Consider the following 52,526-nt stretch of genomic DNA (forward strand, 5'->3'; position numbering starts at 1 on the left):
CCATCAGAAAAGTGTCCAGCCAGCTCCACCCACTGAGCCGTTCCTTGGTGATATCCCCAACAGCTGCAGAGGGGAGCTCCTCAGTCCCCTGGGAAGAATTAAAAGATTGCTGCCATCCCTGCACCAGTCCAGAGCTGGATCCCCCAGTGGACACCAGCAAAATCCAAAATAGAGCTGGGGTATTTTCTGGGTGCTGAGGCTTGGCTAGGTTTGGGATGTTTGTGTCCAAACTCGGATATTTTCATCTCTGAACTCCAGGCTGTCTCTGGCCACTTCCCCACCCCACTGGAGCAGCTTGGAACACTCAGCTCACCCAAGGGGTGCAGGAAATGATGCTTCCCCCATGCCTCTGTCGGGGTTTGGGGAAGAACTGAGCAGCTCCAGGCTCAGGGAAGGTGATTCCTGAAGGTTTTTATGCTCATTCTTTAATGGGCAACTGAAGTTACCCAGGTCACCAAAAGAGCCACTTTTGGTGTCCCCACTGTGACCCCAGAACCCAGCAGTGCTCCAGGGTTTGGGCTGAAAGGGATGGGACGCGGCTGCACCCATTTCCTGCCTGTCTGGGCAACTTTGAGCACATGAAGAGTGCAGAGAAGGCTCATTTCCTGCCCCAGCAGGAGATGGCCTGGTGAGGTGTGTCCTCTGCCAGCCCTCTGAAAGAGCCCAAATCAAAACTGGGCATGGAGAAGGTAAGAGCTGTAAATAAATCACTTCCAGAAAGCAAGGAGCAGCTCTCAGGAGGAAGGCCCAGCACTCTTTCAGTTCTTCTTGCCAAATGCTTGACTCAGTGCAGAGACAGGTTTATTTTTTAAAGGCATAACTGTCTGGTTTTCCCCTGAAAAATCAGACGGGAAACAGATGGGGCTGTGCCTTCCTATTCCCCAATATTTGAGCCCTCTGGCTGACAACAAAAGATTTAAAAGATGGGGAGCAGAGCAGCAGTGGTGGCTTTGTGCCATCGAGGAGGGTGCTGGCTGCTTGTCCAAGGGAAAGGAAACCCCAAATTCCAGAGGAAAAGAAACCTCAAAATCCAGGGAAAAAAAAAAAAAAAAACAAAAACAAATGCCAGGAAAAAAAAAATGCTGGGGATAAGTATCCCCAAATGCCAGGGGAAAAGAAACCCCAAATTCCAGGGGATAAGTATCCCCAAATGCCAGGGGAAAAGAAATTCCAAATTCCAGAGGAATAGAAATGTCAAATTCCAAAGGAAAAGAACCCCAAATGCCAGGGGAAAGAAAATCCGAAATGCCGGGGGAAAAGAAAGCCCAAATGCCAGGGAAAAAAAATTCCCAAATTCCAGGGAATAAGTACCCCCAAATTCTAGAGGAAAAAAACCCCAAATGCCAGGGGAAAGAAACCCCAAATGCCAGAGGAAAAGAAACCCCAAATGCCAGGGAATAAGTATCCCCAAGTTCCAGAGGAAAAGAGCCCCAAATGCCAGAGAAAATAACCCCAAATGCCAGGGGAAAGAAAACCCCAAATGCCGGGGGAAAAGAAATCCCAAATGCCAGGGAAAAAATTTCCCAAATGCCAGGGAATAAGTATCCCCAAATGCCAGAGGAAAAAAAAAAAAAAAAAAACAAATGCCAGGGGAAATGACACCCCAAACACCAGGGGGAAAAAAACCCCAAATTCTAGAGGAAAAGAAACCCCAAATGCCAGGGGAAAGAAACCCCAAATGCCAGGGGATAAGTATCCCCAAGCTCCAGAGGAAAAGAGCCCCAAATGCCAGGGGATAAGTATCCCCAAGTTCCAGACGAAAAGAGCCCCAAATGCCAGGGGAAAGAACCCCAAACACCAGGGGAAAGATACCACAAACGCCAGAGGAAAAGACACCCCAAATGCCAGGGGAAAAGAAACCCCAAATGCCAGGAAAAAAGAACCCCAAACGCCAGGGGAAAGAACCCCAAACTCCAGGGAAAAAGATACCCCAAATGCCAGGGGAAAGAACCCCAAACACCAGGGGAAAGAGCCCCAAACGCCAGGGGAAAGGAAACCCCAAACGCCAGGGGAAAGAACTCCCAAATGCCAGTGGAAACAAACCCCAAATGCCAGAGGAAAGAAAACCCCAAATTCCAGGGGAAAGAACCCCAAATGCCAGGGAATAAGTATCCCCAAATGCCAGAGAAAAGAACCCCAAACGCCAGAGAAAAGAACCCCAAACGCCAGGGGAAAGAACCCCCAAATGCCAGAGGAAACAAACCCCAAATTCCAGAGAAAAGAACCCCAAACGCCAGGGGAAAGGAAACCCCAAACGCCAGAGAAAAGAACCCCAAACACCAGAGAAAAGAACCTCAAACTCCAGGGGAAAGAACCCCAAGTGCGAGGGGAAAGAACCCCAAACGCCAGGGGAAAGAACCCCAAACGCCAGAGAAAAGAACCCCAAACGCCAGGGGAAAGAACTCCAAATGCCAGAGAAAAGAACCCCAAACGCCAGAGAAAAGAACCCCAAAAGCCAGGGGAAAGGAAACCCCAAACGCCAGGGGAAAGAACCCCCAAATGCCAGAGGAAACAAACCCCAAATTCCAGAGAAAAGAACGCCAAACGCCAGGGCAAAGAACCCCAAACGCCAGAGAAAAGAACCCCAGATGCCAGAGAAAAGAACCCCAAACACCAGAGAAAAGAACCCCAAATTCCAGAGAAAAGAACCCCAAACGCCAGGGGAAAGGAAACCCCAAATGCCAGAGAAAAGAACCCCAAACGCCAGAGAAAAGAACCCCAAACGCCAGGGGAAAGAACCCCCAAATGCCAGAGGAAACAAACCCCAAATTCCAGAGAAAAGAACCCCAAACGCCAGGGGAAAGGAAACCCCAAACGCCAGAGAAAAGAACCCCAAACACCAGAGAAAAGAACCTCAAACTCCAGGGGAAAGAACCCCAAGTGCGAGGGGAAAGAACCCCAAACGCCAGGGGAAAGAACCCCAAACGCCAGAGAAAAGAACCCCAAACGCCAGGGGAAAGAACTCCAAATGCCAGAGAAAAGAACCCCAAACGCCAGAGAAAAGAACCCCAAAAGCCAGGGGAAAGGAAACCCCAAACGCCAGGGGAAAGAACCCCCAAATGCCAGAGGAAACAAACCCCAAATTCCAGAGAAAAGAACGCCAAACGCCAGGGCAAAGAACCCCAAACGCCAGAGAAAAGAACCCCAGATGCCAGAGAAAAGAACCCCAAACGCCAGAGAAAAGAACCCCAAATTCCAGAGAAAAGAACCCCAAACGCCAGGGGAAAGGAAACCCCAAATGCCAGAGAAAAGAACCCCAAACGCCAGAGAAAAGAACCCCAAACGCCAGGGGAGAGGTCCCCAAACGCCAGAGAAAAGAACCCCAAACGCCAGGGGAAAGAACCCCAAACGCCAGGGGAAAGAACCCCAAACGCCAGAGAAAAGAACCCCAAACGCCAGGGGAAAGAAAACCCCAAACGCCAGGGGAAAGGAAACCCCAAACGCCAGGGGAAAGAAAACCCCAAACGCCAGGGGAAAGAACCCCAAACTCCAGGGAAACAAACCCCAAACGCCAGGGGAAAGAACCCCAAACGCCAGAGAAAAGAACCCCAAACGCCAGAGTAAAGAACCCCAAACGCCAGGGGAAAGAACCCCAAATGCCAGAGAAAAGAAGCCCAAACGCCAGGGGAAAGAACCCCAAAAGCCAGGGGAAAGAAAACCCCAAACGCCAGGGGAAAGAACCCCAAAAGCCAGAGAAAAGAACCCCAAACGCCAGAGAAAAGAACCCCAAACGCCAGGGGAAAGAAAACCCCAAACGCCAGGGGAAAGGAAACCCCAAACGCCAGGGGAAAGAAAACCCCAAACGCCAGGGGAAAGAACCCCCAAATGCCAGAGGAAACAAACCCCAAACGCCAGGGGAAAGAACCCCAAACGCCAGAGAAAAGAACCCCAAACGCCAGGGGAAAGAACCACAAACTCCAGGGGAAAGAACCCCAAATGCCGGGGGAAAGAACCCCAAACGCCAGAGAAAAGAACCCCAAACGCCAGGGGAAAGAACCCCAAAGGCCAGGGGAAAGGAAACCCCAAACGCCAGAGAAAAGAACCCCAAATGCCAGAGAAAAGAACCCCAAACGCCAGGGGAAAGGAAACCCCAAATGCCAGAGAAAAGAACCCCAAAGGCCAGAGAAAAGAACCCCAAAGGCCAGAGAAAAGAACCCCGAAGGCCAGGGGAAAGGAAACCCCAAATGCCAGAGAAAAGAACCCCAAAGGCCAGGCCAGCAGGCCAGGCTGGCAGCGCTGAGCCGTGCCGCGGGGCAGGGTGGCAGAGATGCTCTGGGTGCAGGGATGGGCTGGGAGCAGATGCTGCCTTTGCCAGGTCTGCTCTGCTCCCAGCAGCTCCTGGGCTGCAGAAGGGCGCTGTGAGAGCATTTAAAGGCTTCAAATTCTCCCTGTTTTAATGCTTCAAATCTCGGTGAAGTCCAAAGCAGGGTTTGCTTGCAGTGTCTGGGTGGATGCTGGGGACATTTTGGCCCTGTGACGGGCACTGCTGGGGCCTGGGCTGCAGATCCTGTGGGGACAGGATCCTGTCCCTGTCCCCGTGCTCCATCAGCTGCTTTTGGAGCCAGCAGAAGGAGCAGCAAACCCCCCTGAGCTGCTCATCCCTGGGCTCATCGAGAGCTCTGACCCGCCCGAGGGATTATCAATGAGGACTCAAATACTCCTACATTTTTTAATGGTTGGGTTCATTTTAAAGGTCTTTTCCAACTTAAACTATTCAATAAAATACATTTATTTCCCTTGTTCTGGCTACATTAGTGAGGAGGGAGGGCTCTGCTGCACAGAGAGCAGCTACAGCTGTGAGAGGACAGGTTTGGGAATGGTGTTGGAATTGCTGAAATAACTTTTTCCAAGTGAGGCAGTAGATCCCTGCCTCCACCTGTTAAAAAAAAAAAAAAAAATCGGGAAAAAAGTGGCATGGAGGAGACAGGGGGATGTCAGTTAATTTTTTTAATGGAACACAGGAATTCTGCTAAACTTTTGTTAAGGAAAAATCAATAGTTTCTTGTATTTAAACTAGAAAAAAAAATCTCCTTGAGTAAACCAGATTTTTTTTGTCATGTAATAGCCACATAGTCCTGGTTAGCATTTGGCACAAATATAGGAAAAACACCACCAAAAAAAAAAAAAAAAAAGCTGAAAATATTTTGACCAGATCTAAATATAACCAATTGCTGTGCAATTCCCTGTGCTCCCTAGGTAGGATAATTTTTTATGAATTAATTTTTAGATATGATGAGGTATTAATAAATCTTTGAGTTAAGCATCAGAGAGTTCAACTGGTTTTGAGGCTTAAAACTGTGGCACAGAGCACGATAGCCCTGCCACCGTTTTTGCAGCCTGTGCTGCTGCTGCCACGGCTCTGATACCGAGTGACCCCTCATAAATATCCTATTCCAGTGTAAAGGAGGAAAAACATTTATTAAGGCAAAAATTACCCATCTCCCCTAAATGAAAACAAATCCCTTTCCAACTGTGCTGGCATTTTTAAAGGGAATATTTGTCAGCCGCTCAGCGTTGTATTAATGGGGTGGGGGGTGGCGGTGGGATGTGGTGATTCAGCTGTGAAGAGAGTGTTTATTTTCCATTTATTTTGCGGACATTAATGGCACTAAAACGCCGGGCACTCCCGCCACTGGGCTGGGAGACAAAAGGCTGTGGCAGGTACAGCAAGTCGGGCTGGGAAAGGGATCCAGGGCTGGCACCATCGCGGGCATCGCTCTGCCAATGAGCTGGGCACCTCCCGGAGGTGAAATCCTAAATCCCGCCCCGCAGCCTCCATGCCGGGCTCGTGGATCAGCTCAGGCGAGAGACAGACACGTAAAAATAGATTTGGGCTCCTCTTTTTTTAGGCTGTTTGTGTGGGGGGCTGTCGCGTCCTCCCTCCCTGTCTCTCCTCCCAAACCTGGTCTGGCCGAGCGCTTTGTCGCTTTGTTAATTGGAACAATCTTATTTAAAGGAAGATGAATTAAAAAAAAAAAGACCAAAAAAAAAAAAAAAAAATCAGCAGCCAGCTGCCCCCATCGACCCCCCCAGTAATTGTCATCGCTTCGGCACTGCCTGGCAGCTGCTGCCCTCTTTTCCCTGCGCTGCGTGCCAGGGCGCTGGCACTGGGAAACGCTGCTGGGTTCAGTGGGGAGACAATGGTTCCACTGGGCTTTCAGGGTGGTGTCTGTGTCCCTCCATGGGGCTTTTGGGGTTTTCCAAGGGTCGTTAGTGGAAGCTGCCCGCTGTTTGCAGGGGATTTAGGGCCGTGGCGCTGGGGTGGTGCCATGGTGCTGCTGCCCAAGGGATGGGCTCCCTGCAGGGCTCCTGGGCTCAGGGCTATCTCAGGGGGTGACCCCCTGTCCCTGCCTGCTGGTGGCAGAGCTGAGGGAGGAGGGATGTGGATGGGCCCTGGGATTTGGGGGTCACCACTCAATCCTCCATCCCACTGTGACCCCACACTCAGCCGAGCACTGGGACCCCCACAGGAATTCACACCTGTGCCCCAGCCCATGGGAACCAGCTGTGGGGCAGGTCAGTGGGGTGAACATGGGGAAAGAGGCCCCCCCCAGCCTTCCTGCCCGTGTGTGCCACCTTTCCCGAGGCTCTGGGGTCATAGCTCTTGTACTGTCCCCTCTCCCTGGCCCCGCAGCATCACCCTGCCTGTGTGCAGAAGTTCAATAGGATCAGCGATCTTCGCAGCCCTTGTGTGCTAAATCCCATAAGAGCAGGAGCACTGTGGGGAGGGGGGAAGCCTCTAGAGAATGTTAAACTGACCCCTATGGAATATCCAGTTAAGCAGCGCCCTGCTCAGAACTGCCTTTGGTGAAAATTATCGTTTTGGCTTCATTCATTCCCCAGACAGGTTTTGGTGCAGTCCCGCAGAGAAATCAGAACCTCTCTCTGTTGAGGGCCACCTCCCTAGGATGCCATGCCAGAGCCAGGACAGGCTTATTTATCCCAAAAGCCTCATTGCTTAACGCCTCCGGCTCTAAAAAGTGCTAAAAAGCTGCCTTTGTTCGTGTCACCTGCAAGGAGGGAAGGATCAGGCCTGGGCTGCTCCTACAGCTGAAGGTGATGCCAGAGGGAAGGGTTGAATCCAAGTTGTCAGGGTTAGAAAGAAATGAAAATCTCAAATTGTTTGTATATGATTAAATGACATGTATGTGTGACTTCAACCTCTTCCAAATGAGAATGGATTTTTAATTCCCTTCTAAGGGGGAATTAAGGAAAAAAAAAAATGGGTCCCGTGCACAGAAAAGGAGGAGCAGTCCAAGGAGAACAAAAAGGTGGGAGCGGGTGTTAGTGTGGGTTCAGAGGGAGCAGATTTATCCTGAGATTTTCCTCACTGTCCTGGAGGGGCTGCAGAGCCTGTTCCCAAATCCCTGTCTGACACCAGGTGAAACATTTGCCTTGGGATGCAGCACTTCCAGAGAGGGAAAAGAGGGCTCAGGCTGAGGCAGGGAGTATGTGAGCTTGAGTCTGGGCTTTTCTAAAAATTAATTTTAGGGGAAAATGCGGGGCTGGCTTTGCGGGGGCACTAGAGACGCCTCAGCTGAGCTCTGCTAAGAGCAATGCTTGGTTTCAAAGTCACTTCTGGGGGTTTTTTTCAGCTTAAAAAAAAGTTTAAACTTTCCGAAGGAAACATTAAAATCCACATTTAAATTCCTAGAAATTTTTGAGATATTGCCTTTCCAGTGCTTCCCTAAATGACACTTGCTAAATTTTCAGTTTTCCTTACTTCCAAAGCGAATATTCAGTGTAATTTATATGGGGTGGAAGACTTCTCTGTAGTAAAACAACTCAGAGTGTGCTCTCCCCATCCCAGAGCCGGGAAACCCCTGGCACTGCATGACCCAGAATTTATATATTTATATTTATATTTATATTTATATTTATATTTATATTTATATTTATATAAATATATTTTATATATATTTTTATATATTTATATTTATATTTTATATCTAATTTCTATTTTCCCCCTCCTCTATAACCTGTGCATTGGTGGCAGATTTTAGTAGAAGATGGGTTTGTACAGAAGCAGGGAGAGGGAAGAGAGGGCACAAAAAAAAAAAAAGGCTGACAAGGGCTCCTGGAGAGCCACGGGGCTGGAAAAAGCCTCGGAGCTGGGGGATGCAGAGGGACCGCGGCAGGGCGGGGACCCCTCCCGGCCCTGCAGGGGGAGGGTTCTGCCGTAAAACTTTTATTTCTGCTGCTTGCAAGAGAAGAGTGAAAACAGGACGGTCCTGGCTCTTCCAGCAAAAACCCGCAGCGATTTATACGTTTATGAATGGATTTCCTACCCTGGAACACGCTGATTTTTGGTTAAAGGTGAAAAATCGTTCATTCGAGGCCAATGGAATAAGTCGGGGAGAAATGTGAAATCCTCTGCCGTGAGTGTAGAGGCACAACCCTCACTCTTGCTTCAGTGGTGGGTTATGTGGTGGAGAAACACGTTTTCATCAAATTTAGCAATTATTTATATGATATAAAACGACCTACTTGGTGCCATGTTTACAGTCAGTCTAATCAAATAGTGACTGAATATACCAGCAAGCAAAATGGACAGATTTGAAGTTTTTTTGTGAAAATAAAATTAAAAAAAACCCTAGGTGTAATGTTTTCTAGCAGACCTGTGCTGTTAAAAAAAAAAGGTAGTAGTAGTGGTAATAATAATAATTATAGTAATAATATAATCGTCATATTTAATCCCTATGATTATAAATATAGGACCTGTGTTTAGGTATGTAAAAAAAAAATAAGACCAAAATTCAAATAAATTAAATTTATATCAGAGGATCAAATGGAAAGCTTAAACTCCCCAAATCACCCACTATTTCCCAGGATTTCCAGCTGTAACTTGACAAACTGCTGGTTCACAAGATGAATGCATTTGGTTTTATTCTTTTGGGGGGCTGTGTTGGGCACGGCTTCGGGGGTGATGGATGGAGCGGGGACAGGAGGGACCTGCGGGACCGTGCCGGCTCCGGCGGCAGCTCGGGGTGTCGCAGCTTTTGGGACAATTTCGGAGCTGCTGCTGGTCCCGCACTCTGGTCTGTTTTTGTGTAACCGTGTTTGTGCGGTTTACAGGGAAAAAAAAAAAAAAAAAGGCAAAACCAAAAAAAAAACCCCAAAAAAAACCCAACAAAAAAAACCCCAAAACCCAAAAAAATAATAAAAAAAAAACCCTAAAACCAAAAGAGCAACCCGTTTTCCATCTCCCAGCCCTTCAAACCTTTTTTTTTTTTTTTCTCGTGGTGTTTTTTCTCGCCGTTCCCCCCAGAAGGGATGGGGAGGCAGCCTGGGGGGGACTGTGGGCTGAGGGGACTCCGCACTCAGGGATTTCCCGAAGAGTTGCTGCAAACCAGCCCCGTCCCCGGCTTTGCTCCGTCCAAACCAAACCAAAAAAACCACCCTCCATCCTCGCGGTGGATATTTGCAATTTATTTACGATTAGCTCCAAATTTACCAAAGACGACAGACTGAAGGGGGTGGCCGGGGAGGGGGGAAGCAATTCAATTAATTTGTAATCTTGCTTTTCATTAGAAAATGCAAGAATAATGATAGCGTCCAGCAGGCAGGGGGGAAAAAAATCATAAATGGAGATTCCCCCCTCCCAAATCAGATTATAAAATAAGCTTTTTTAAATTAAATTAGTTGAGACGCAGTTGATCAGAGTAACCCCAGACTATGAGCGAGGCAAACACAACAAATAAAAATAACAAAGGACACAAAAGTTGTCTGCTCTTCCCTCTTTCGGTGCAACCCTCCGGGGCTGTTGGGGGGGTCCCGAAGGGGAGCAGAGCCGGGAATGGGGGGGGGGGGTGAGCTGGGAATGGGGGGGATGAGCCGGGAATGGGGGGGGATGAGCCGGGAATGGGGGGGATGAGCTGGGAATGAGGGGGGGACGAGCAGGGAATGGGGGGGATGAGCTGGGAATGGGGGGGATGAGCTGGGAATGAGGGGGGGACGAGCTGGGAATGGGGGGGGATGAGCCGGGAATAGGGGGGGATGAGCCGGGAATGGGGGGGACGAGCCGGGAATGGGGGGGACGAGCAGGGAATGGGGGGAAGAGCAGGGAATGAGGGGGGGACGAGCCGGGAATGGGGGGACGAGCTGGAAATGGGGGGGATGAGCCGGGAATGGGGGGGACGAGCCGGGAATGGGGGGGGATGAGCCGGGAATGGGGGGATGAGCCGGGAATGGGGGGGGATGAGCGGGGAATGGGGGGACGAGCAGGGAATGAGGGGGGGACGAGCTGGGAATGGGGGGGGGGATGAGCCGGGAATGGTGGGGGATGAGCCGGGAATGGGGGGGATGAGCTGGGAATGGGGGAGGGATGAGCCGGGAAAGGGGGGGATGAGCCGGGATAGGGGGGGATGAGCCGGGAATGGGGGGGGGATGAGCCGGGAATGGGGGGGGGGACGTGTTGGGAATGGGGGGGACGAGCCGGGAATGGGGGGGACGAGCTGGGAATGAGGGGGGGACAAGCTGGGAATTGGGGGGGGTATGAGCCGGGAATGGGGGGGGATGAACCGGGAATGGGGGGGATGAGCTGGGAATGGGGGGGGATGAGCCGGGAATGGGGGGGGACGAGCAGGGAATGAGGGGGGGATGAGCCGGGAATGGGGGGACGAGCCAGAAATGGGGGGGGGGATGAGCCGGGAATGGGGGGGATGAGTCGGGAATGGGGGGGGGGATGAGCCGGGAATGGGGGGGGATGAGTCGGGAATGGGGGGGATGAGCCGGGAATGGGGGGGGGATGAGCCGGGAATGGGGGGGGATGAGTCGGGAATGGGGGGGGGGACGAGCCGGGAATGGGGGTGCGGGGGTGCAGCCGGCTCGCAAATAATTCATTTGCAAACAAGCTTCTGCCGGCAGCGACAAGATCCGCGTTGAACTCGCAGGAGCGGAGTTGTTTTATCCCGGGTTAAACCCAAAATCTGCAGAAAAGAGGCATTTTTTGGGGTGGGGGGGATGCACAGCGCCGAGCCCATCGCCCCGGCCCGACCCGCGGTCCCTTCTTTTAAAATATTCATTGGCATTTCTTTTCTCTCTCTCTCCCTCTTTCTCTCTTTATTTTATTTTTTTATTTTTAGATTGATTTCCCACGGAGGAGCCTCCCCGCACCGTCCCGGGTGGGATTCGCTCCCCCCGGCGCTGGGAAGGATTGGGGAGAATTGGGGGATTTTGGGAACTTTCCCACGCCCCCACCCTTCCCAGTCTAACTTCAGCTTCGTTTTCTGCCTTTTCTCCTCTCAGTTTTCCATCCCGTCAAATAGAGCAAAAAACTCTTTCAATTGATCCAATCCGTATTTGTTTAATTTTTTTTTTTTAACTCTAAAAATGGTTGAAGTGAAATTATCTCCCCTAAAACCCAAGAGGGGAAATTTGGGGGAATATCGTGTGGTTTTGGGTCTGCTCCCAGCTCTGTGCTGAAGGAAGTGTAAAATCTCTCCTGCCACACGCTCAGACAAAGCCGTCTTGTTACCCGGGATTTGTCGGGTCAAGCAGGATCCCGTTTTAAGCCAGTTACTAAATGTAATTCTCCCACTTTGCCTCTTAATTTAGCAAACGAAAAAAAAAACCCCAACTTTTCGCTGGGGGCATCAATGGCAGTGATCATTTGCCTCCAGAAGTTAAAAAAAAATAGGGATTTTAGCCACTTTATTATTTCTGCCACTAATGTTTGTTCATTTACAGAATAAACAGTATTTGAGAAATGTTTGAATGCGCTAAAATTTCTGCATTTAATTAGAAATTATTTTGATAGAATACCATATTTGCAATTACAGTTTTAAATATCCACATTAAAAAGAATTCTTAACAGGGCTTTTACAGGGTCCTGAGCTGGTGGGAACCAATTTAGCTCCTTTGTGTAGCATCATCCCAGGGTATTTCCTATTATTCTTAGGAATTTGGATTGATTCTTTATTGTGAACCAAACATTTTCTTAGTGTTCGCATTTTTTCTCTTGAAAAAAAAAAGTTTAAATTTTTTTTTTAATTGACTCAAAAATTGAGTTTGTGTTTTGGGACTTATTCTGTGTATACACAGAAACAGGAGATCTCAGGTGTGTGGTTGAACAAAAGTTTTTAAACGTGTGTCAGTCCTGCTCAGAACCAGTTTTAATTGCAAAACAATCCTTGAAACCATCTGTTAATCCATTCTGAAGCTGGTTGCAATTTTCATACTGCAATTAAAGCAAAAGAATAAAAAGTGTGGGAAGTTTTTACTCCTTAAAGATATATAGTGTCCTTCACTGTCCTTGCTCAGCAGCTCGTGCAGCAAAGCCATTCCAGCAGTGGAAGTCTCAGATACTTTTGTCTCTCATTAAGAAAAGTGAGGGAAAAAAAATAAAAGAAAAAAAAAACAACTTCAAAAAGTTTTGAGAAATTTTCTTAGAAAAATGCAAGTATTTTCAGGGATTCAGCTGGGTCCTTGCTCCAGGTGCAAGCTGCCAAGAACAGCAACAAAAAAATCAATGTTTTTTCTCATCCACCCAGTGCACTGGAGGCCTTTGGAAGGGACAGATGACTTTGGAGGGGACGGGTGGCCACGGCAGGGCACGGCAGTGGGCTGGAGGCTGCAGCCCCTCCAGACAGGAGCTTGGCTGCTTCAGATCCAGAGGCACTTTAACCACATTCAGGCCACTCTCCTGATGCTTCACAGTTTGCTGGATTTTACCCTGTGGAAGAGCTGGAAAAGCTGCAGCACGCTTTGGGCAGAGGATGCTGCCCTGCAGTTGTCTCTGGGCGTGTGTTTCACCTGGCACAGCGGGCTCCCTCTGTCCCTGGCACCGCTGAGGATGGTGTTACAAACCTCCCCGGCTAAGCGTAAACGTCCCCACTCTGCACACCAGCGAAGCTGAAAGATTCTTCATGTGTTTATTTAATTTTTTTAACGTGGAAGGCGGAGGTGTCCTTAAAAGCCACCCTCTGCCTGCCTGGATCCCCCACCCTTGCGCGTGGTACCGGCGCCCAGTATTGTGCAGGGCTCTCTAGCCCCGCTCGGCCTTTTGTCAGCCCCCTTTTCTGTGTCAATCAGATGCCTTTTGTCAGGTCCCAGACATGTTGTGTCCACAGGCACACAAATATCCCTGCGCAGAGCGTGGGGAACGCGGGGCACGTTCAGCCCGCGCGCCGCACCCTCCCGCAGCCGCTCACGCGCGCGGGGGGCACTGCCACCACAAAGAGCTGCTGCCCTCCCCGAGGGGCTGCCGTGGAGGCTCAGGGTGGCTGGGGTGGGAAAGGCGCAGGTGCCCATTGCCCAGCATGTCCGTGTGTCTTTGGGTGCTGTCTGTCCCGCGGGAGGGAGCCGGGGGCTGCTGGAGTTTCCTTCCTCTGTTGCTTTTACCCATCCTTTGAGCTGGTTTTTTCTTCACTTTTACGCCCATGGCTCTCAGGAATGGGTGATGTTTTATTGGCTCCTCAAGCCGTGCCTAGGAAATGTCTATTTTAATGATTTATCTGCGGGTTTGGTGAGATCTGCCGCAATTAGTGATGCCAGGTGGCACAACTCCGGTTTGGGCTGGGGACACCCTGACCACCCATGTCTCTTCCCCCCAACTCCTGCCCATCCTCAGCTGCCTGAGCGCCGAGCCCGGGGCTTCTTTGCTGCAGCTCAGAGGGCAACTTTGGGCCAAACCCCACTGCTTTGGGCACAGGCAGCGCAGGGCTGGGCATCCACAGAGGGGTGGCAGCTGCTCCAGCGCTGGGACGGGGCCGGTGTCCACCTGTCCCTGCTGACAAGAGCTCTGCCTGTCCCCACAGCGCTGCCATAACCCCAGGCCGCAGCAGGCCCGGCCGGGCCGCTGCGGATCCCCAACCACCGTGCCCTCAGCGGTGCCCACAGCTGCACAGGCCTGGCAGCGAGGGCTGGAGGGAGGCAGGAGCACCCCCAGCGAGGGATGCAGGGAGGCAGTGGCCTCCAAGAGCGCAAAATCCACCGCAGCGGCCGCTCTCCCTGGGCATCAACAAAATGGCGTCAGGGGCTCCCAAATGGCGGCCGGGGCTGGCGGGGAAGGGCCCGGCGCGGTGCCAGGGCCGCTCCGAGGGCACAATGACTGGCACATAACGGCCCTGGCCACGGCCGCCCCTCGCCATGGCCGTGCCAGCTGTACCCCCCTCCCTCCGCCTTGGCACAGGCAGGCAGCCCCGCCATGGCCGCCTCTGAGGAGGATTAAGGCCGCAGTTGTGTCTCCCTCTTTCTTTCCCCCTCAGTGGCTGAGAACAGGAAACGTGAACCTATCTGAGACTAATTGACTTGCAAATTAATCGTTTGTCCCTGTGCCTGATAATTAGTGCTAACGATTTTTACACCCCCCCCCCCCCAAACCCTTTTGCTCTCTCCTCCTCCTCTTTATTTTAAAGGGGGCTGCTTTCCCTTTCTCTTCCTTCCCCCTCTCCTCTTTTTATCCACCCTCGCTCCAGTTCTTCCCTGAGGATCCCCAGCTGCCCCTGGGGTGGGGATGGCACCGGGTTCGGGGTGCAGGGGCCTGGCAGGGCACACAGCTGCTGGTTTGCTTCCCACGCCTCGGTGCCAACCTCCACGCCAAGGACAATGAGCGGGGCTGGGAGAAGGGGTCAGGATTTGGGGGGCTGCAGAGGGGCTGGGAAGAGGGGGAGCGGTGCTCAGGGACGTGGCGTCGCTGCAGCTGAACCCGCAGTTCCAAATTTCCCAAGCAGCCAGGAAATGGGTATTAAAAAAAAAACCAAAAAAATTAAAAATCGCTTCAAAAAAAAGCAAAGGTCTGGGGTTGTTTTCTCCAGACTTCCCTCTTCCTCTGTTTTTCTTCCATGGATATATCTTGTTGTCACAAGTCAAATAAGGCTTTTTTTTTTTTTTTTTTTTGAGGAAGGGATGGAAAACATTTGAGGCTGGGGATTGGAATCACTGGTGGTGTGGCTTTGTCCAAAAGTGTCACCTGAAGAAAGGGTGCTGCAGGGGATGGACAGGACTGCAGCTGGAGCAGGAAGTCCATGTGAGACAAGGAGGGAAAGTGGATTTGTGGTCATTTCTGGGGTCTGAGGCCTCTTGGTGCAGCCCAGTGGAGCTCATTTGTGCCAGAGCCTGGGAGCAGCTCAGGGCTGACAGGAGAGGACGTGTTCATATTGCTGGTGATAGGTCAACAGGAAAATGTAGTTTTGTTGAAATTGATGTATTTTACAGGAATAATTCCCTGTCAGCAGCAGAATAACCCCAGTAATATGATATTCCAATGTGTTTATTGAGGACTGGTAACATAACATACCATAAAGTACCTTAGTACTTTACTTTCAGTAAACTTCTGCTGTCTGTTGCCTCTCCAGTGACACTGTACTGCACAAATAATTGAAAATTCTGCACGTAATTGTCATGTTTCAGTGCAGTTCAAACCCAAATACTTTGTTGCTCCTGCATGGGAACTCTTGAGGAATTCCACTCAGCAATTTTAATTTTTTTTCTTCCCTGTTTGTTAGGAGGAAAAGATGCCATTTGAGGGAGATGTGTTGGGGAGGAAGGGGACCTTTTGTGATGTTGAGCTCCTCTTTTTTTCCCTGGCTGGATGGGATTTGGATCCTCCCAGTGCCGGGCAGGCCCAGAGGTAAAGCTGCCCCTCTGTGCCATGCTCAGGGCCCCGGCTGGCCCCAGATTGTGACAGAGCCTGGGTTTTTCCACCCTTCCCATTCCTGACCCTGAGTCAGGCTGCAGGACAGACACCTGTGTCCAGCCGACCTCCAGTGGCCCTCCAGCCTTCTCCAGAGTGGAGGGGAAGTTCCACTGACCATGTCATCCCCTTCAGCCATGAGGTGCTTCCTCCTCTGATGCCCAACAATTGATAATTAAAGGGATCCTTTTCTTCCAGCTCTTCCCCCCAAATGCTCCTGGTGCCTGACACTATCTGTCAGCCAAAGCCTGCTGTAATCCTAGTTTGGCTCCCCTTCCTATCCTGCTTTGTGTCCAGGGCTCTCTTCACGTCTGGCTGTGCAGCTCAGGGGCTGCAGGTCCCCCTTCCCTCGGAGGCGGGAGTCCATAAACCCTGAGCCGCTCCCAGCCTCCGCGCTCATCAACTCGCTCTGTTTGGTTTGTCCAGAGTTAATTGCACACAAACTCTGGACTGTTGGCACACAGGGGCTCTTTGTTCCTGCAAGAATCACTTGCCCTCCGAGGTCACTGCGGCCAAGACCTGCTGTCCCCGAGGGTCACCCCGCCGACACACACTTTCAGTCGGATCCCTGCGGCGTGGCCAGGGTGGGATGGGGCAGGTGGCTGCAGGGAGAAAGCTGGAACAGGGAGCTGAGGCATTGCCGCTGCCTTTTGGGTCAAGCTCATTGAAGTAATGGGATGATTAGCAAGGATTGCTGAGCTTTATGGCTGGGGAGGAGGAGAGAGGGTGAAAGAGACGTTAGGGGTGGATTAACCCCTGTCAGACCTGTACAAGAGGTTTCCCAGATTAAACACAAGTTCAGTGGTCTGTAAACGCTCCCCTTTCGCCGGCTGCTTCCCCAGAGTAGCTCTGGAATGAAAGCTCTGCAGTTTGTGTTAGGGAGCCGACTTCCACAGCATCCCAACTGCTGCTTGTGCTCCTGAGGCCGCCTCCTCTAACTCCCCTGAATCATCCCCGCTGTGTTCTTAGAGACTTGAGAGACACATTAACCTGGATACTTGGTTGTGACTAGCTTCCCAAAGTGCTCAGGAGCAACCAGTGAACTTTTACCGGGCTTATGGTCCCTTCAAGAGGTTTTGGGTGATGTCCCAGCACTGGCACTGTGGAGAGAGAGGCTGGACCAGACATGGCTGTGATGGGTCTGGCATTCCAGAGCAGCAGAAACCCTGAAATCCTGTGTGGGAGTGGGTGCTGCTCAGAGCCACTGGGACACGGCTTTCTTTGGGCTCCTGCTGGCTCAGCTTTGCAGGGGGACAGGAATGGCTGCTGGCGGGTGCAGGCAAGAGCACCGAGGGCTGAGATGGCATTCAGGGCTCAGTGGCCCCTTGGCAGGACTGTGACCATCCTGAAAACCCTTCCTGACCTCCTTCCAAGCCAGGCATAACCTCTGTGCTGCTGCTGGGGAAGTCAGTGCCTTCCCTCTTCAGCATCCTTCGGGCTCCATGTGGATGAGACCAAGGGACGAGTTACAGCTGGTTTCAGAGGGTAAAGGACTGAGAACTGGCAGCAGCAGTGGGAACGATGCCCTTCAATGCCCTCCAGAGTGGCAGAGGGCCTTGGGAGATCATCAGTTCTGCAGGGGAAGTTCCCACTGACCATATCCTCGGGCAGGTGGGCACTGTCCCAGAGGTGGGCAGCCCTGTGCAGACCCTCAGTGCTGGGCGGGCTGGCGAGACGCTGCCTCGAGGCGGTTTCCCAATCCTGCGCACCTGGTACTCTGTCAATGCAGCCACTTGGCTAAATGTGGGTCATTGTAGGAGGATGCAGCCACTCGAGCAAACAAGCCTCAATTGCCCACTGATTGGGGTGGCTGAGAGCACCATCACTGAAATTTCTGAGGGGGGAGGCATTAATAATCCCCATTCTGTCTCTGCAGCCCTTGCCCCCTTGTTATTTCCCTCTTTGTGTCTTAATTTGGCCCATTATTATTATTTTATAAAAGGGCCTTTTCTCCACCCCCTCCCTCTTGAAGACACTCCTTAGACCGATGGGAAAATGGCAAGGAATAATTATGAAAAACATGAGTGAAGAGAGGGCCATCTGAGAGGGATTAAAGGATTACAATTAAAACTCATTTTAGGGAGGTGATGTGACATTAGCGTTTTCATTCTTCCCCCCCACCCCCCTTCCCCAAACACCCTCCAGGATATCTGGGTCTAAGTTGATTAAATGACAAACTCCAGATCAGAGGGAAACAACAACAAATTAAAAACTGAGTAAAATGAAAAACAACAACCCAAAAATGATTTACAAAATGAAGTGAAAACGAGGTCACTGAGAATTACTGGAAGTCTGGCGGCAGCTGGAAATGGGGTGGACAGAGCACCTGCCACTAATAGCAGGTTTCTGATGGTAGGAGCATCTCCCTGCTCCTGCTCCAGCAGCAGGTGAAGTTGTCTGAGGTCCCTCCTCCAGGATACAACGGGAGTGTTGTGCTGTGGCAATGGTTGTTTAGGCAGGGCTGGTGCTGTGCACTGGTTTTGGCAGCTCTGTGTTCCACTGAGGCCGTGCTGGGCTTTGCTTTGGGAGCCGGGTGCGGGCGTGGTGCTGGCCCTGCTCTCCCTCCAGCAGCGAGCCTGGGAGGTGCCCCAGAGCCAGGGCGGTGCCCTTGTGCCAGCCTCGGCGTGTCCCTTCCTGGCGTGGCTCCATGGCCCATTTTCTCATCTCTTTGCAGCTCTTACTGGTGGCTGGAGCCAAGCAGCCCCTGTCCCACTCACCTTCCAGTAGCCCCGGCACCGTTCCTGGTGCTGGGGGACTCTCTGACCCTCCCTGCGAATCCAAGCAGAGCCTGTGCTGCAAATACCTTCCCTCTTGTCCATCGGGATGCACAAAGGGTCCTGCCCATCCTGCCTCCCTTGTGGAGAATCCTGAGGGGGCTCCTGGGGGTGGGAGCTGCTCACAGTGGCTTGGAAATTCAGTGCTGTCATAAATGAGGGGAGTTGGGAAAGGCAGCGTGCTTGGAGTGGGAGCTGACACTTCCAAATGGGAACACGCACTGAGCTGGGGTTTTATTTGGAAAGTAAGCTCTAGGATGATTGCTGGCCATTTCAGTGAATGAATATGAAGCCTGGGATGAGGGATTTCCCTTTATAAACCAAAAATATCTGTGAATCAAACTGTTCAGACGATGTGGACACCTAAACCCATGCTGCCAGCCCTATTGGAAGGGGGGTTACATGAAGATGCGGAGGCAGATGAGTGACTCAGGCTCTGCAGTTCACTGTGCTTAGGAAGTTTTGGCTGCCAGAATCTGATCTGTAGGGCCCCAATAACCACGGTGGGACTGAGCCAACATCCTGCCCTGAAAGCACAGCTCTTACTCCTTAAACTCAGCCACAAAGCCTGTAAGTGTGTGGCCTGGGAACACTTTCCCTCCAGCCTGTGTGTTTCGGCCGTGCAGCTTTGGGCTGCAGAGCGAGAGCAGAGAGGAGCTGCTCCTACATCCTCCTGTTTCTCCTGGCAAGGAGGCTGGGCTCAAACCCAGCCTCTTCGCTTTCGCCTCCATTCAGCAGCCTGGCATAACTGGGCATCTCATCACGTGGCCACGCACGTGGGCGCGAGCGCTCGTCATGTGAGGTGCCATATAGTGTCTCATATTGGGAGGCAGGGAGAGCTGGAAAAGCTTAACGGAAGGGAAACTCCCCCTCCTCCCCCCCCAGATCCAGCCTATTTTCTTTCCACTTCTTTTGTTTCTGATTTCCGGAATTATGCGGCAAAGCAAAGCGTGGGGAGAAGAAAGAGGCTGAAGAGAGCTGGCATCTGGCAGGGAAAAGAACAAAATAGCAGAGCAGGGCTTTCCTAGGCAGGAGCAGTGACTGCTCGGGAGATGGGCAAGGCCTGGGAAAATTCAGGGTCTAAACGTGGAGCTGGCCCCAGGCAGGTGGGCACAGAGTCTTTGGTAAAGGCAGCAGAGGGGTCAGCCCAGCAGCTTGGATTGTGCTCCACTCACAGGCATCCTCCTTGCTCCCCTCCTTCACAGGATCTGCTCCTTGGTGTCCCTCCTGCTCCATCCCCCTGAGCAGTGAATTCCCCGAGGACATGCGCTGCACCTCCTGCCCAGTGTCATTCTGGTGTGATTTGGCCCCAAACAGAGCGGAGGTGGAGGTGGAGGCCGTTCTCCTGCAGACTCTTTCTCTGAGGCTTAAATGATCAGTGTGGCACAGTTCATCCTGTGATGTCCCTTTTACAGTCGGGGCTGAGAGTTGCCTGAATATATTTTTATTCCTGTTATTTCCTCTGTCCCGGCCAGTACAGAAAGAGGTCTTTGCATACAGACCCAATGTTAATTAGGTAAATTAATTAGGACCAAGATGCAGTGTTTTCCCCCTAAGGAGGAAATACAGTAAACTCCATTTTTGTGAGTTTTTTATTCAGCCAGGGGGGTCGAAGGAGAATAGCCGTGTCAAAGAAGCTGCCGTTTTCAAGGTCCTTGTGTCCCTTCTGCGCCGCCCTAGAAAGGGAACAAAACTCTGTTGACAGCAAAATCTCAGCAGGAGCCCCTGGGCTGAGGGGCACAGGGAAGCGAAGTGGAAAGGGTGCCAGGTTTCCGAGCGCCTGGAGGGAACAGGCTTTGGTCTCCGGCGTTTCAATGGACCGGGGAAAGCAAATCAGCCCTTTCAAGGCCAATCATGCTGTTCTGGAAGGCACACACTGCAGACAATGCCCCGCTGGCAGCAGGGCAGCGGGAAAGGGACTGGGTGGCCATGGCAAGGCCGAGGGCAGGAGAGCTACCGAGGGCCAAGAGCCAGTGGCCAGGCTCCTGCTCCATCCAGCTCACTCCTCAGAGCCCTGGGAAAGCTGCTGGGATGTGCTGGAGCATCAGGAACAGCTCAAGGATGCTGTTAGGATGGGGCAGGTGGAGCACCCATGTGTGTTTCTATTCTGTGTTGTCTCTTCCTTCTCCTCCAGCAGAGTCATGGTTTGTGTGGTAAAGGAGCATGGAAGCACTGAGCAGCTCCCTGACCTTGTCCCCACCCCAGCCTTTTATTCACAGCTTTTAATTCATTCCACCCTGAAAGCCTGTGACCTGGGAGAGCCTGATCCCAGCCCATGAGCCTGCTCCAGTGTCTCTCCTGGACGTGGCATGAGTGGATGGATGGACTCCCCGAGATGTGCCATGGGATGGGCAGGTTTGTGGCTGCAGTTGGGGTGTTTTCATGCCCTGTGTCTCCTGGAGAGGAGCAAAGCTGGGTTTGCCTTGGCAGCCTCTCCCAGCCCAGCGCTCTGCCCACAGCACCATCTCCTGTCGGCATCGCTCCGGCTTGCGGGGCCAGTGCATCCTGGGAATTTCCTTCCCCGGTGCCAGAACACCTTCACCCCAAGTCCGATAGTGCAGATGATCTTCTGCCATCATCTTTAACGCCCCCTCCCCGTCCCTGACCAAAGCCAGGATGAAAGCGGCAGGGTTTTTTTCCTCTTTCTTTCTTTTTTTAATGGCGTTTTATTAGCCTCCAAATCAGACAGGCGAAACAATGGTGTTCTGTCAGCGATGGGCTTTCGTGCTGATTTCATCTCCTCTCTCATCCGTATGCAAACCAGCTTCCAGCAGGCTTTGGTCATGCCATGGAAACCGAGGTGCAGGCCCGGAATGGGGGTTCTCGGAGTGAGAAATCTCCTGTTCGCTTTTTCCCATTTGCATAATGCAACTTTTCTTCCCGCAGACACTGAGGCGCTTTGTTTATAGAGAGCTGAGAGAAAGGGGGATGCTGGGGACAGAGGAGGGACCGCGGGGAGGAGGGAAGCGCCCGGTGGGAGTGGGGAAGAGGAGGGCAGCGCTCGCAAAAGAAGAACACGCAGAGAAAAGTGCGGGGCGACTGGAAGGGAATATATATGAGGATGGGGACTGGGAAACGGGGATGGGCCAGTTCCCCGTGATCCTGGGACCCGTGCGCTCCCTTGGCCTCTCTGAGCCAGCCGAAGGGTGTCGGGGGGACTTGGCGTGGCTGGGGATCCAGCTGGGAGCCTGGATCTGTGCTGAATTAAAGCCGGTTGTCATGATAATGCCCCCCAGAGGAAGCAGGAGCCTTTTCAAGCCTCGCATGAAATACCTCAAAGGGTTTTGTGCAAGAAGCCTCTAAGATCTTCAACTGGTGGAAACCGAAGTTTGTGTGGGGGAATAGTGACCCACGGGGCACAGGGGAAGGTGGCTAAGTGACAGCCAGCGGAGCGTGAGGCTGTCCTGGGAGGTGGGGGCAGAAACATGGGGGGATAAAATCATCCCCGATTTATTCCCAGTGGTGTGTGAGGCTGGGAGAGAAGGAGGTTAACAAAACGAAGTTACAACCGATTTGTCTCCCTTGAAGCGTGACAAACTGCAAGGTGGCGTGGGGAGGTGGGAAGGTGAAGGCATCAAATTGTCCGGTCCCCACCAGTACCCCCAGTTTGTTGGAGGCACTGGGGCCGATTTACACCCTCCCTTGTACCTCTTCTGCAAAGCGGTGACCTACTGCTCTTTGCAAAGCAGTTTGAGATCCACGAGGGCAAGGGGCTGCTCTTATGGGTCTCATCGCCTCTGATGGCTGCATCTCCTAGAAACAAACCTGATCCTTGTGGCTCCATCCTGGGCAACAGACTTTGATTTGTGAATTGGATGGATGCACGGTTAATAGTAATAATAACAATAATGGCAACGAAATGTATTAATCAGTGACGGATGACAGACACGAAACCTGCAATTAGAAGTATTTTAGGATATGTAAAAATCCCTGTAAATGATTTGCAAATGAGGCGCAGACAGTAAAGCAGGCGGCAATGGAGATATTTTTGGGTTTTGCCTCCATGTGGGACTGCTCCGTTTTTAAGGTGCTTCAATGTGGATTGGATGCACAGACACGCTCCTGAGGGAAAGTCTTGTGTTGGTGCTGCAAAATGTGTGGCTGGTGCTCCAAACTGTGGGGTGTTCCTCCAGGACCAGTGAAATCCTGCAGGTCAGGGCCAGCAGAACCACAGGCAGGAACCTCAGTGATTCACAGGCCCCTGCCTGCACATGGAGATTGCACGGATTTAGTGGGAATTGTTCAAGCCCCTTGTGCCATTTGCACTTCACGGGTGTGGTTGCACACGATACCAGACGTTACTCCAACCCCCTTAAAGGGCAGCTGGGATTCATACTGCATGATCTACACAAAGTGAAATATTAAATCTTTACCTGTGGGCAGGAAAATTCTGCAGTCTAATCCCAGAATCTGGTATTCTGGTATTCTGGGACAGGAAGAAAAGTGGAAGAGGAAATAATGGTGCTTTGGAGGATTGTGCTGTAACTCTGTGGAGTCCCTTTAGCCAGCAGGGATACCCACCTGGACATCCCTCTCAGGTGCACTGGTACCTCCACGTAGCACAGCTCTGCATCACCAATGAGCTGCATGGAGCAGCTGGGATGCTGCAAATGGTCTGTAAAAGGGATGGGGATTGAGAGCAGTCTGGTTTGGGGTTTTTTCTCGTTGTTTTTAGTCTGGTTTCTGCAGAAAATGAGATTTCTGCCATCACAGGGAATTCTGTCATTTCTCACCTCTCTCCTAGGAACATCCAAGATAGGATGACTTCAGCTCCATTTGGCTCAATGTCAGTTTTTGATCCCCAGTCAGTGGGAACTGCTTTGGGACTTCAGTTACATTTGTAAGCGAAGTTCATTTCTACTATTGGCTCTAAAAAGCCACTTTTACCTCAAGACGAGACCGGAGAAGGGCTGTGACCCTTCCCTTTGGACAGCGAGAGAGAGGGGTCTCTGTGGCGGGGGTTTTGCCAGGGTGCAAACTGCAAATGCCTCAGCCTAACGAGTTCTGTGATTAACAAAGCAGCAAAGATTTCTGAAGGAGGCTCAGTGCTTGTCTGCTCCTGCCTGTATTGAGACAGAGCTGCTGGTGGACTCGGGCAGCTGCCTGTGCCAAGCTCATTGTGGTGGCCTTTGGGCAGTGACATGGGACCAGACGAGGAGCAGGGTGTGAATAAAACACGCCTTGGGCCTTGCAGGTGTCCCACGGCAGGACAGGAAGAGGCGGCAGGTTGGTCACTGCCAGAGCAGGAAGGGGAATTTGCAGCATCGCTCCCCCGCTCACCCTCCCGGCCTCCAGCCTGCTGGTCATGCCAATTTGTCACCAAGCTGGGATTTCAATTAAACCCCAAAAGAAGGGGTCAGAGGTTATGCAAACAGGTTGGTAAAGGCCACTCGCCTGGAGGGCTCTCCCGGGGCCACAGGAGCCGGCCCCTTGCTTTACACAGCCCCGACTGACCCGGGCTGAGGCCAGCATTGTTCCCCGTGCTCCATTCAAGAGGCAGTTTGTCAATAAAATTGACCTCTTGGCTCCTGGGGGTGCTGCCACCTCATCTTCCTCCCTTTCCTGAGTTTGGCTGGAGCAGAGCTAAGGGTCTCTCTGTGGTCCCTGTGCCCCTGGACATGCCAGGGGTGAGGGCAGGGATGGGAGCAGGAAGGCCCTGCAGCACTCACAGCAGCCTCTTCTCCCCATGGTGGTTTTCATTCTGGTTTCTGCCCTTCGGGCTCTTGCACCTGAGGGCAGTTTCCAGCCGGACCCCTGGGAAACACCATCACAAACAGCAGGTTCTGTTCCTCCTCTCCAGACCTCTTTCTCCTTTCAGGGCCATCATTCTCGCAGCTGCCTCCACAAGATTCCCACGATGGTTTTCTGCCCCTCACCACCCAGGCTGGGTGGGGATGACCTCGAGGTCCCTCCTGCAGAACTAAGCCCCGTTGTCCCCGCCCTGTTACACAACACCAAAGTCCCACGCAAGGCAGCACCTCTCCCTGCCAAGCCACGTGCCCACCGGCACACCCACCCACTGTGGGCATGATCCCACTTTTTGGGGAGGTGTGAGGCTTCCTGGTGGTGGGACTGCACCAGCCCCTGTGCTGGTGCACTAATTGCACTGGGCAGTGTTGCAAACAAGCACTGCTTGAACCCACAAGCCTGAGGAGGCCATTTCAGCTGCGAGATAAATGGATATCATGGAGCAAGTGGCAATTAGCGTGGGTAAAGAGCCCCTTAGTGACTGTCCCTTACATAACACCTTTGTTCCAGGCCCTTCACTTCATACTCAGTTTGTAAATAAACTTGACTCCCAGCTTTACTGGGGCCTTTATTCCCTCTTTATTTTTATTTTATTATTCTTTGCACCCAGGGAAGAACGAGTCGATTGTTCGCCCCCAGGGACATGCAGCAATCTGAGGCCCTGCCCGGCCTGGCGGTGCCCACTCGCCCCGAAATGGGCACTGGCAGCAGCCCACACCAGAGCCACCCACGCAGCAACCACGGCAGCAATTTTAATTGCTTTGCCCCCGCTGATGCTGCCTGGGGGCTCATTACGCCGCTGGCAATGAATGGGGCCTGAAAATGTGGTTCTGTAATTGCGGTGGCACTGGGGACTTCCACTGGGGGGTGGGTTGGCAGAGGGGCTGAGCTCTGCCCCCAAAGTTTCGGGTCAGGGAGGAAGCCTGGGGGGCTCTGGGTCAGTCCAAGCGCAGGGACCCATCTCTGATTCACATCGTGTCCTCCCTGTCACCGTCTAACCTGTGGGAGGATTTTCTACACCTGCAGTGCCGCTCCAAGAGGAGCAGAGGCTCCAAGGCATGGAGGGATGTGCTTTGGAGGATTTGGGATGCCCGGTGCCAGGCTTTGGGCATGCTGAGGTGAGCAGGGCTCCACGGCTCTCCTGCCTTGAACCTTCACTTGTCACTTTTGCCAGGTCCTTTTCCAAAGGGCAGGGCTGCTTGGGGGGTTATCGAGGCGTTCAGTGCCGTGAGTGGTGGCTCTTCCTCCACTGCCACCTCTGCCTGGGCTCTCTCCTTGCTGCTGACCTTTCAAAGCAGTGCTGGGTGATACTGGTCCATACTGGGAGGCCGTGGGGCACTGCTCTTTGTTCAGTGTGGGGACAGCTAGGCCCCTGCTCCTCTCCCGAGCCCTCCCTCTCCCATCTGGTGCCCATTATGAGATGTGTGCACCAGTCTTGTCTGACAAGGAGCTTTACAGGTGTCGCTGGGATAACGATTCACACTCTGACGAAGGTGGGAAAGATGATTAGCTGGCTTTCTATCAAACAGCACACGGCATCAGCTGCTCCGGGTGGGGGGGAGGCAGTGGGGGCTGTGGATGTGTAAGGACATGTACACCAGGAGCTCAGGGAGCCCAGGCTTTGTCCTGCTTCTAATTCCAATGGACTCCTGGGCACCTCTTTGTGTGCCTTAGTTTCCCCAGCTGTAGCAGAGGGATGTTGTTATTGCTTTGACTTGTAAAACACCCTTCGAGCAGCTGACTGAGCTCCTGCATTAGCAAGAGGTGAATTAGGCAGGTCTCTTGGCAGCTGGGCTGCCACGGAGAGGGCAGGGGAGCTGTCAGAGCCAGGGCTCTCAGGGGACGGGGCTGGAGGGGGGGGGACATGAATTAAACAAACCCGCTGGACACAGGCACGTGGTGCAGTCTGCCTGGAGTGTGTCCTGAAGGCTGTGAGAGCCCCGAGGCGTGGGGAAGGGTCTCTGGTGCCAGCGTGGCATGGGCAGGCGGGCAGGGCTTGCTCCATGCAGATGCGTCCGTGCCTTGCCCTGCCTACATCGTGTCTGTGGGGCCTTGGGCTCTTCCCGCTGATGTATTTTAAATAAAGACTCATTTAGCAGGCAGATCTCGGCATCCACGGGCACACCGCACACCCAACCCCTGCGAGCTGGTGGAATTTCTTCAGCTCTTTCCACATCTTGAATACTGTTGGAGAGAGGGGCAAAATAGGAAAATGAGAGAAAAATGAGCTGTAAATTCTCGGTTGTCCTTTGCTCCAGTGCAGGGAAAGCTGTTTTGTCTCACATTACATCTCCCCAGTCAGGCTGCGATCCGGAGGTGAGCCCTGCCTTGCAAAGTGACGGAGCAGAGGGCTCCCTGCAGGGCCGGGGAAACTGAGGCACGAGCAGAGTCTGGCACCTAACCCACCCCCGAGGCAGAAGAGGTGTGAAGGTGGGGTGCTCGCCCAAGCTCCTTGTGCTCGGTCGGGGTGACGATGGCACTGGCGCGACCCTCCCGTCCCGGGACGGCCGCGGGCGCTGCGGGCAGAGCCGGCGCTGCCTCTCCCCGAGCCCGGGGCCGGCGGGATTATCTGCTTAGCTGCACCATCTGTTCCTCAAACTGCCATCATTATGTTCGACTTGGGAAGAAAACGGCCCCTACAGAGAAGCAATTTGTTCGCTGACTAAACCTTTCAGGCTCTCGGCGGCCCCGGCTCCCGCCGCACGGAGAGCTCCGCGCTCGCTTAAACAACTGCGGGGAGAGCGGCGGCCGCGGGCCGGGCACGCCGGGGAACGGCCCTGGGGAGGGCGCAGGGCTCCCCTAATCCGATTACAAAACATAACAGCCTTTCAGAGGGGCCGGGGCCGGGCGAGAGGAGGAGGAGGGAGGTCCATTTCACACCCGACCCCGACGTCTGAGGGTCTCGCAATGATCTCACTGGAGGGGATTTTCTTCCCGTCGCAGTGGGTTGCTTTTGAAATGTGCTGCGAGGAGATCAAAAAGGAGAAGGGGGCTGCCTGGGAAAGGGGAGGAGAGGGCTGGGAAGGAGGTGAGGTGGGGGGGGCGGCTCGGGCTAGGGGTGACTCCTGGAGCCCAGCACCCCCTTGCTGGAGCACCTTCTCCCTCCTGCATCCCGCGTCTCTAGCGTGTCACACGGACATGGGTACAGGGACGTGTCCTCCCCTGCCGCCTGAGCCAGGAGCGGGGCTGCGCTCCCTGCAGAAACCTTCCTCAGGGCCTGCAGTGGCAGCAGAAGCGGAGACGCGTGACCCACTTCCCTGTGTTTCGTCATGGAATTTCAGTGACACCAAAGCATTTAATGTGCTGATCTCACCAGTTTTCTGTAACGGACAACGAAAGTGGGGAAAGTTAAAGTGATAGTTTGACTTACATAAAAGCAAGAAGTTTTGACTTACTGCTGTGTTTTAAAATGACGTTTATGATCACCTGCAAACAAATGCTTTTCATTAACTTTTTGGCATTTTTTTGTCCAGTCAGTTAAAGGAAACCTGTGTGCTTCAACAGCAGCAGATATCAGAATAAAAGGGTCCCACCTGTGGCTGCTCTGGTTGGGTAGCAAAGCATTAGCCCCAAACTTTGCTGTGCTGGCCCTGCAACCCTGTCCCCTCTGCATGGGGTGGGGCTGTGGCCCCCTCCTCAGGGACAGTGCTGGCAGCTGGGGACACCTGTGCCTGCGGGAATCCCACATGGTGAGTGCCAGTCTGGCACAGGAAGTGTGAACGTGTCAGACAGCCACCCCAGGCTCATGGGAGATGGGACCCCAAGGTGTCCCCCCCATCGAGGACCCCCGGCACATCCACCACCGTCCCTCTAGGAGTCCTCTGGGGCTGTGCCCCTGCTCCAATCGCTGCAGGACTCTCTGTGGGTTCCCTCGAGCATTCCCAGGGTGTTCCAATCTGCTCCCGGGTGGGGTGGCAGCCCCTTTGCAGGGGGATGTGGGGCCGGGGTTCTGGGTGCTGGGGCTGCAATGGCCAGAGGAGCATCTCTGTCACAGCAGGGCTGAGTGCTGGGGACATTCATGTGTTGAGAGGAGCCCCTGGAGCGAGGTGAGGAGTGGTCAGGGGAAGGCAGGGGTCACCCCTGTGCTGGGGACCCCGGTGTCACCCTGCTCCTGCTCCTGGGTGCTGTCCCACACTCCAAAGACTGCACCATCCTCAGATGGGTGGCACAACCCATGAAACCAAATGGGCATCAGTGTTTGGGGTGCAGGGGTAACTGGGGGGCTTTGCCTTCCTCCCTGGATGGCACCTGAAGGAAACAGCCAGCAGAGCTGGGCAGGAGCCATGGGAATTCAGGGGCAAATCTTGAAGCTACAAAAAAAAAATCATATATTTTAATTGCTGTGCACCGAAGTGTCTGTACAAAGTCTTTGTTGCTTTCTGTTCAGCCTCCTGTGCCCGTTCCCCAACACAGTCATCCCTCCTCTCCCCATTGCCTTCCTCCAGAGAGCAGCTGATGGGGAAACTGAGGCAAGGAGCAGGGTGGGGAGTGGCTGAGCCAAGCCTGGACACCCTGAGGTGACCCTGGCAGCAAGAGCCGTGTTGCTCCCACAACAAGCACAGGGATACCACAGCACCTCCTCACCCTGCAGAGGCCTGTGGACACCCAGCTGCTCCCAAAACGTTTGGGACCAGCAGCTGGCTCCTGCATGGGAACCAGCGTGGCTGCTGGGAAGTTCAGGCTGCCAGAAGCCAGCTGGCACTGGCCATGCCGGACCATCCGTGGTGCAGGACTTCACTGGAGATTCGGGGTCATTACACCAAGGTGCTGATGCCCAGCTCCTCCTTTCCACTTGCACTGGGGTCAGATCCTTCCTCAGCTGCCTGCACCAGAGACACGAGAGAGGCAGAAATGGGCACACTGGGGCTGGGTGGGGGCTCGACTTGCACCAGGAAGGTTTAGATGGAATACTGGGGGAAATGCTTTCCCTGGAATTGTCCAACGCTGGCACATCTGCCCAGGGGAATGGTAAAGTCACCATCCCTGGAGGGACTTAACAGACTTGTGGATGTGGCCCCTGGGGACATGGTTTAGTGGTGGCCTTGGCAGTAGTGGAACGATTTGACCTGGTGCTTTTAGAGGGCTTTTCCAACCTAAAATGAGTCGGGGATTCTCTGAGTCCATGGCCAGGGACATTTACTGCAGCTCTCCTGCCCTAAATGCTGCTGCAAGAGGAGGGAGGGTACCAACAGCTGGGGGGAAATATCCAACCCCTGCTGCTGCCTGAGACCCATAAACCCCTTTTCACCAACAATTCCCCAGCTTTACCTCCAGGAAGACGGCGTTTTCCTTGTACTGCGCGTCGGGAGAACACCTCAGCACCTTGATTTTCAGGACGGCTCCTGAGGACACCGAAAGCCGGGCGAGGGCGTCTGAGAGCGGGGCGGCCGCTGCCCGGGCTTCCCCTGACATCTAGCGGCAGCACCGGGCGGGCAGCGGGGAGCGGGGACCCGGGGGGAGCCGGGAGCGGGGGAAAACCGGCACCGGGGGGAGCCGGGAGCGGGGGAAAACCGGGACCCGGGTGGAGCCGGGAGCGGGGGGAGCTGGGACCCGGGTGGAGCGGGGATCAGGGGGGAGCCGGGACCCGGGGGGAGCCGGGAGCGGGGGGAGCCGGGACCCGGGTGGAGCCGGGACCCGGGGAAAACCGGGACCCGGGTGGAGCCGGGAGCGGGGGGAGCCGGGATTCGGGGGGAGCCGGGACCAGGGGGAGCTGGGACCCGGGAGGAGCCGGGAGGAACCGGGAGGAACCGGGAGCGGGGGGGAGCCGAGACTCGAGGGGAGCCCCAGACACAGCGGGGAGCGCAGACCGGGGGGAGCCGGGAGCCAGGGGGAGCACGGACCTGGGGAAAGCCTCAACCCCGAGGGGAGCCCCGGACACAGCGAAGAGCACGGAGCCGGGGGGAGCACGGACTCGGGGGGAGCCCCAGCCAGAGGGGAGTAAAGCCCCGTGGATAGCCCCGGCCCCGCGTGGGAAACCCGGCCCCAAGGGGAGCCCCGGCCCCGGGGGTAGCCCCGGCCTCCGCTGGGTTTGCGCAGTGCTGAGCACCCCTGGGCTCTGCCCAGCCTGCCTGATGGGGATGCTTTGCTTTGGGGCTGCTCCTGCCCTTTCCCCCGACATCCATCAATTCCCCTGCCCCTTGCACCCTCCATCCCACTGCGCTGGGGGCAAAACTCACCTGTGAGGCAGCCCCCAAGCACTGCAAACAGCAGGGTGAGGGGCAGGGCGCTGAGCTGGATGAATGCTTGGTCAGTGACTGTCCGGCTGCCCTGCGCCACCAGTGGGAATACAAGCTCCAGCCTGCATGCCAGAGAGGGGACAGGCTTTTGGGAGCTTGTTTGTTTTGGGAGTTTGCTTGTTTTGGGAGTTTGTCACAGGCTCATGGCTCTGGGTAATGCCTTCTAAAGGGCTGCTGTAACAGGGTGAGTGGAGCAGCCCTGATCTCAGGGGTTGTGGTGGCCCCAGCTTGGTGCATCAAGTCACTGGCATCCCCGATTCTGGCTCCTCTCACCTGTAACCATAAGTGTCTGCGGTGGCCAGCAGCGTCAGCAGTGTCCCCAGCAAGGCCCCCAGTATCCCAGGCAGCCCATGGGTGTTGTGAACCCCACAGGTGTCCTGGATTTTCAGCCTGGAATGTAGAACAGGCTGGGGAGAGCACAGGGAAGAGCTGGTGTTGGGCTGGGGCTCAGCTGCCCAGGGAGGCTGTGCTGCAGCCCCGTGTTTGCAGGTTTGGGGGCAGATCCCCTGACCTGGGGACGCCCCAGACCAGCGTCCTTGGCTGTCCCAAGGTGACTCACCGTGAAGAATCTGAAGCCAAGTGGGGAGATCAGGCCAACCAGAAACCCTGCGATGAGGGCCCCAAAGGGGGTGACCAGCATCTCCCCAGCCATACCCATCATGGCCAGGCCAGCCAGGGTGGCATCCTGGATCTGGACCTGATGGAGCAGGGCACGGTCAGGGGAATTGGCTCCATGGAGAGCATCAGAGTGGGACTGGGAGAGGGGGTTGTCTTCCTCAGAGATCAAACTGGTTCTTAATGAACCTAAGAAAGCATAACAGGCCTCCCCTTTTGCCCTGGGTATGCCCTGGTCTTACTATTCCTACAGGGCAGGATGTGGGAAGGGAATGAAGCTTGGGTTTGTCCCAGGAGAGAACCTACCATCCTCGGGGTGCTCTCCTCATAGAGGACAGGAGAGAGGATGAAGGTGGACACGGTGCTTGCCACCAGTGAAAAGTAGGTGTTGAGCACTGCCCAGTTCTCGGCATTGTGGTGGACAGCGGTGGTGGAGGTGAAGCTGGGCCAGAAGATCCACAGGTAGATGGTTCCTGCAGGGAATAGAACAGGTCTTGGTGCTGGACTTGATGCCTTGTGGGACAGAAACTTCTTGCGAGTGCCAAGAGATGCACGAGGCCACAGCTTGCAGCAAGGGAGGTTCAGGTAGAACACAAGGAAAAGCTTTTTCTAGGAGAGAGTGGTGCAGCCCCACTACAGGTCCCTGGGGAGGTGGAGGACATCTGTCCTTGATGGTCTGCAGCAATCTCCTGGTGAAAGCCACAGCCTCACTACCCCCATATTGGTGACAACCCTTCCACCAGTAGCTCTAGGAGTTGTAGGATCCGAGCTCCATACCAACCACAGCAAAGACATCAGTCTGGTGCCCCTTATCCTGCTGCTCTTCTCTCTTCCTCTTGTCCTTGTGAGGCTGGTACAAGACCCGTGAAACCATCAGGCCGAAATAAGCACCAAAGGTGTGGACGGTCAAGGAGCGTCCACTGTCGCTCACCTAGGGAGTGTGGAAAAGCGCTGTGCAGGAAGTGGGGTAAGGGACCTGTCTCTCCAGATGTGGCGGAACTTGACATGAGGAGCCCAAACCCAGGGCCACTCCCTTTCTGTTGACTCACCCCCATGAGACTGAGCAGGATGTATTCGTTGAGAGTGCACAGAGTGACTTCCAGCAGGGCCAGCAGCAGCATCTGGACAGGGCTTACCCTGCCTAGAACAGCTCCGGTGGAGATCAGAACAGCTGCGGTGCAGAAGTCAGCACTGACCATGCTGGGAAGGAGAGGAAACGTGTGGGAATAGAGCTGGCACTGCCAGGGATGAGCACAGGGGCTGGGGAGAGCTGGGAGGGAGCAGGAGCTGAGCCTGCAGCTCACTGCTCCTGCAAGCTGAACAGGCAGAGCCTTGTGATGCTGGTGAAAAAGGGATGGCTGGGCTGGAGGCAGGTGGGGGCCAGAGTGCCCCCCCAGATGCCTTGGCAGTACGTACACAGCCCTTGCCAGGGCAGTACTCAAACAACCCCGTCGTCCCACTTGTCTTCAAAATCCTCCTCCAAAGCAGAGCCGTGAGTTTTACAGAGGAGGGAGCCAGTGTGCCAGGGCTGGGCTGGGATGAGCTGCCTGGGCAGCAGCGGCTCCCTCCTGCCTTACCTCTGAGCTCCCACGTAAATTTTGCCGTTGAGGAAGAAGTGAAACACACCCTGGATCAGAACAGCCCACTGGATGGCAAAGGCTGTGATGAGGATGCTGGTGGCTGCACTGCCCGGCCCATAGCGGCTGAGGAACGCCACCAGGAGCCCAAAGCTGAGGAGCACTTGGACATGGACATCCTGAAAACCTGCTGGAGGAGAGGCACAAGGATGGGTCTGGAGGTGCTGAGGGCGGGCAGCCACCCTCCTGCTGGTCCCTGAGGAGACTCAGACAGGACTAAGACACCCCTACTCTAACAGGCTTTGGGGAGCTGAAGGCTCGCTCCACTTGATGTGTGTCTGGAGCTTCGGTGGAAGATCTTCCTTGGAGATCTGCAGTGGGGAGTGCCAGTAAAAGCCATCCCTGGCTGATGTGACCCTTTGCAGCAGCTCCTGGCCACCTCATCTGCAACTGCCCTGTACAGGTATCTCAGGACATTCACCCCACAGCACAGAAAGCTCTTGGGGTGGCCAAGAGCTGTCTGCACCCACTAGGCCAGCATGAAAGTAGCTCTGAGATGCCAGCACCCCTAGGACCTCGCTGCTGCCCCTGAAAGCATCATGTCCCAGTTCCTGGGATGAGGAGAGATAAAGGATGAGCAGAGAATTGGGATCAGTCTGGAACCATTTGGTGGCAAACCAGAGGATGGGGGGCTTGATTCTTGCTTGGCCTGAATGCTCTTTGCACCCCTTCAGTGACAGCTGTGGCCCGGCCTCCTCCATGAGTCACTGCCTGGGTGGGGTTACGTGGGCAGGTGAAACCGGGAAAACCTGCCGGCTGCCGGCTGCCAGCTCCCTGCCCAGCGGCTCCGCTGCTCCCCCCTCTCGGCCGGGGCACTCTGAAGCTCCTGTCGCATTGACCGCCTTGTCTGTGGCTCAGAAAAGCGAGGGGCAGCCCCTTATCCCGGCAGGAGTTCTGCAGTGATGCCCAGCATGCAGCACGATGCTCCTGGCAGGGCAGACCCCAGACCCCGTTGGACCCTGTGGTAGCACCCAGGGAGCCAAATCCTCCGTGGAAGGGGATTGGTGTAAATCCCCCGGCACTGCAAACCCCACTGCTGGTCCGTGGGGAGCTCTGCAGCCCCGAAAGTGCCAGGAGCAGCTGCTGTGCTCCCCACCAGGCATGGGACGATGATCCCCAGTTTTTCAGTGCACTCAGTGATCCCTTCTGAGCTCCGCTGCTCTAACACATGTCCCAGACCCAAATATCCCTCTTTTGGGGCTGGCTGTGTCCAAGCATTCCAGAAATCCTTGCAGCATGTCTGCTTTGCCTCCTCTGGGAAGCACCAGTACCCCAACCCTGCAGCTCGATGCTTCCTCTCTGTTAACTCCGGAGTCTGTGACAGGTCTGCAGCCTGAACGGTGACACCCGGTGCCATCCCCTGAGCAGAAGGGCTCTTTGCACCCACGGCCATGGGGGTACTCACGGGGCTGCTGGAAACCCGAGTCCTCGTTCCTCCGGCTGCAGTTCAGCTGCGGGGGGCACCGGCCGGGGCTGCCCTCGGGGCTGTACCGCACAAACACGGCGAAGAGGAGGATGTTGAGGATTTGCAGGAGGAAGCACAGCCCGGAGAGCCGGAGCCTCGAGGCGGCTGTGTGCTCAGCCATGTCGGGGGGCAGCCGGGGCAGGTGAACCCCTGCAAACGGGGTGCATGGGGAGAGCCACGCTGGGGCTGCAAACTCCGCCTGCCAGGCTGGCTGCCAGGTGTCTCCCTCACCTCGAAGGGACTGCCGGGAGCGGGACAGCGCTGCCAACACGGAAACTCGGGGCTGGATGCCCTGGCACACCTCCACACCTGGCGTTGCCACATCAGGTGGCTCCAGGCACTGTTCTGGGAAGTGTGTGGGCTGTGTGGGGTCAGTGTCCCTCTCTGCTGGGGTGGGGGGCCGGATTTGGGGTGAGGCAGGAGATGTGGGGAGGATGCAGGAGGTTTCTGCCTCTGCATTGCAGAAACACGGTGGTTTTGGGGACTGGGTCAGGCAGAGGGGGTGGAGGGTGATGCACAAGTGTGGTGGGACTGACCTGCTGTGGAGGTGCTGGCTCAGCGAAGTCCCACAAAGCTTGGCTCAAATTCCCTGGTCAGAAGGAAAAACGAGTGTTCAGGGGGCTTTGGGGGTGAGGTTTCCTGTGGGGTCGAGAGGGGAGAAGGAGAATCTGAGCTTTGAAGAACAAGACCAAGGAGCAGAGTCAGAGGCTCCTGATGGAGCCCACACCAGGAGCTGGGGGAGCTGAGCACAAGGGGTTCCTTGGCTTTTCTTTGGCTGCCTCTGCTTCTGCAGAGGTGTTTGTAGAGTGGGTGCAGATCCCAAAAAAGGAGGAGAAGAGACAAGGAGCAGAGAAGTGACGCAGTGTGTATTTGGGAAGTGACTTGCGTGACTCCTTCCCACAGCACTGGGCCAAACTCTGAACTCAGATAAGCAGTGGTGGGCTGGGGTCATGCCCTGCTGCCAACGGGATGGGGAAGGGGGTGAGTCACTTATGGGAGCCCCTGCCAGTGTTCTCCTTCGGGCTGTGGTTTTGTGAGGGCTGGGGACTGTAGCTGGTGCCTTCACTTGGGAAAAATGTGAGAAACAGCTCGTTTGTGATAGCGCAGAGCTGGGAATCAGCATCCTGCAGCCAAGGAGCCCGGAGCTGCTGCTGGGGGAGAACAGGATGTACTTCTGCAGCCGTGGGCACAGGAAGTGTGAGGGAGGGAGATGACAGACTCTCTGAAGAGCCTCGGACCCACCCGATAACCGTGGGGAGCTGCGAGGGAGGAGCCTGCAGTGCTGCTGCTCCAGTTTAGCCTCCCTCAGCCCGTGGAGAGCAAAGCTATGGGCACCTTTTGCTCATCACAACGAGCCAAAGCTCTGACCATTCTGAGCTGGAAGAAGGCTTCCAGTGCAGCCTGCTGGCATCAAAATTGGTGCCCCTTCTTGAAAAGAGGCTGGAAGCAGTGGGGAGCAGGTGGGGGATGAGGGCACCTGGATGCCTTTCTCCCCTGGGGGGGCTGTTTGCTGTGGTGTTGATAGAGTAAGGGTTAAATTTAGTAGCTTAGAATTGAAATTATAGGAATGATTTCTAAACTGTATCGGGGTGGGGGGGGGTTGGTGGTGGCCAGAGCAGGCAGGTAGAAGGAACAGGCCTGGACCTGCAGGACAGCCAGGCCTTGGGAGTGAATGATACCCCTGTAAACAGTAATTGTCTTAACCAAATCAAGCATGGTCTTCAGCAAATCAAGCATGATCTTCAGTAAGTCAAGCGAAATAGCACCTGTGTGGAAATGGGAACTAGAATAGAACGATACAAGTTAATAATCAGTGTGGGGTGGGGAGGAGGAGAAGGGGTTATAAGCTACCGATTTGGGTGTATCGTTGAAGCCCAGATCTGGGGTCTCACCCCCGGGCTTCCATGCACTTCAATAAAACACCTTCATATACAATCAATTCTGATTGTGTGTGGATCCTGACGCTAACAGTGTGTGTGCCATGGTGAGGCCAAGGTGGTGCTGGGGACAGTCACTGCTTGTCTTGTGCTTCCTTTAAGAGCTTCCTCCACCCTTGGAGATGGACCCTGGGGGAGGAAGAAGTTGTGGCAGCCCAGAACACAGCACCATTGTGTGCCTTCGCTTTGCTCCTGGCCCCAGGGGATGATGGGGAGGCCTCTCCGATGCATTTTTGGAGGGCAGGATAAATCCAGTGGGACTGGAGTGGTGTGGCAGCCCCCTTGCACAATCCTCCAGAGCCTCAAGGGGTGGGAGCATCAACCCTTCATCAGGGATGAGGAGAGGGGAATAAAAATAACCATTGCCCTGCTGTCCTTGGGATCAGAGAGCCCCATCCCAGCCCTGGGGGCCGGCACTAAGGGGGGGTTTGCCAGCCCAAGAGGCTGCTGGAACCCGATGCAGAGCTGTCGTTTTCCCTGAATTCCCAAAGCTGTGGCCTGCAGATAAAGGGATGTTTGTTATCCGGGCACACTGTGTTTTGCCCAGCAGAACAATAAAGAGAAAGACACTCACAATGGGAAATTGTGCTTCCTCCTCCCTGTGCGCTCCTCGGGGAGGTGTTGGAGGGGGAAAAAAAAGAGAGAAGAAAGCAGGAAGAGACGGTGACAGGGCAGGGAGCGAGGGCACGGCCGGCACCATGGGAGCGGGCATCAAGGGCCCGCGGGGTCGCGGGGCTGCCAGGACACTGCCCGCCCCAGCACGGTGACAGGGAGGGGCTGGCTGGGAGCACCTGCTCGCCACCTCCCGTGTCCCCGTGTCCCCGTGTCACCTCTTCCTCGTGGCGCAGGTCTGGCCTTCCCAGGACCCTTGGCCCCCCCATGGGGTGTTTATGACGGAGAAGGGAAGCGGCAGGAGCTGGGGCAGCACGTGGGCAGGGGGCGTTGGATGGGCACGGCGGCTCCCCGAAGGACGTGTCTGGGGACGGTAAGAGACTGGGGGGTGCCAGGAAGGAGGGTTGGCACAGTCTGTGGGGTCGGTGTCCTGCAAGCCCTGTCCCCTCTGCACAATAAATGTCAGAGAGCCCCCGCAGAGCAGGGCCACACCCTCCAGGCCCCTCCAAAGCTGGGCTGTGTCCCACTGCACGGCCCTGACTTCTGCGCTCCCCCCAGGCTCTGTCCTGCCCCTGGCTCTGAGGATGCACAGGCTGCTCCTGCTCGGCTGTCTCTGGCTCCTGGCAGCACCCCCAGTGTCCAGCATCTTCCAGCGGCCAACGGGGACCCCAGGTAGGGAGCAGGGCCTGGGTGGGGGCAGGATGTGGAGCCCCCGGGCCTGCAGGGAGGACTGGGCACTGCTGTTTGGAGTCGGTGCTGGAGAGGGGAGGTGGTGCTGGGCGGGTCCAGCCAGGGCAGGAGCTGAGCTGGGCCTCCTGAAGGTGCAGGAGAGATGAAGAGGAGCCAGGATGGATGATAGAAACCATCAGATGCTGGTGGGGGTTGAGGGCGCTCGGGGGGGTGTCGGAGGGATGGTGCTGAGGCTGCCCGGGGGGGCTGCAGCCCCACTGCAGCTGCAGTACCTGCTGGAGCCCCTGCACCCCACGGTGCACACGCAGCGCGGCGCCACGGCCACCCTGCCCTGCGTGCTGCGCGCCCTGCCTCGCAACTACCGCGTGAAGTGGAGCAAGGTGGAGCCAGCCAACTACGGGGAGAGCATCATCATCATCACCAACGGGCTGTTCCACAAGAACTACGGGCCGCTGAGCCCGCGGGTGCGCCTGCGGCACAGCCACCGCTACGATGCCTCGCTCACCATCACCGACGTGGCGCTGGAGGACGAGGGCCGCTACCGCTGCCAGCTCGTCAACGGGCTGGAGGACGAGAGCATCTCGCTCACGCTGCACCTTGAGGGTGAGCTCGGGGTGCGTCCCTGGGGGATGTGGCAGGAGGGGGACGCTCAGCTGGAATGGAGCGTGTGGCTCTGTGCCTCCACCCCCATTGCACGGCCCTGTCGCCCAGCCTTAAACTCAGCACTGAATCCCCTGGGGTGTTGTGTCAAAGCCTCCCTGGGGGACAGCATTGCCCTCACCCCGTCTCTGTCCCTCCAGGCGTCGTCTTCCCTTACCAGCCCAGCAACGGACGCTACAAATTCAACTACCACGAGGCCAAGCGAGCCTGCGAGCAGCAGGACTCCCGCCTCGCCACCTACCAACAGCTGTACAAAGGTGAAGCATTCCAAAAAGAACTCCTCTTCAGCCCAAAACCACGCCTGGCAGGGGATGGGGAGGAGGGAAGCGCCGGTGCTGAGCTGCCTCTCGCCCCACAGCCTGGACGGAGGGTCTGGACTGGTGCAATGCTGGCTGGATCCTGGACGGGACCGTCCACTACCCCATCATCAACTCGCGGGAGCCGTGCGGCGGCCGCCTCCTCCTGCCCGGTGTCCGCACCTACGGCGCCAGGGACAAGCAGAAGGACAGATTCGATGCTTTCTGCTTCACCTCTGCTCTTCAAGGTAGTGCTGCGCTCCCCTGTCCTTCTCACAGCGCCACCGAGCCCTGCTGCCCCCCTGGATCTGCAACAGGTTGTTTGCAGGAAGGGTGCTCACCTGAGGCGTCCCCCTTCCATCCCCCAGGCCAGGTCTACTTCATCCGCGGCCACCTGAACTTCAAGGAGGCGGGGCAGGCGTGTCGCAACCACGGGGCTGCCCTTGCCAAAGTGGGACAGCTCTATTCCGCCTGGAAGTTCTCGCAGCTGGACCGCTGTGACGGGGGGTGGCTGGCGGACGGCAGCGTCCGCTACCCCATCACCACCCCCCGGCAGCGCTGCGGCGGGCTGCCCGACCCCGGCGTCCGCAGCTTCGGCTTCCCCAGCAAGGAGATGAGGACCTACGGCACCTACTGCTTCGTGGGGAAGTGAGGAGGCCGGGCTGAGCACAGGGGACAGCGGTGGGACGCCAGTCCTCATCACCTGGGCAGAGAGTTGGAGGCGGGGTAGGAGGGGTGGTCTCCCAGAGGTTTTGGGTGCCTCGTGCATCCTCTGGTAGAGCTGGGTGTGGGTTCTTGGTGCATCTCCTGGTGGAGAGGGTGCCCGTGTCCCACCCCATGAGGCTTGTGGGGTGTTTGGGACACCTTGTGGGGTGTTCAGGACACCTCGTGGGGTGTTCAGGACACCTTGTGGGGTGTTTGGAACACCTTGTGGGGTGTTCAGGACACCTTGTGGGGTGTTTGGAACACCTTGTGGGGTGTTTGGAACACCTTGTGGGATGTTTGGGACACCTTGTGGGGTGTTCAGGACACCTTGTGGGGCGTTTGGGATGTACTGGAGGAGCCAGACCCCCCTGCTGGACCAGGAAGGGGGGGTCTAATCCAGCCCCCCAGCAGACAGCACAGGCTGCCCATTCCCCAGCCCTGGTGAATCCCTCGCCCCATCCTCGCTCCCCACAGCCATGAGGACTCTGCCTGGTGGCTCTGGCTGGTGCAAGTGCAGAGGACTCAGGCTGGGCATTAACGAGTGTCACTAATGGCGTGTTGCCTTCTCGATTAATAAAGCAACAGCAAAACTGAATGGCAAAGGCACACGCTTGCCTGGCTCCTTCCCCTGGGACTTCTGGCCTCTCCATGAGGGGAATTTGACCGGGACTTTCCACCCCCAGCGCCCTCTCCAGGGGTTATCTGTGCTCCAGCCACTTCACTTCAGGGTTTTATGGGTGTTGCTGTTCAACACAGCCCGGGAGAAGGATAAAAAGCTGTGGATCACCACAGCGCAGGGGGAATAACAGCACAGGGAGGTGCCCTGGCACCAGTGATGTGTTCTCCCAGTCCCATCTATTTGCTGGGAGCAGTGTCCCATCCCAAGCCCTGACTGGTACCCAGTGCTGCTGGGATGTGGGGCACTTTGGGTGGTGTCTCCCTGTTTCTGTGGCTCCTGGGGGGTCTCTGTGCCCAGTGCTGCTGGAATGTGGGGCACTTTGGGTGGTGTCTCCCTGTTTCTGTGGCTCCTGGGGGGTCTCTGTGCCCAGTGCTGCTGGGATGTGGGGCACTTTGGGTGGTGTCTCCCTGTTTCTGTGGCTCCTGGGGTGTCTCTTTGCCCAGTGTTGCTGGGATGTGGGGCACTTTGGGTGGTGTCTCCCTGTTTCTGTGGCTCCTGGGGGGTCTCTGTGCCCAGTGCTGCTGGGATATGGGGCACTTTGGGGGGTGTCTCTGTTTCTGTGGCTCCTGGGGGTGTCTCTTTGCCCAGTGCTGCTGGAATGTGGGGCACTTTGGGTGGTGTCTCCCTGTTTCTGTGGCTCCTGGGGGGTCTCTGTGCCCAGTGCTGCTGGGATGTGGGGCACTTTGGGGGGTGTCTCTGTTTCTGTGGCTCCTGGGGGTGTCTCTGTGCCCAGTGCTGCTGGGATGTGGGGCACTTTGGGTGGTGTCTCCCTGTTTCTGTGGCTCCTGGGGGTGTCTCTGTGCCCAGTGCTGCTGGGATGTGGGGCACTTTGGGTGGTGTCTCTGTTTCTGTGGCTCCTGGGGGTGTCTCTCCACTGCTGCCACGCTCCATGCTTTGGGGCTGTGCAGCCCTGCCAGTGCCACCCCTGTGCCAGGCCCTCCTGAATAACCAGGTCACCACTCTGTGCCATCTGTTTACTGTTTTTAATACCCACAGAAGCCCACGGAGAGGGGGTTTGGGCAGCACACACCCACTCCAAGCCTGCTGCAGCAGCTTCTGCCTTTCCAGGGAAGTGCAGAAGACCCCCCCACACCTCTGGATGGGTGCTGAGCTGCAGCAGAGCTTGGCTGTCCCCATGTCAACCCCCACCGGCATGAGGACAACAGGTTGGGGTGATGCTGGCACATTACTGCCATCCCCTACCCGTGCTGTCCCCCTGGATTCCAGCTCTGCTGTGACTCTGGGAACAAAACTCCTGCTGTGCTCCATTTTGGGTCACTGTCGGCTCCTTTCAAGGAGGTCTTTAATTTTTAGGATTTCTTTGTACAGATAGAAAACAAACAAGGGGGCAGACACCCAACAGCGAGGTTTCACTCCACGTCAGGCTCCCAGTGCCGTCCCCATCCACACCAGCCCAGGGCTTGGGGAGGTGGCGGCTGCTCGCCCAGGGACTCACTCAGTTGTTGGGGGGCTGAGCCACGCCTGGGGGGACACAACAAGTGCCAGGTGAAGGGAAAGCTCCATGGGGGGGCTCAGGGAAGATCGGGGGGAGCCTGCCACTCACCAGGACGGCAGGCCAGCTGCGGGGGCTCCCATGTGCCATCCTCCCGGCAGCGGATGATGGGCGAGCGGCGCGGGGCGAGCCCGTGCCGGCACTGGTAGCGCGCGGTGGAGCCGATCTCGTAGCGCTGCTTTGGTTTGCCAAAGGCGCGGGCGTTGCTGAGGGTCGGGGGGGGCCCGCACTGCACTGCAAGGAGCGGGGGGGGTCGGCTCATTGCAGTGGAGTGTTGGGGAAGATGAAACAAGAAGGCCTTATAGGTACCACTGCCTAGCGGGGGATTGGGAAAGTGCAGAGAATGCGAGCCAGATTGAGATGAAAACGAGCTTTGAGATGACGGACCTTGGCTGCTAAGTAGCTGGTGGGCAGTGGTGTAGCTGCTGGAAGATAACTCCCTTTTTTGACCCACAGACAAAGCAAAAGGTCAGATAAAGTGTTCTGTCTCATTCCTCAAAAATGCAGTTTATCTCGCACTTGTAACCCTCCCGTGAAGTATGATGTGTCTGCAATCCCACTGGGCCAAAGTCCTTTTCCACACCCACCTTCAAGCCCCCTTGACAGGTGTACCCGAGAAGCCGGGGCCAGCTTCTTTTTTCTCTTTTGCCTCCCTGTCTCTCTGCTCTCTTGGAACTCTCTCGCTATCTCGCCCTGCTCCCCCTCCTTGGGCCTGCTTTGGGCTGCTCCTGGCAGCTCCGAGCAGGGCCCCCACAATAAACCAAATCTCCTAAGACCAGGCTCTACAGATCTCTCATCTCCATCTCTCCTGACCGTCCTGGACCAGCGCTCGCCACAGTGGAGCCCCCACAGCCTGGAGCGAACCCCGGAAAGCCCAAACAGGCTGAGGGTCCCCCGGCCAGGGCTCGTTTCCCCGCTGTGGAGGTGGTGGTGAAGCCCCTCCCCGGGGTGCCGGGGCAGAACAGCTTACCCAGCCCCATTTTGCAGGTGTAGGAGAGGTGGTAGTTGCAGGGCACATCGCTCCACTGGCCCCCATCGTGCCACACGATGACCACGCAGTTCTCCCCGGAGAGGAAGTAGCTGTCGGGCTGCCCGGGGTGCCAGTTCTCGTAGAGCTGGGGGCACAGGCGGGATGGGGTGCACGGGGCATCCCAGCACACCCCTCAGCTGTGAGGGTGGCCCTGCAGCCTCCCGGCTGTGCCATCCCCACCAGGAATAAGGTGCCACCTCCATGCCCCTTGGCACGGGGGACCCCAAATCCCAGGTCTGGCTCCCCTGGGGATGCTCAGCCAGGTGAGGCAAGTGCCTCTTGTTTGGGAGCTTCAAAGCTCGGCCCCCGGGCGGGACCCCGGGGCTGGGGAAGGATAATGAGGTGCCAGGCGGGGTGGCATCCCCCTGCGAGGGCACACAGGGCTTGGCAGCCCCACTTACCAGGGGGCTCCCGTCGGACCACTGGAAATCCCCCTCGATGGTGCGGTCGTTCAAGCCGATCCACTGGTATTCCCTGTACTGGTCTGGGGGACATGGGGTGCGTTGGGGACAGGGGCACATCCAGGTGCCACCTGTCAGGAGGGGGCTGAGCGGCTGCTGGAGGCTGAGTTCGGGGAGATTTGGGGCCTGGGGAGGAGTGAGGAGTGGGGGTGTCCCTCGCCCTGCAGCTGGGAGGTTTGGGGTCAAGGGGGACCCCCGAAAGGGACATCGGGGAACCCCTTTAGGGGAGTGGCGGGACAGGGCCGGCCGGGAGAGGGCGGCAAAGCCCCGGGACCCGCCTGTCCCCGCCTGTCCCCGCCTGTCCCCGCCTGTCCCTGCAGGTCCCCAGCTGGCTCTGCCGGTTCTCACCTGTCCCTGCAGGTCCCAGCGTCTCCCCGTTGGTCCCCACCTGTCCCAGCTTGTCCCCACCTGGTTCTTCTGGTCCCCAACTGGCTCTGCAGGTCCCCACGTGTCCCTCCCTGCCAGTCCCTGCCTGTCCCCACCTGTCCCTGCAGGTCCCCACCTGTCCCTACAAGTCCCCACCTGTCTGCATCAGTCCCCACCTGGCTCTACCAGTCCCTTTTCTGGTCCAGCCAGTCCCTGCCAGGCCCTGTAGCTCCTTGCCTGTCCCTGCAGCTTCCTGTGAGGTCTCTCCCTGCCCCTTCTTCCTCCACCCTCGTGTTCCTTCATGCCTCTTTGCTCTCTGTCCCATTCCCACGGCACTTGTCCCCTGCTCTGCCTTCCCCCCCACCCCTCCAAGGCTGATTTCAGGCAGGTTATGGCTTTGCCTTCAAATTTATGTGCACACACCCACACTCTGCTGGTCTGTCCACCCATCACTGGATCGTGGGATTTTGTGGGAAAAGGCCTGCAAGGTCATCGAGTCCAACCATCCCCAGAGCCAAGGTCACCACTGTCCCCAGGTGCCACACCCACAGGTCTCTTAAATCCCTTCAGCCACGGGGACTCCCCTGGGCAGTCCCTCCTCCCTCTCCATGGAGGAATTTTCCCAATATCCAACCTAACTCTCCCCTGGTGCAACTTCTTCTGGTCCTGTTCCTTTTTCCCTGGGAGCAGAGCCCGCCCCCCAGGCGACTCCACCCTCCTGTCAGGGAATTGTAGAAGGTGAGAAGGTCCCCCCTGAGCCTCCTTTTCTTCAGGCTGAGCCCCCTCCAGCTCCCTCAGGTGCTCCTGGTGCTCCAGAGCCCCTTTCCCAGCTCTGTTCCCTTCTCTGGACACATCCCAAGGACTGAACCTGTCTGCTCTCATGTCTCTGCACGAACCATCCATCTGGTGGCCTGTGTGTCCGTGTGTCCATTCGGCCCTGCAGGGCTGGGCTCTACCTTGTTTCAAGCTCAGCCCAGCCCTGAAGGTCCCTGAAGGGCACAGCAGGAGGGATGCAGCACTGGCACATACCGTTGATGAAGTCCTGCTCTTCGGGGGTCAGGATGGTGGCCAGGTGCCCCCCGTAGTGCCTGCACTGGCTCTCTGCATCCTCCCAGCTCCTCCGGGTGGAGAAGTGCCTGTAGCAGGCTCCCTGGAAGCTGTCCCAGCCGGGGCTGCACCTCCGCAGGGCTGAGCCACGCCGGGGAGCAGGGGGGAGAGAGGAGAGGGTCAGCGTGGAGCCAAAACTCCTGATTGCCCCCATGTGTGTCTCCTGGGCTGCTGGTTCAGCAGCTGGGACAGCAGCAGGAGCTGGGCAGCGTGGCCAGGGTGGCACCCAGGGGACTCACGTCTTTCACAGCTGCTGCCTCCGTAGCCAGGCAGGCACAAGCAGGCGAGCTGGGCGCCGTCCTCCACGCAGGTCCCTCCGTTCAGGCAGGGGTTGGGGACACAGCCACCTGCAAGGCACACGCAGCCGCGCTCACCGCAGGGCTCAGGGACCTCCTCAGTGCCCAGCAGCGCCACAGCCTCGTCCCTGCAGCGTCCCACGGCAAGCAGGTGTCTGAGCTGGCTCCTGGGGCCACCAGCTCTGGGGCAGGTGAAGGTCTCAGGTGCACCAGGATGTGCCCGGAGCAATCCCACACTGCCCTTCCACCACTGGGAGTGAACGGCTCAGCAGGCCTGGCCCAGAGCTGGCCACACCTGGGGTTTTGGCCTCCCCCTAGAGCACAGAGATGAGAGCTGGGTGCTCTTTTCTCCCCTTCACCGGGCTCATTGCCACGCCAGCCCCTGGCCCACTCCCTCTGCCCGGGGCCGGCTCCTGCTTTTCCCTGGAGTGATGCAGTGTTTTGGGAGGGAAGCATGCTGACCATGAAGCTTTTGGCACATCCCAGCCACGTGTCCTTGGCCTGGCAGCAAGGTGACTGCAGGCCTGTCCCTCTGGTGTCACCTCCAGCCTGGCCAAGGCTGAGAACTCAGCCAGCACTTCCCCACGAGCCCGTTACGGTCATTAATGCACCCAGAGCACACCGTGTGCTCCCAGCCCAGCTCACGAGGGTGATGAAGGGCTGCTGCCAGCACCAGCCCAGTGCAGACTCAAAGTCCTTGACCCACTCCAGCCTAATCATGCCTCATTTTATGGTCCTCAGCTCTGTGGAGACGTGACAAGGGTGATGCTGCCACCCTCACCCCTCCCCAGGGAGCGTCACCTCCCCAGAAGGTGCCGGTGGCTCGCTCGGGATGTGCAGCTCATCCCCAGCAGAGCGAGGCATGGAACAGGATGAGTGATGCAGGGCCCTAATGTCACATGGCTGGCTCTTCCTGGGCATCTCTCCTTGCCAAGGCAAAGGCAGCCATGCCACGGGGTCTGGCCGCCCTCCACAGAGCCTCCTTCATGCCACGGGACTGGGCAGGGCGCTGCCAGGGCAGGGACCCCACATGGTGCCCTGCGCTGCAGATTCCCTTGCAGGGAGCGGGACGGGGCAGAGGTGGCAGGGGATTGGCAGCGGGACGGGCATCAGAGCTGGGACCAGCCCGGGGGGCAGGGTGGGGCTGGGGGGTGACACCCACCCGCAGCAGGTCGTGTTCCCTCTGCTCACCCACCGCAGACCCCCGTGCGGGGGGGCTGGGGGCTGTGGGCCACAGGGGACTGCAGTGCTTTCAGGCTGCTTGGCCACTGAGAGCTGCACAAGGCAGGGGGGTCTTGGTGGGGTTCTGCAGCCCATGAGCCATCAGTGTCCCCCATGTCTCCCCCTGCTCGTGCCATGCAGCGTCCAGCCCTCACCCCTCCGCCCAGGGCAGTGCAGGGTCAGTTCCAGGGGGCCACATGGAGGGTGCAAAGCAGCCCCAGTCCTCCCAGACTTCACAGGTGCCCCTTCCACCCCGCTCCTGGGGGCTGGCAGGGCCGGGATCGGGGGATTAGTTCGTCAGTGGGAGAGGCGCAGGGGCAGCAGGCGCAAGGACGAAGGGAAGAGCTCGCCGAGATGCTTGTTCTACAAAGCTTTTAATTCCCTTTATTAGTACCACAGTTAGTCAGAGCAGGGACTGGGGCCGCCTTTTGCTTATTGGGCTTTTTCATGGAAACAGTCATTAAAACACTTCACAGAAGTAGAAGAGATTTAAGTGCATGCAGAGATCAGACCAATTTGTTTGACAAATATGTGCTTCTCCAGACCTGTAACCTTCCCTTACCCAGCTGAGGAGGAGAGAGAGAGAGAGGAGACACGGACGGACAGACAGACAGAGGGAAGCACAGCGTGAAGGAAAGGTGTTGGCTATCTCTAGTGCCAGAGAGCGGCCAGGACGGCTGCCCCGAGGGCGAGGGTGGCACGGCAGGGACCCCGGGCCGAGCAGGCGCCCGCCCCGACGCTGGCCCGCTCGGTGGGCAGGGCGGGCAGGGGCACAGCCGTGCTGGGGGCTGGGTCCCCCACTGGGGTCCCCGGCAGGAGCACCCCAGAGGTGTCAGTACGGGGAGAGCTGAGGCCATCCCTGCGGGTCCCACCTGCTTCTCCAGGAACGGCTGTAAGGAAACCCTCCACGGTGGCAATGGAGGGAGCGGGCTGCTCTTCCTCCTCCTCCTCCTCCTCCTCCTCCTCCTCCTCGGAAGCTGCAGCAGGCATCCCGCGGTCTGTGCCCGGCGGTGGCGGTGCAGCCTCCTCTCCTGCCAGGGCCGGCGCGCTGCTGCTGCCGGGCAGCTCTGCGTGCCACGGTGTCACTGCGGGCACGGTGCTCCGGTCCCCCGGGGCCGCAGGCGAGGGGAGCCACACGGCTCCCGACTGCTCCTCTCCCTCCTCCTGCGGCTGCGAGGGCGCAGGAGGCAGCGGGGACGCCCCAGGGCTTTCCACCGCGTCTCCGGAGAGCTCGGCGTCCTCAGCGGCAGAAAAGGGGGTGCTCGCCCCGCCGGACTTGTGCCCGCGGCGGGGGCTCCCACCGGGTTCTCGGCTCTCTGTCGAGGTGGCAGAAGCGGCACTGGTTGGCGATGTCATACGGTGCCCGGGTGGCCCAGGGCTGGCAGGGTGGGCCGGCCGCCCCAAGGCGTCCCGCGGACGATCTGGGAGCTGTGTGGGGGCGACGGGGCCGGGCGGACGAGGAAAGCCCTCGGGAGGCTCCGTGTCACCTGCTGGGGCACCGGTGGGTCCCTCTGGCTCCATGGGCTGGCCGGGGTCTCGCCCTCCGCCCGCGCTCTCCGCCGACGCGCTGCCAGGGCCCCTGCCCGGCGCTGCTCCCTGCTCCTCCTCTGCAAAGGGCAAGGCAGAAAGGCAGTGAGCGGCCGGCGCCGGGAGGCAGCCGGACCACAGGGCTGCGGGCACCCGCCAGCACTGCCGATCTTGCTCGCACGAAGGCGTGCGGGGAGGTGGGAGCGGCCCCGAGCCCGTGTGACACTGTCCCCGCTGGACCGGCACGGCTGGCTGGGCTCTGAGCGCTGCCGAGCCCAGCCCCAGCCTTGCTGCGGTGGGAGCCACGCTCAGCCCCTCAGCTCTGCACCTGGCCTCGTGTCCCTCCAGCTGCCAGCTCCCTTCTCCAGCTCCTGGTGCTGCTAAACCCTGGTCCATGCTGGGACACGCAGATGTCCCTTTGCCCCTGCACAGCCCTACACCACGACACTGGAGCCCCGGCCACGGGCGCTGCCTCCAGGGGAAGGACAGGGACGGCTGGGGTGACCCAGGCACCCTCAGGGGCCTCTGACCTTTCCTGGTGCCTCCGTTCTGTGGCTGCTCTCTGTGTCCCAGCCCTGGCACCACCACAGCTCGACCTACCAGTGTGGGACAGTCCCCCACTGTCCCCCATCCTCCTCCACAGGGGATGGGCTCCCCAGCTTAAATGGGACACCTGCCTCGGGGGTGGCCAGGGCTGCGGGGAAAGGGGAGGCAGAGGTGGGGTGACCTGAGGACACGGAGGTAGCTAGTGGGGGATGCCGGGGCCCTGGCCCCAGGGCGTCTTCAGGGGACTGGCTCGGCTTTCCCACATCAGTGTCCTCAAAGAAAGGGACGGCGTAAATCGCCCCTCGCGACTCAATCTCCACGTGCGCTCTGGGCAGCTGCAGCTCCTCCAGCTTTTCTGCCACTGTGACAATCTCCTGGAGGAGATTCTCCTCGGGCTCTTGGGCTTGGTATTTTCCTGCAGCCTCAGGGAAAGAGTTTGTCCCTTCTGTGGGCAGAAAGAAAGTGGGATATTACTGCCCTGTCCTGGCTCCGCAGCACTCAGAGATGACCTCACCCCATAGCAGGCCTGGAGCCTTGGCACCCCAGTAGGGACCCAGGTCTCCTCAGCCTCCCTTCCCCTTCTACATGGGGTCAGCACGGGGGAGGATCAGGCCCTCCCAGGTGCTGGCAGAGCTGGCAGAGCCGACAGCCCCAGCAGGATCCGTGGGGCTCAGCAGCACGTGGTGGGGCCAGATCCTAAACCCTGCATTCCCCTCCCTGTGGGGATCCTTCTCTACACCCCCATCCCCACCCCGGGGAGGACAGACATGCACGGGGAGTTAGTGGGTTACAGGGGTTGTGGAATCACGGCACGGGTCCATCCTGCCTAATCCATGGCTTTCCCTGCTGAGAGATGGGGAAACTGAGGCCCAGAGATGCACAGCATCCCCACACTGGGAGCCCCCACAGCCCTGAGCAGACACACGGAGATGTGGGGTCAGGCAGGAGGAGTGGAGGGAAAACTCTTCTTCCTTCTGTGCCCGTTATCCTGCCAGCCTCTGTCCTGCCTCACCGCTCACAGGCAGCACCTTGCTGCTTCCCACAGGTCCCCTTCCTGCCCGCCGTCACCCCAGACCAGCCCGACAGGCTGTGTCCCACAGCCCCAGGGACCCAGGAGTGCTCCCCAGGCCAGCAGCCCTGGGGGATGAACCCTCTTGGAGCCGTGCCCACGGAGCCCATGCAGACTGACCGTGCCATGCAGGACACCCCTGCTCTGTCACAGTGAAGTGGCACCAAGGACTGAGGACATGCAAGGCCTCCCTGCTCTGCCACAGCGTGTCAGCATGCACTGCTGGGACCCTGCAGAGCATCCCTGCTGTACCAAGAGGTGTCAGCATGCACTGCTGGGACCCTGCAGAGCATCCCTGCACTGCTGGGACCCTGCAGAGCATCCCTGCTGTACCAAGAGGTGTCAGCATGCACTGCTGGGACCCTGCAGAGCATCCCTGCACTGCTGGGACCCTGCAGAGCATCCCTGCACTGCTGGGACCCTGCAGAGCATCCCTGCACTGCTGGGACCCTGCAGAGCATCCCTGCTGTACCAAGAGGTGTCAGCATGCACTGCTGGAGCCATGCAGAGCATCCCTGCCCTATGGAGAGGTGTCAGCATGCACTGCTGGAGCCATGCAGCCTGCCCTACCGAGGGGGGGTCAGCATGCAGTGTCAGGACCATGCAGGTTATGCCTCCCCTGTCAGGGTCTATCGGCGCGCAAGGCATCCCTGTCCCAGCACGACAGGTCCAGACGGTATCAAACACCCCTGCTCTGCCCCGACAGCGCAGCACCGGCACAGGGAACACCCAGGGATCCCAGCACAACCCCGGCCCTGCAGCACCCCCGGCTCCGCTGCACCCGCCGGGGACATGCACCCCCGCCCGGAGGCTTCCCGAGGTCTCCCACCGGTCCCTGCTTGGGAGCCCCAGCGGGCCGGGCGTGCCCCTCTTTACCTCGGAAGCAGTACGCATCGTATCTGCTCTGGGCATCGGGGAATCCCGTCTGGTTGCGGAAGAGGAAGATGGTTTTGACGCCGGGCAGAGCCCCGCCGCAGCGCTCCCGGGGGGTGACGATGGGGTAGCGGACGCTGCCGTCGGCCAGCCAGCCGGGGCTGCAGGCGTCCAGCCCCGCGTTCCAGGCTGCGTACAGCTGCCCCGGGCTCGCCAGCTCCGCGCCCAGCGCCCGGCAGCGCTGCGCCGCCTCCTCCAGCGTGAACCTGTCTGGGGCCGTCTCCAAAAAGATCTCCCCTGCGGAGAGAGGAAGGAGATGGGAGTCAGAGCTGGGGAGGGGGGCGTGGGCTGCGGGAGCCCCCCCACCTCCTCCAGTCTCTGCGTGACCCCTGGAGCGGAGATGGGGACTGCAGTGTGTGGAGGAACACCGGGGGCTGGAGGAGAGCTGCCTTCCTGAGTGCTTCCCTGCCTGCATCCCTGCATCCCTGCATCCCTGCCTTCCTGCCTGCATCCCTGCCTGCACCCCTGCTTCCCTGCATCCCTGCCTTCCTGCCTGCATCCCTGCCTGCATCCCTGCTTCCCTGCATCCCTGCATCCCTGCCTGCATTCCTGCATCCCTGCCTTCCTGAGTGCTTCCCTGCCTGCATCCCTGCCTGCTTCCCTGCCTTCCTGCCTGCATCCCTGCCTGCATCCCTGACTGAATCCCTGCCTGCATCCCTGACTGAATCCCTGCCTGCTTTCCTGCCTGCTTCCCTGCTTCCCTTCCTGCTTTCCTGCCTGCTTCCCTTCATCCCTGCCTGCATCCCTGCCTTCCTGAGTGCTTCCCTGCCTGCATCCCTGCCTGCTTCCCTGCTTCCCTGCCTGCATCCTCGCCTGCATCCCTGCCTCCCTGGCCGTGCACAGAAAGCCACAGTGCAGACACTGGAGCTCTCACACCACGTGGGATTGATTCCCGCCCTTGCAAACAGAGCTGAGACTTTGAAGCAGCCCTGAACGGGACTGCAGAGGAGCAGGTCCACGCCCTGCACTGAGCAATCCACGCGTGGCACATTTCTAAGGAGGCCTGCAAGCCCAGCGAGCACCGTGGTGAGGCTTCACGCTCAGGAGGGCTGGGCACCGCTGCCCCAAGGTACAGCACGTTTCAACCCCCCCCACTGCACCTGCCTCCCTGTCCCTCACCCCTGCCACCTGCCTGGCACCACCCAACCGACCCCACAGCAGCTGCCACCACCAGTGGGGAGCCCCAAAGGAGGGACCAGCCCCCCCCACGCAGCCCTGCATCTCATGCAAAGCACAGCACACGCACAACCAACCCCCAAACCACCCAACACAGAGTGCTGCTGCTCTGGGGCAGATCACTGCGGGCACAGCCCAGCCTGAGCGCTGCCTGCTGCAAGGGACAGAGCTCCACAGCCCACCAAAATGAACCAGGAATGCTTTAGGAAGCAGCACAGCAAGTCCCCACACCCGAGAGACAGAACCTGCAGCTCAGGGAAGCTTTTTCACTTGGGTTTGCAACAGGTTACAGAGGCAAGTTCGTGTGGGAGCAAAAGCAGAGGAGGGCAAGAGGTGGCACCACGGGCACCTGGGAGGTCCTCAGCGTAGCAGTACACATCATACATGTCCTCCGGGTCCACCACTCCATAGTTCCTCACCCCGGGGAAGCCGTTCATGTCTCCGTAACAGGCCTCACGGGGTGTCTGGATGGGGTACCTGAGGCAGGAAAGCACAGGGGAGCTGGTGACTCGCTGGGGAACGACCGGGCGAGGCCCCGGGCACAGTGCCTGGGCAGCTGCGGTGCCCACCTGACGGTCTGGTCAGCGATCCAGCCGGCGTCACACTGCTCGTAGCCCCCCAGGTAGGCAGCGTAGAGCTGCTCGGGGGTGGCGATGCTGGCACCGATCCTGGCACAAGCTTCCTGTGCCTCGGCAAAGGTGTAGGCGTAGCGCATGGAGCCCTCCCGGTAGTGAAACACCACCCCTGGGGGCAGACACGGCCGTGGGCGAGGGGCTTCACAGCAGCCCCTCACCCAGTGCACCCAGGGGAGCATTTGCAGAGCCAGGAGAGGGCCCCAAGCTGCCCCAAATCCCTGAAGTACCTTTGACTTTGACATGGAGGATGTCGTGGCCGTCCTCGATGCCGTGCTGCACGTCGCAGCGGTAGATGCCCGAGTCGTTGGGGCGCAGCTCGGTGAGCAGCAGGGAGGCGTTGGTGTAGCGCTGGGGTGGAAGATGGGCAGGGAGGCGCGCAGACGATAGTCCTCGCTCACCTTCACCCTGTCCCCCCGAGCTACCAGGATCTCCAGCTCCCTGCCCTCAGAGATGAAGGTCCACTTGACCCGGGGGGTGCCCAGCACCGCCCGGCGGCCGCCCGTGACGGCGGTGGGCTGGGGGCCAAGGTAGCTGATAGGCAGGGGATGGTGATGTCGCCTGCCAGCACGGCATCGAGGGCTGGGTGGCGCGGGATGGACACCTGCTGAGCCTTGATGTCCTCTGGGCGGGAGAAGAGAGGAGCTGTGAGCAGGGTTGGTGTGAGGGGCCCCCCGAGACCCCCACTACAGGGCATCAATGGGGTGATGCTGAGTTACCTGTGCCATCTCCGGGGCCAAACACCTCCGGGACCACCGTGGGGACAAACACCCAGAGCAAGCAGCAGCAGCGGCGGCGGGAGGGCTGGGGCCATGCTCTGCCCTGAGAGGGGGGGAAGCAAAAAACACCAGGTGTGCTTAGAATCCATAAAAGCACCTAAAATCCTCCCGTCACTGCAGGAGGGGGAAGTGGCTGGGGAGATCCCCCAGACCGTGAGGGGGGGATGGGGTGATGGATGTGG

General features: G+C 57.3%; 3 protein-coding genes across 4 annotated transcripts; 1 reads left to right on the forward strand and 2 right to left on the reverse strand.

Moving 5' to 3' along the window:
• Positions 1-27,711: 27,711 nt before the first annotated feature.
• On the reverse strand, positions 27,712-34,359 carry RHBG (Rh family B glycoprotein). Of its 2 annotated transcripts, none has more exons than XM_068174872.1 (10): positions 34,050-34,359; positions 32,585-32,774; positions 32,057-32,207; positions 31,785-31,938; positions 31,314-31,480; positions 30,952-31,089; positions 30,666-30,799; positions 30,333-30,454; positions 29,425-29,498; positions 27,712-28,979 (listed from the first exon to the last, which is right to left on the reverse strand). In XM_068174872.1, exons 1-10 carry the CDS (start codon positions 34,228-34,230, stop codon positions 28,911-28,913), a joined length of 1,380 nt encoding a protein of 459 aa, XP_068030973.1. In that variant the 5' UTR covers positions 34,231-34,359; the 3' UTR covers positions 27,712-28,910. The 2 variants fall into 2 exon arrangements, with proteins under 2 accessions (XP_068030973.1, XP_068030974.1); XM_068174873.1 differs by having other exon boundaries at positions 27,713-28,979; positions 32,585-32,771; positions 34,050-34,357.
• Positions 34,360-37,193: 2,834 nt separating this feature from the next.
• HAPLN2 (hyaluronan and proteoglycan link protein 2) lies at positions 37,194-39,253 on the forward strand. The gene is made up of 5 exons (XM_068175191.1): positions 37,194-37,330; positions 37,601-37,951; positions 38,149-38,265; positions 38,367-38,552; positions 38,673-39,253. The coding sequence occupies exons 1-5, from the start codon at positions 37,243-37,245 to the stop codon at positions 38,954-38,956; spliced, it is 1,026 nt and encodes a 341-aa protein (XP_068031292.1). The 5' UTR covers positions 37,194-37,242; the 3' UTR covers positions 38,957-39,253.
• Positions 39,254-40,657: 1,404 nt separating this feature from the next.
• Positions 40,658-52,379, reverse strand: BCAN (brevican). Its single transcript, XM_068174779.1, is given in 17 exon segments — positions 40,658-41,170; positions 41,253-41,435; positions 42,172-42,316; positions 42,633-42,715; positions 44,088-44,246; positions 44,405-44,512; positions 46,555-46,998; positions 47,170-47,289; positions 47,937-48,200; positions 49,701-49,994; positions 51,283-51,410; positions 51,503-51,677; positions 51,796-51,919; positions 51,922-52,106; positions 52,109-52,189; positions 52,285-52,345; positions 52,347-52,379. Coding segments are annotated over 17 exon segments (2,613 nt in total). The 3' UTR covers positions 40,658-41,144.
• Positions 52,380-52,526: the final 147 nt, after the last annotated feature.

The sequence above is a fragment of the Anomalospiza imberbis genome, chromosome 29, assembly GCF_031753505.1.
Source record: "Anomalospiza imberbis isolate Cuckoo-Finch-1a 21T00152 chromosome 29, ASM3175350v1, whole genome shotgun sequence".
Taxonomy (NCBI): domain Eukaryota; kingdom Metazoa; phylum Chordata; class Aves; order Passeriformes; family Viduidae; genus Anomalospiza; species Anomalospiza imberbis.

Bases quoted from the DNA above. Each gene is read 5' to 3' on its own strand.
- RHBG (XM_068174872.1), bottom strand. From the start codon at position 34,230: ATGGCTGAGCACACAGCCGCCTCGAGGCTCCGGCTCTCCGGGCTGTGC. The intron at 31,939-32,056 runs GTGAGTCAACAG...CACACTCCCTAG, and splicing joins TCCTGCTCAGTCTCATGGGG to GTGAGCGACAGTGGACGCTC. The intron at 30,800-30,951 runs GTGAGTCACCTT...TGCTCTCCCCAG, and splicing joins TTGGCTTCAGATTCTTCACG to CCTGTTCTACATTCCAGGCT.
- HAPLN2 (XM_068175191.1), top strand. From the start codon at position 37,243: ATGCACAGGCTGCTCCTGCTCGGCTGTCTCTGGCTCCTGGCAGCACCC. The intron at 37,331-37,600 runs GTAGGGAGCAGG...GGGGGGCTGCAG, and splicing joins GCGGCCAACGGGGACCCCAG to CCCCACTGCAGCTGCAGTAC. The intron at 37,952-38,148 runs GTGAGCTCGGGG...CTGTCCCTCCAG, and splicing joins GCTCACGCTGCACCTTGAGG to GCGTCGTCTTCCCTTACCAG.